Below are 72,089 nucleotides of genomic sequence, written 5' to 3'. Positions count from 1 at the left end.
CAGGGCCCGAATTTGCTATTTTTGGTTGGTTATTTCTAGGTTTTGGAGGGGTTATAAAAAGGGGACCTGTAGAACAGATTGAGGCCTTTTTTTAGGCAGAATTTCTAGTTTTGAACAAGGAAAAGCAAGGAAAAGCAAAGATGAGAGAAGAAGGAAGAAGAGATCATTGATCAATCGGTTTTATTATTTTCTTTCCTTTGGAACTCTTTTATTCTTTTGATTTCATTTGTGCTTTAGCCATGGCTGGCTAAGGGCTTTTCTAGGGTTGATTAGGGTTGTACTTGAAACTTTTGTTATGATTTAGTTGGTTTTATTATATATATTCTTGTTCTTTGTTATGATCTATTCTTTATTTTAATTGATTGTGAGGACTTAATCGAAATCACATGAGACCCTAGGATTTGGTATTTGCAATTGAGAAATTGAATATTAGGTCCAGACCATAAGGAATATGGTATTTGATAGGCTAGGTACCGAGAGGTGATGCTTGTCTTATACGGGCTTTACCTAATAGTTTAGAAAATTGTGCCAAGTACCGAGAGGTGAAAGATAGTTTTCTAGATCAATTGGGACAGTAAGAACTTAATGACTTTAGATTAGAGTAGCCAAGTACCGAGAGGTGACGTTTATTCTAATTGAAAGATGATATTAATATAGAGATATCACTTTGTACCTACAATATCCAACTGTGCCTTCATAAATATAAGAACAAAATCTATAAACCAATTAGTCATGACATTAGTGGAGAGGAACCCTAAGAAACCCTAATTTCTCATTCTTGTTAAAAACCTAATTTTGCTTTAAAGACTTTAGTTTAATCACAATCAAACCAACCCTTGAACAAACACAAAACTTTTTTACTTTCTTTTACTAAATTAAATTGTTAGGTCAGAGTTAATATTCCAACTTGTCCCTGTGGAGACGATCCCTAAGTACTACTTGACAAGGTTGTACACTTGCAACCGAATTGAGTATCAACTAGGATTTATTACTTGTATTGTAATAATCTACATCAGATACCGTCCTTAGTTTTACCCGGAATATTCAATAATGTTCCAACTATGCTATTACACACATTTTTAACCACATGCATCACATCGAGGCAGTGTCGAACCTCTAAGTGCTCCCAGTATGGTAAATCCCATAATATTGATCTTTTCTTCCAACATATTTTCGGAGCCCCTTTCTTTCTCACCACCTTCTTTTTAAATTTACCCAATTGGACTTTCAAATCTTTCACTCGCGAATAAACTTGTTTACCGGTCAACGGATAATTTGCTTTGGCAGGAAGAAATCTACGATGTCCCATGTACACATTTTTAGAGGAGTTGGGTAGCCACACATCAACTGTATCATCCAGGCAAACAGGGCACGCTTTCTCTCATTTGACACTATAACCCGACAAATTTCCATAAGCCGAAAAATCATTAATGGTGCAGAAAAGCATAGCCCGTAAAGTAAATTTCTCTTTGCTGTATGCATCAAATATTTGCACTCCGGGTTGCCATAATTTCTTTAAATCCTCAATCAATGGCGCTAGATACACATCTATGTCGTTCCCAGGCTGTTTGGGTCCTGATATGAGCAAGGTCAACATGATGTATTTGCGCTTCATACATAACCAAGGCGGAAGATTATAAATGTACAATAGAACCGGCCAACTGCTATGTTTACTGCTCATGCTATTGTGCGGATTTATTCCATCTGCACTCAGCCCAAGCCTTAGATTTCTAGGGTCACGTCCGAATTCAAAAAACTCTCTGTCAATATTCCTCCACTGAGGAGAATCAGCGCGGTGCCGTAATTTCCCGTCTTTTTTCCGGTTATCGGCATGCCAACGCACTAATTTTACATCTTTAGCATTTGAGAACAAACGTTTGAATCTCGGTTTGACGGGGAGGTACCACAATGCTTTTGCAGGAGGTCTTTTATTCGGTTTACAATCATCACTTTTATCACCGGCTATCTGCTTTGGCTTGTAACGTGATGCACCATATGTTGGACACTCATGAAGGTTTTCATACTCATTTCGATATAATATACAATCATTTGGGCACGCGTGTATTCTTTGAACTTCCAAATCCACTGGGCACAATATTTTCTTCGCTTCGTAAACATTGGGTGGTATCTCGTTTCCATCCGGAAGCATTTCTTTTAAAGTTTGTAATAACTCAGTAAAACTTCTATCACTCCAACCATTAGATGCTTTAAGGTTATACAATTTTAATACACCTTTCAATTTCAAAAATTTAGAACAATCAGGATACAATTCCTTATTAGAATCTTCGTACAAATTCTCAAATAAACAATACTGCTTATCATTATCAAAATCCTCTTCTATATCACGTAACATTTGATCAAAATTATCACATTTATCTACCACTATATCATCATTTTCTTCGGTATGATACTCGTGTTGCTCAGTACGAGTACTTACGTCGGTTTCCAATCCCCGTAGGTCATTCCCCTCATCTCCAACGGTATGGTATTCCTGATGCTTAGTACCAGTACCTGTGTCAGTTGGAAAACTCTCACCATGCCATATCCAACACTTATATCCTTGCTTGAATCCACGACGGATTAAATGGTTCCTCACTTGATTCGGGTTGGAAAATTTTTTACCATTGTTACAATCACGACAAGGACATGACATCATTGTACTCCCCTTGCTCGCCATATCTTCCATAGCAACTCTGATAAATTCCTCGACACCTGTCGTATATTCATCCGATAGACGTGATGCTTCGTACATCCAATTGCGGTTCATCCGCAATTATAGTAAACCACAATTAATTTAGAACAAGGTTGGGGTACTAAATTCTATTCACAATAGGGCTTACATGGGGCCTGGTTACCATCCTATCCCACTCTTTGAATACTTCGTCTCAGTAGTGACCACGTGTTAGTCGTGTTTTACTATTTAAGAAAATTTCGGCAGCATTTCCCCTTAGTTCCCCGAGTATTCGGGGAACTAATAAGGAGAAATGCTGCCGAAATTTTCTTAAATACTAAAACACGACTAACAAGTGGTCACATCCTAATTGAGACAAAGTATTCAAAGAGCAGTCCCAAAACGGGGACTATTCAAAATTAATCCCTAATGGATTACTTTTGAACGGGTATCATGACCTAAATGCATTAATCATGCGGTTATGGCTCTTAAGACAATACTCTAGCTACATACTTAATACAAATCTATTTAGTCTAGCTATCGAAATACACATTCATGCATAAAACTAATTAAACATGAGTTTTATGTTTTACTTACAACTTTTTCAGATGCCGTACCGAGCGAGTGAGATGAAAATCGCTACACCAAATCTCTCAATAATAGCCAAACTACAAAATTAAACCATCGGAACCTAATTAAGGGATGTATATATATATATATATATATATATAACATATATATGATGCATATATGCTAGCTAGGGTATAGGGTTAATTTAGGGTTTAGGGTTTAGATGGGTATATATAAAGCTCATATATAGCATGCACATGCAAATATAATTATGTCAAAAGCTCATATATCCCACAATTAATTTGCTAATCTCCACATATATACCCAAGCTTGAAGTAGAAAATTAGGGGTGTCAATGGCACCCGTTTACCCGACCCGTATCGTATCCGAAAACACGGGTAAGGGTAAGATTTTTATTCCGTTAGCTAATCGGGTACGGGTAAGGGTAATGATTTTTTTTCGTTATCTTACCCGTTTTAGTATAAGATAATTTTTAAAAAATAAAATTACATATATAAATATATATTTGTATGAAGATGATACATGATACAATAAATTTTTTGTATTTTATTAAATTTTCATAATACAAATTAGTTGTATTCATTATTATTTTTTCTTATTTTAAAAATTATTTTATCGAAAACACAAATTGAAATGTTAATGGCGCTTTTTTATCCGTTTACCCGACCCGTACCGTATTCGAAAATACGGGTAAGGGTAAAGATTTTTTTTCGTTATCATAACGGGTACGGGTATGAAAATGTCTCCACCCGACCCATATCGTACCCGTTGACACCCCTATAGAAAATGTATAAAAACCTAAAAGAGAGATTTAGGGTTTATAAGATGAGCCGAATTAGAGCCTAAATGGTGCACCATCTAACATCAAACTTGAGAAAAAAAGATGATCGATCAATTAATGAACCTGAGAAAAGAAGGGAGATAGCTGATTAATGCCCAGTAATTAAGATAGCTGCTGCGCTAAGTAATGGAGGCGAGGTCTGAGGATAAAAGAAAGGCGATTCTGTGATGAATCTGATTTAGGGAAAGCCTTTAAATGAAGTATCAGGATCGGTTCCTAGCTTAGAACCGATCCAGATAGTATCTGGATCGGTTCTAAGCTAGGAACCGATCTTGATACTTTATAATTAGGATTGGTTCCTAGTTTAGAACCGATCCAGATATTATCAGGATCGGTTTAGAATAAGAACCGATTCTAATACTTCATAATTAGAATCGGTTCTTAGCTCAAAACCGATTCTGATAGTATCGGGATCGGTTCTAAGCTAGGAACCGATCTTAATAGTGCTTGATCTGTGATTTTATTAGATTTTAGTATCGGTTTTAGTGTTAAAACCAATCCAGATATGTATTAGTATCGGTTTGGTAATACAGCCGATCCAGATAGGCCGATCCTAATTACAGTTTTTCCACTAGTGCTTCATGCTTTTTTTTTTAGAAACTGATAGTGGCTAACTGGCTATCAGTGTATTACAACAGTAAGTAGAGATTACCTCATGTCTCACACTTTGGATATATCCAATTCATGTGATGATTCATAATTGTTATCAACCATCCCGAACAGCATAACATGATTAACAATTATTGTTGTTGCAGTTTCTAAACTAACGTCATCGTTTTAACTAGCTCTTAACCCAATTGCACAACATTTCCTTAACGCAACTGCACAAACTTAGATTAGATAATTCATGGTGTCATCAAACCAGGGAAAAAATTACAAAAAAAAGGCCCATCACTAGAACGCAAAATAAATTGTATCACTTCATACCATAGTATCCCCTACTACACTTTTTGGAGCCTGTGATCATATTAGTGAAAATAGAGCGAGAGATTCATTGTATGAACCGACTTGCACCTCAATTGCCCGATGATCCTCTGTTTTTGATCGAAGACGTCATCCATAAAGAGCTTCTCTAGCGTCAACATTTCTATAAGGAGTTGAACTGTTGAGGTGATGGACTGATGGGTGGGGGTAAAAGAGCTGACGAGAGATGAGATGAAAAATAGAGAGAACGAGTGAAAATATATGTTGGCCTCCCAATAGAGAGAACGAGAGAGAGAGAGAGATCATATAGAAAACTTGTGTTTTGAGTAGTGGGTGTGAGGAGATGGACAAATGAGTTATTTATAGCTGCAAATCTTGTAACCAAGTGTAGCCCATATTATTATAATATAGCATCTCCTGTCTCTTTTGGAAATTTGCAAAGACCTTGCGTCAACCCAAAGAAAAAGTTATTCATTGCTCATAAGCTCGTCCTAAAATTAAATATCTTTTATTAAAGGGAAAAAGATGGTACAATCAACCAACAATATATATAAAAAAATTCTCAAATCATACATCAAGCTCACACATATCCAATAACTATTTCAAAACATAAATCTAACATATTCACATAGCAAGAACAAAATTAAAGCACTAGGTCACTAGAAACAGGTAGTACCTGAAACATTTACAAGTTACTACAAATCATGAGTAATAGATCTAAGATGTGTGAATGCAAATCATTACAATGGTTAATAATTAGATATTTAATCAATTACAATTAAGTTTTAATATGTATTTTCTTTAATCAATTACAATTATGTGCACTTTTCTCATAAGCCCTATAATTTAAAAATATTATCCAACTTATGCAATATTATTTTCATTGGCAATCATAAGTAATTGTGATGTTACTCCTGGTTAATAACATATTTTGGTCGGAGTAGTAGCATTAATTATTGCCTTGGCATATGAATGATTTGGCGTAATAATGGTCCAAAGAATAGTCGGAGTAGCATTATTGCCTTTGCATAATAATGGTCCAAACCTTCTACGACCCCCACTCAAATCCGGCAAAGGTGATTTGGCGTGAAAGGCATGCCAGAGAGTCAGCCTCAGAGCGGGTCCCACAATCTAGCACAGATTTGTCTGACCCTTTACAAATTGGACGTGTTGATCCCCTCCTTTACCCTAGGGAATGCCTCTCTACGTTTGTAGGAGTTGGATTTGTTGTAGTATTGAGCATGGACTCGGTCTACTTTCAATTTCAAGACCACTGATTAAAAGTTTATTATATTTTATTCAAAATTTCGAATTTATGGTGTAACTGAAGCTCTCGAAATTCTTTTCATAATATCATAATTAATTTTGAAACTTCATATTAAGAGTTTGGAAGTCAAATTTTAAAATAGAATGGGACAAGACAAATAAGTGATGATGATTCTATTTTTTTTGGATATAAATAGAATGGGACAAGACAAATAAGTGATGATGATTCTATTTTTTTTGGATATAAATAGAATGGGACAAGACAAATAAGTACTTACACAAACCTTCTGCTCCGTTAGATCTTGATTTGACGGTCGATTTTGCGTCGTTGCTTCACTTTTGCTCTGTTTGACACGTGCGTGGCTCTCTTCGCGCTGTCGACACCTATTCTACTCCTCATCGCATCGGAAATAAATCTGCTGTGATTCTAAAGATTTATCTGAAAGAGAATTTTTCTTTCTGATGGTTCTATCCCATTTTTTTATGAAAATGTAATATGTATATAATCGCTTGGTCATGCAAATGCTGTAGAGATCTGATTTACAAAAATTTGGAAGTGAATGAGCTTTAGAATCTCTTTTGTATTCAGGTATACAAGGGTTTTACTGAGAAAAAAGAAAAGAAGGGAAGACTCAAATATGTCCTTGTAAGATAAAACGAAGAAAAAAAACTGCAGGAAACATTGAGGATGAATATGATTATGACAGAATTGCCCCTAGCAAGAAATATAAATAATAAGGGGTAATGAAGGGGAAGTGGCAGAGAGGAGGGGCATGAGAAGGCAAATGTTGATTCAGAATGAGCGATGCCTCTTCTGCTTTGAGAACTCTTCTTGGCCAAAGCACCTTGGCATATCAACTGTGAATATTATGTACCTGATGCTACCGATGTGGCAGTCTGTTGTATCAGGACACTATATCATCCTTCCTTTGCAGGGGAGTTAGGCTAAAGCAGTATAAGTTTGACTGTTTGGTATTTAGCTATTTTACATGTTATAAGGATTTAAGCCTGATCAAGTTAGCATGTATTGTTCACACAAATATTGCTTTGATACCTACATCATATGAAGTCTTGGTACCATGCTACTATTTTTTATTGCTTTCACTTTATCCCCGTTAATTGAGTTTGTTGAGAAATAGAAGATTTGCCTTAGAGAATCATCATAGGCATTTTAAGGAACAAAATCAAGCTAGCATCATGCAATAGCTGTCAAGCTAAATATAGTACCTAGCAAGATTTGAGTATTTCCATATTCAGAAATTGTAATTTAGGCAAGTAAGCAACAGCTAGAGAAATTGTAATTTAGGCAACTAGGCAACGGCTATTTTCCTCTCCTCAATTATAAAGAAGCATGATATACATTGTAAGAAATACAGTATAAATAAAATAGTTATTCATCATTTCAAAATTCTAGATGGTATCAGAGCAACTTCTGTACCAGTGATCGGTACAGAGCAACAACCCACAACAACACAAACACACAAACACACAAACTGGTAATTTAATTACCAGAGCAACAATGGCAGAAAAAATTCAGATCGATGCCAATACTTCTCTGAAATTAACCCCCATGTTACTCAATGGCAAAAACTACCAGTCGTGGTCCAAATCAGCGATAATTTCACTCAAGGGCCAAGGCAAGTATGAGTACATCACAGGCGACAAGAAAAAATCTGATGCAAACTCAGACGAATGGGAAATCCATGACAATTTGATAATGTCATGGCTCCTAAACTCCATGGAACCAGAAATCAGCGAGCTTTTCTTACATGGTACCGACACCTCAGCTAAGATGTGGACAACCATCACCAAAATGTTCGGTAAACAAAATAACTTTGCCCATATTTTCCAAATCAAACACGACATCATTCATATCAAACAAAACCAGAAACCCATCACACAGTACTTTGGGGCAATGAAATCAAAATGGGACGAATTAGATGTCCATCAACCCGAAACCACTGACCCAGAACAAATCAGAGAAAGAAAAAATCAAGATCGCATTTTTCAGTTTTTAACAAACCTGGACTAGAGCTATGAACAAGTGCGGCAACAAATCCTTTTCGGGGCCAACCTTCCCTCTCTCGAATCCATCGTCTCCCTACTAGAATAGGAGGAATTAAGGCGAGATGCCATGAATACCAATACCCAGACCGGCGACAACTCAGAAAACCAAGCTTTTCTCTCATACAACAAACCTCAAAACCCTACCTCTCAAAAGAATAAGGATCAATCAAGCAGTTCAGAGAGGTGTGAGTGTTGCAAGAAAATCGGCCACAACAAGGAACGGTGTTGGTTCCTTCACCCACATCTCAGACCGAAGAAGTGGAAAGGAGGCGGCGATCGGGATGGAGAGAAACGAAAGGGGGAGAAGGAAAAGAAGGGATACGCGGCTCAGGGGTCTGGGCTTCGCTCCTCTTCTGGCGCGACAAATGAACTCGGTCCAGGTGAACCAAGCTCCACCGAAACTGGAGAGGATTCTATGCGGTAACTGATGACATATATGATGTGCAGCTATATATTCAGATTTTTATTCGGATTTATATATTCGGATTTTCAAATGAAAAATTATATACATTAACTCTAATAAACATAGATAAATATAGATAAACATTACAAATATACATACATAAAACATGACATAAGTTAGAACAAGTTAACAACCTACAGTACAAAGTACATAACTACAAATAAGCATAAATAAAACATAAGTTCATCCTTAAATAAATTAAATTATAACTTATTCGATTCTTATTTGAATTTTTATTCTCTATTCGGAAAAATTCGGCCAAATAGATAATATGCGGAAAAAAAAATATGCGACCGAATATTCAAAACCAAATATTGGATCGAATACTCATTTTTTATTCGGATTCCAACCGAATACGAATATTCGGCCGACTAAACCGACTTTTAAAACACCGCTTATAATTATGTCTGTGGCATTAATAGTTCCCACTTCAAATTTTAAAAACTAAATATAAAACTGTTGATCTTGTTCTATGCCAATTGAGTATATATATTAACAATTTTATTAATGTATAGTAGTGTCAAGTGTCAGCATCAAATAAGTTTTGTTCAAACTAAAATTATGTTATATAATTTATAGTAATTTTCTAAACATTTGTGATGCTTGAGCGATCATAGTTTGGCGGATAAATACAAAATCTTAGTTTAAAATATAGTTTAACTATTAATACATTTTAGTCATCGATTCCCCTCAATTTAACCTAATAATCTGCATCAATTTTGTACAAAATAACTTTTTGGGAGATATTCGTACCAAAATTTATTTATAAAATTGTACCAAATATAGTATAGTACCAAAATAAAATGAAATGGAACAGAATCAAATTATATTATTCTTATTCTTTTTTTGGGCCTTCAGTTTGCTTTACAAGTTTACCGTGTTACAAATTAAACCATTCGGCCCAATTTAAAAATTCGCTATCCAAATCCCTTGGACAAATGCAGAGCATTTTTTTTACCCATATTCAGAATGTATAAATAGTAAAAGGTAAAATTAGACATATTTCTTTTTATGATTTTGTTTAATTCAAAATGTGAGGATTTAGTCTACAAGTTTTTAGTTGTTCATAAATAATCCTTTATCTGAGTTTCAAAATACACGACCTCCTACACATAAAATATTGTCTTTTACTACTAAAATAAAGACTGATTTTCTATTTTTATTTATGATTAAACTACTATTTTGTTCTTCCATCTCCTCTCCGAAATAGTATGACTAAAATGCAAGAAAAATAAAATTGACTGCAAAATCATATTGTGATTATTTTTTTTTCAAAATTTATCTACATTTTATTTCCGTTCTGTATTATGTCATCACTATTTTAAACTTTCCATCATTCTCTCTCTATTGGACAACTTCTAAGCCTAATTTCTATTTTTGTACAAAGGAGTTTAGATTGGAATAATTGAAATATTGAAAAAGAAAAAATCGTCAAATAAACATTATCAAGAAATATGTTCCTAGTTTAAATAACCTCGGATCGTCTCACTTTATTTAGGTTCAACATTTTTTTTAACATATCCAATTTCATGACGAAACACTGTGAAATTATTCATATATACCTTCAGTCAGTATGACATCGATATCATATAACACCAACTCCAAAATTGATTGGATAGACTTTAAACGACTAATTCAAACCATTCAAACCAATTTACTTTAATTAGTTCTAGATTTGAACTTTGTTGGATTTTGCCTTTTTTTTTTTTTTTTTTTTTTTTTGCTGCATTTTGGCGATTAAAGCATTTTAATTCTTGTACTAGTAAAATGAACCAATAATATCTTGTTGGAACATGTACGCGGTGCATGTGTTCCGAGTTTCTTTAGCAGATCTTGCGGTGAGATGTAAAGTGGGACCCGCAACTGTACACGAGGACTCGACGGAAATAAATCTGCTACTAAGGAATCGGAGGAACCTGCTTTTCCAAATCGAACCACTCATTTATTTAGAGATTCGTGCATAAAAATCAATTGTTTTTGAAATTCGTGCATTCTAAAATATTGATGGTTAGATTTGAAAAAGGAAGTCCTACAATTCTTGTTTGAATCGTAAGATTTATTTCCGTACTGGACCACTTCCATTACACGCACGAATCCGTATCCTCTGAGATATCTCAAACTTTGCGTGACTTTATGGAAAATCCCAACCGTTTAAATACGTTCTACACGAATCTCAAAGCACACATAATACTGACCCCATATATAACCCTCGAATAGGCACCGGACACGTCGGTCACGCAAAAGTTGAGATATCTCAAAGGATACGCACTCTTGCACGCACCGGTGTCCCCAAAAATTCGGGGTGAACATTTCCTCTGTTATTTGTTATTATCTCCATTCTAGCACCGTACAATGTTTTTTTTATTCCATTAGAATTTGATCTCCTGCATTTCATTTAAGTTCAATCTGCATTGGTACAATGGTGCATACAATAAATTATCATGTTAATAAAAATGTTGTCCATGTGTAATAAACTAGTATGAATTATGTGATGAATTTAGCCTACCTTTCATTCAACTTTTATAATTTACAAATGAGAAGTTACTATATAATTTTTTAAAATATCACAACTCTTTGTTAAAAAAACACTGTACACAATAATTTTAATGAAATTATATTTTTTAAAAGATTTTTTTGGCTGTTTCAGTAGCTTCAAGTAGTATGATACATATATTATTTGGATCCCATGTATTTTCATTTTAATTATATAAATGATCACTTTATAAATAGAGTTGTCGATAAATATATTGAAAAATACTGTAAGATTGTAAATTTTACATTTGAAATTCATGATTACTAAATCTTACAATAAAAATACAATAAATTTTAGTTAAAGATTAACGAAATTATACTAACTTTAAAAAAAAATACCATTTTATTTATCCGGGGAATTGAAAAAAAAATAGCAAACTACCTATTGTAGCCTGGCGTCCGATTATTCTTAATAAAATTGTTTAAATTGCAGAGAATGTAGATTAGAAATTAACGCGTCTCTTGTTTTTTTTGCAGCTTTCAAGTTGCAAACTTGACTGCTTGAATCATTTTTTTTTTCTATACTCTCTTTTTCATATGTTTAATTACACCGTCGTGCCTACGAAAATTTTTATTCATAAAAATTATAAAATTCACACGTACAGAAATAAAAATAAAAATAGTATCTCGTTTGTATTAAATATAGTAAGATCGTACCCATTGAGTCTGATCTAAATAAAAAAAAATTATGGAAAGAGTACCTCATTTGTATCAAATATTATGGATCTCAATCAATAATTCCGATCCATAAAGGGGTTGATTTTATACATCGTAAAATCAACTATATCTATAGAAAATTAATGGTTACAAAGAATTTTGTGCCGCAAAAATTAACCTCTTTATGGATCATAATCATTGAGTCTGATCTATACATTTTTATTTTTTCCTCTGTCGCAGTTCAAATTTTTTTTTTTTTTTTAATCGGACACATTGAGTCCGATCTTACTATATTCGATACAAATGAGATCTTTTTGTACGTGAGAATTTTATAATTTCTATTTGATAAAAAAAAGGGGCTTGTATTCAAAATAAATAAATAAATTTACACCGCCGTTGAAATAATTTATCGAACAATATGTGCGATCTCACAATTGGTTGAGCCTACCAAAAATGCACCTGTTGAAAGGACAAAAAGGGAAAATAAAATATGCACATTGGTTTTTTTTTTTTGCTTGAATCACGCTCGTAGGCCATTGCATTAAACAAAAAACCAGAATAATTACATCACATTCCTTAGCACTGAAAAGATAAAAGTTGAAAATTGCACACGCTACATCCTTGAAACTAAACACTATGGTGGCAGAATTGGGTATGTGTACCCCTCTAGGTTCCAACCATTAATCCTACCATGCTTTGCAAGTGAGTCCGCCAAAACATTTTGGGTCCTAGGCACTTGAATGCAGTTAAAGCCTTGATTCAGTTTTAGGAGCCTCCAAATCTCATAAACCTTCTGAAAAGCTTTTCAGTCTGCCTCCAATGGTGGTTGCAACCCCGTACATAGACTAACCAGGGTGGAGCTATCTGAACAGAAGTTGCATTCATCCCAGCTGTTTGAAATTGTGAATCTGATAGCTTGTAGCAGAGCTGCCGCTTCTGCTTGAAAAGCACTGCAACTAACCAGTCCGGCTGAAACATATCCCTTGAGGACTCCATTCTGAGTGAACACAAATCCAATACCTCCAAATCTTCCTTCCTTCCAGGACCCATCAGAGAAGCAGTTGAGGCTTGCCATATCGGGTCTGGGCACCGTGTCAGGATCCGCTAACCCTCTGCCACCTATTGCAGATGCAAAGAGCATTGATTCTCCTTGGATTGAATTAAGGTAGCTTTGGAATGTAGCATGAGAAGGCCTTATCCCTTGATATGCTAACCCATTGCGACATCTCCACAGGGCCCAGAGACAATTTGCAAAGGTAGTCCATTGCTCGTCAGATGTCTGTTTGGCCATCCACAAAAGAAATTCTTGTACAGACAGGGTCACTCCTTCTGTTCTGATACCCAAATCGGAAGCAAACCAACACATTCTGGAGAACTGACATCTAACCATCCAATGCATAGCATCCTCCGGCTCTGAGTCGCAGGTCTGACAGTTCTGGTCTGAACAGCCCAGTCTATCAGCCATCACCTTTCCCCAGGGAAGCCCATTATGCATAAGCTTCCACATGAAAACCCTTACACGAGGTACTACCTTGCCCTTTTTCCAGATGTGGAACCAGAGATTGTCAGCATTGTTAACAGACTGACTGACCCCTGCGGCTGAGAATCGGTTGCGCCTGTTGTGTAATTCTTTATAGACCAGTTTAACAGAGAATCGCCCCGATGCTGCAGGGGTAAAAATCAGAGTACCAGTACCTGATAATGGGTCTGGAGGTTGGATTGATGACAGTATCTGCATTGTTGTTTCATACCCGAACAGTTTCGTCAGTCTTTCTGCATCCCAGAGACCAGAATCGTGTTGTCTCAGCTGAGCCACCTTCATATGCCTATGAGAATTGGTCTGAGGCAAGTAGAGAGATGCAGCGACAGCTTTTTAAGATTGTGACAGGAGAGAGATGCGGTGGTCGAGAGGTTGGTGAGACAAATAGCTATAATATTTTGTTTCCCCTTTTGTATCTTATGAACGATGTGTGTTACAATCTATATTTCTAATTATGGAAGGCACCAACTCTGATAGTGATGCATCAATTATTCATGTTTGTGCCAAGTGTGATGGATCAATTTTTGATTTTTTTTTTAGTGGTAAATTATAGTTGAGTATCCATATTTGTACATATTACTGGTGTTGCCAATAAAATTTGTGTGTTGAAAACTTGAAATTAACCTAATGAAGCTATGACCTTTTCAACAGGGGTACCAGTACATTAGCTGAGCTAATTCATATATCGATTCTTTTTTTACTGTATAACATTAACGTAAGTATTTTTTTTTTTCAAAAATTAACTAATAATCATGTTAGATGTTATCTTTTACGAGAGATATGGGCAGGTAGAGTTTTGGTACAGAATAGTAATGGTATTGATCAGTGTTGTAAAAAACATCCGTTTAGGTCGATTAATCGACCGATTAGTCGTTAGTGGTGATTAAATAGTCATGGATTTTTTTCTGACAAATTGACCGATTATTTTCAATTCTGACTGATTATTTCTGATTAATTATTTAGTGATATAGGAAAATAATTAATTAGCTTATAGATAATTAATTATTAAGCTACTTCAATAAGGAAAATTCGGGACATAGGAAAATGACTTATAACTTTGTAAGGAAAGATGTCAACATCTTCGTAAACTATACTAAGTGTACAAATTGTGACTTTTAGAACTAAGAGAATATTTTATACTATAATATATAATTTACCTTTAGTTTTTAAATTCTTAATAATTTCACATCTTTTTAATTATGTATATATGTCTTGATTCATTAATCCTATACTAATAAGGGAGTTTGCTGCATAATTTTGTTAATACACAGAAATATTCACATGCTTAATTTTTATTTTATTTTTGACAGATAACCCCGAAGGCATTGTATAACAACAACAAATTAAAAATTACACATGTTGCTTATTGACTTATACATGAGCTTGCACCAATGCACTAGGAATAAAATATTACAGATTATGCTTATACTTGAGCATACACCAGACCAAAGTTTCAAGTTCTTTAACTGTAATGATTTTTTTTTTTTTTTAATGTATGCAACAGACGATTTAAAAAAGACAAGCTCACCTCACCTTCTAATTCAGCCATATAGCAGAAAATGCAGTACATGTCTTCATGAAACCAAGCCAGATATATAGGCTTTTCGTGGTACCAGATCTTCTTCTACCGTTACGTAATGTCTAGTTTATGCTCCTATGTGTCGACTGTTTGCTTCTTCTTCTTCTTTTCTATTTGTTGGCCCTTTCTTTTTTTTGGACTTCAGTTGCACATTTTTATTGTCGATGGAGGATAAATTTAGGTATAATCAATTTATGCTAAATTGGCTCTTGATTGCACAATTGAGGGTAAAAAGCACACAATCGCACAAAATTAATTAGGTACATACGTAACATACATACCAATACAGTACCTAACCAGTGATCTCTAAAATCTAAGTATGTTATACAGTACCTTCTGGGCTGTCTGCCAAAAATAAAATAATTTTTTTTAAATATTTATGTGTATTAATAAAATTATGCAGCAAACTTTCTTTAGTATATAAATGAATTTAATGGTTTCCTTTCATGCATACTTACAAGTATTAATGAATCAAGACATATATAGAATTTAAAAACTAAGGGCAAATTCGGAATTATAGTATAAAAAATTCTCTTAGCTCTCAAAATCACAATTTGTGCATCTAGTATAGCACTCCTCATAAATTAATTGCTCTTTAATGGAGTAAAATCTTTCTTTCCATTGTAATTTTTTCTCCAGTACCCTAAAATGGAGGCCTTCATTATCTTGTTAAATGTTCTATTTCATACAAACATGATGTGATCAATTTGTAAATGTAAAATTGTAAATAACACAGTTTAATATAAATAAATAACATGATTAATTTCATGGCCTCACTGATTGGATTTGTACTGGTAGATGGTATTATGGTAACTTGTATCTAAATGTTCAACCTAACCTAGCCCAACCTGATTCAATATATCCAGCCTGAGCATAAGGTTTTGAATTTTGGACCGTCTGATTATGAGTCTGATTGCCCACTTTCTCTGATACATGATTTAAAATCACAACCAATAACAAGTGAACAAGTGATAAAAAATGAACAATTTACTTTTGTGATGTCTCATCACACAGGGAACCCAAAGGGTTCTCAAACTTGTAACCACCATTCAAATCTATGACAATCCATTCGAAGTGAAGCGCACATATCCCTAGCAATGAATCTGAATCCCGAAACAATCTCGAGCGATGAATTTGAATTGAATAGTCTTGATACAAAACTCAAAAGTTGGGTTACTTGGGGGATCCGGATCCCCACGATAAATACAAAAACAGGAACTTGACCCGTGTTCTTACTCAAAAAAAAAAAAAAAAATCAACAAACAACAAACAACTTACACAAAAACCCCTTTACATATAAATAAAATATGAACTAATCATCATCCATTCATCCTTTCCTATTCGACAAGTGAGCGGCAAGGAGAGCCGCACCGGTCGCCGATCCATCCACCGTCGACTTGAGAAATATATTTTGCGCCACCTCCTCACCTAATATTTCTACAACGGCTTCATCTACATAATCCCTAAACAATGCATAATTTTCATACAACCCTCAACAGCCACCACCGATCGTTTGGACTGGGCCCTCAGGCGACCACTTGTAGAGGGCCCACTTCCATCTCTTCCTATTTTCTTTAAGATTCCCACAATTCCAGCCGCAACTAATCGGGTAGCTCGTCTTGTGACCATGTCACATACTTTCACCACAAGTCGTCGAGTTTTCAGAGGAATATCGGGTATCTGAAAAGGAATCAAAATAATAGTTTTAGTTACTTGGAACCAAGTATCAGCAGGTCATTTTTTTTTTCTTTCTTTTCAGGACCACAAAAGGGGTATGTTGATATAATTTGTTAGGCAGATATATAGAAATATTTCTAGCTACAAATGCTTTAAAATTTAGCATTGATTTAGGAAGAGAGGCTATGGTAATATGCATATGACGGTTCGACATGTGCTATGAATCCATATCTCTATTTTCAAAGTTTAAGCAGGCAATCATAATCATTAAACATGATCTCCACATGAAAATGTACTTGAAGTGCAAATTTTACATTTTTTATAATATTTTTACTATTTTGTTATACATATAAAAAATCACTGCCTTTGGATGATCCGGAATTTTCAAATAAGTGATTTTCTACCTGTCTAAATAAATGGTAAACAAATTCTAAAAAATGTAAAATTTAGCCATGAGACTTGAGAGGAGTACTGAATAGGCATAAGATCGAGTAACGAGAATTAACTTAAATTGCTTCACATGAAGGATTTGCAATTATAACAAGAAAATGTGACAAAGATAATACCTTAGAGCAAATGGTTGAGACAACTTGCCGCCGACATCTCCAAATACTTCTGACACTACGGCAACTCTAGAAAGTGCTCTTCTTGTAATTTCACCCAGATACATTAATTCCCGATATCATTTTTTCAAAGGCCTATTAAACAAAAACAGTGTCGTTAAAATATTTTAACTGCCGATGGTAATGGAAATGAACAAAACCAAGCACAACTATTTGTTTGGACCCCAATAATTACAAAAGATCAAATACTTTATAACTCACCACATCGCAAACAAACAATATGTGCCAAAAAAATCTAAAATAATACAAAAATTTCCAGGGTTATATGTATGAACACAACTAGTCAAAACTCAAAAGCCCAAATAATTATATTAAAAAACAAATCCGTTAAATAAAACAATGAATTATTAGGAGGTAGAATGTACCTGATCAGTGGGATTTGGGCTGTCTTCATCAAGATCGATATCATATGATGTTTGAGGTAAATGTGATCTCCAGAAGTAACCCCATTCCATATTGATTACCTAATTGAGCCTATATGTCATGGTCCACAAGTAGCTAAAGCATGGGAAGTATAATTAAGAATAATTAAAAATTGGAGCATTATTGTTATATTCCGAAATTTTAAAACGTGATTTATTTCTAAACTGAGCTTTACACTAAATAAAAGTTTCTAACCAAAATAAAAATCAATCAGATTTATCTGATCAATTTAAAACTAATCTAAAAAATTTTCGAAATATAAATTATGAAACTACGTATATTAAAAATGTAGGAATTTAGAAAATAAAATAATTGAGTTCGTATGGATAAATAAATAATTGAATTCTAATTAAGAGTATGATTATATGAAATTATTCGTACAAATAAATTATAGGATTTATAAGACTCGTTCATTTAGGAATTTTAGAATGTATATAATTATATAAATCGATATTCAAATTATTCGGATTCTAAATTGAATTTAACTGCAAAATTTTACGAAACTTGGATCCTAATTTACAAAAGAAACTTAATAATTAAAAGAAAATGAATTAACATTATGTACATATGCATCAAAAATTAAAGAGAATGATTTATAAAATATCATTTTTGATTCCCGTCGGAACAAACTCATACCATATACATCCATGTTTGAACATTTGTTTCTTTTGGAAAATCTCAACCGTTCAAGCCTTGCAAACACATATCTCAAAGCCATTATATTATGTTAAATATTGGAGGGGATTTAGCATTCAACTCAATTGGAATTTGAGTTCGGGTCCGCCATGCCTTCCTCATTTCTTTTTCTCTTCTCCTGTCCGCACGAAAAGAGGCAGTGCCTCCATTTCTCCCTCTCTCGCTAGTGCCTAGCCCCACTTTCCCTCTCCTTTCGCTGACAGCCCGACCCTACCTATGACTTTGATTCTCCTTAATGGAGAAGATAGCGGCGAGAAATCCCGCCTATTTTGAGTCGGTCGCTGTGTCGTTTCGCTTGTCAGAGGTCCTGTACGGGCGACGCTCCGTTCACCTGCTCTCGGTGACTTTCGTGCCTAAAGATCGTTTTAATTAAAGGTTATTAGACAAATTTGATATTAGAAATCGATACGAATTTACCGAACTTTCGTTATATTTATTTTATAAACATAAAATTTTATTACTTAGATCTTATTAATATGTAAATATTATTCCGCAAATTTTCACCAATTCCTATTAAGTCACAAAAATTTGTTTTATTTCACGAATCATCAATTTAGAGTTCTATCTTGATAAATAAAATTTTTGTTAAGTTAGTTTACATATTTACATGATTTGATTATTTTATTTACTTAGTTAAATTCAAATTGGTTGATCTAATTTAAATCTAAAATTTGATAAATCACTAAATCGGTTTATATAGGGTAAGGCTACGGTGCTATGGGTTGCATAGAGGGCTACGGTGCAATGGCTCAATATTTGAGTTTTTAAAATCCTAACGGTCGATCCAAACCGTTCATCTTGTTCTCCATGTTAATATGTGTTTGGAGACCAAATTTTACATTTTTTTTGAAATTTTTTTACTATTTTTTTAAATAGATAGAAAATCACTTGATTTAATATTTGATTTCTTGGTTATCAATGCAGTGAATATATCCTCGCCTCCACTTTTTTCTTTCCAATGCTAAAACAGAAATTTGTCCCGAAATTACAATTATTGAAATGAAGTTTAATTGACTTTTTTTTATTATATATACACATGTAGTAATAAAAACAAAAGACAAGAGGATTGAGGAGAAGGATATAAATGAACAAATTTGTTTATTTTGTAAAGTTATTAGTTTTGAAAATATTAAGTTTGTTGTACTGAAATTTAATTAATTTTTTTTCATAACTTTTTATATAGTTCAGTTTTTTTTCATAAAATATTAAATATTTATTTAGAGTGTAGTGAGTAAATTTCTATTTTGGTGCGTGTAAAGACTTGAGTTCACAGTTTTCACCTATCATATATTGAGATTTTTAAATTTCAATCCATCTCATCAAGATTTTCAAGTTTCGTCCCTGACTGGATAATAATATGTCGAGATTTTTAAACAATTTTTTTTTAAGATGAAAGATCTAGTAGATATGAAAACATGTTCTCAAACCAATGCAATCAGAATCAGACCGGACATTAATCCGATAAAATTTTAGTTCAATAATTTACTGATCGGACCGATAGATCATTCAGTTCAACCATTGATTTTTGAAGTAGTTATCACTTATAACTCGTTATTTACTTTTGCATCTAAGTTCTTCTGACAAGAAATAATCTGACATAAGCATATTAGTATGCACCTTAATAAGCATAGTTACATATTTAGTTGTCAAAATGAAGACTTTATTTTGCTAATATTATTGTTGAATATATTATATGAGGAGGGTTCAAATGCACCTAAATTTTTGTGCACCCAAATGCACCATATCTTTTAAATCTTTTTTCTCCGTTTTCAAAGTCCGAATAGTCAATCCGAACTATTAGATGCGATCTATATATTAAGATGTGCATGGAGACCAAATTTTACATTTTTTGGAATTTTTTACTATTTATTAAGCCACTTTGAAAATCGCTGATTTTATATTTTCTGAACCATTGGATCAACGATTTTTCAAAGTGGCTTAATAAATAGTAAACAAATTCCAAAAAATATAAAATTTGGTCTCCAAGCACATCTTAATATATAGATCGCATCTAACGGTTCGGATTGACTATTTGGACTTTGAAAATGAAGAAAAAAAATAGGGTGCATTTGGATGCATTTGAACCCTCCTCATATTATATATGGGTACATATTAGTATGCACATTACCAAACAAAGTTAAAACCAAAAAGATGTTTCAGGGTGCCCATTTTTACAGCACAAATTCCTGAATATACAGCACAATAAAATTTTAAGGACGAAAATACTCCTGCTCTTATTTACACAGCAGTCCTGCGCAAAAACTATTACGAAAATTTGATTTACTTTTGTTACTATTACTTTTGTTACTATTACGAAATTGTAAGTTTTGCATAGTTGAATACAGTAATTAATCAATTTGATGCATATGTAGAGATTTGGAGATCTGGCGGTGAAGAGAGAGACATCAGTACACACCAAAGAGAGATCACGAAAGGAAGTCACTTGGGTCTAACAATGAATAATTTTCATGTGGGGATAAATTCTTCCTTGATGCATACAATGGCAAGTTATTATTGCATATCATTGTTATTTCTATTTTCAGTTCCTCAAAATATTTACTTCTTACTTAGTTGCCACTGACAAATGCTCTGTTTTTTCTCCTTGATTGCATGCAGAATATTCCAAGCAAGTTTGCAAATATGTTCCGAGGATCCATGGTCAGCAACGTTGAACTGGAAGGTCCAAGTGGATATACTTGGCCTGTGAAAATTATGTGGTCTGATTCTGATAACACATTTGCTCTGAAATCTGGTTGGAATGAATTTGTAACTGTTAATAAAATATATGTGTTAATTAATGGATAGAACTTACAAAATACTCCGTTAATCTTCGTGCGGAAGCGGATCTTGCGAGCGTAGCAGTATCACTGGTTTTGCAAGGAATCACAAGCCGAAGCCGGAAGCCCTGCGTTTTTCACGACCTAAAACCTTCAATCCTTAACAAAGTGCTTCTTGGTGCTCTCTATCTTTTCTCTCTAATTTTGGCTGTTACTATTCACACGTTTTTCTGATTATTAGAGAGAGAGACAGGAATGGATGGTTTATATAAAACCAATGCACTTTTTCATAATGGGTTCGCATCTATTCATAATGGGTCGGATTTTGGGTTGGGTTTCCCATAACGGGCGTACCATTAAATAAATCCAACATCTCCCACTCGCACAAAATGGGATACCCGCTATAAACTAAGAGAACGTAATATCTAATCTCTGTTAAAATTAATACAAGGAAATAGACCGTGACCAGCATATCTTAATTTGAGAGTCTATGTTGTTATCCAACTGTTAGGTATGTATAACAACATCTAAGTAGAGTAAATATGCAGTACCTCAGATCATCAAGTTACATTTTTAAGTATCACAAGATCTCTTTTATTTATTGATACAACCATACTTATATATTCACAATTATGTTACATAAACATAATTGGTGCACCAGTGAATATAACCTAATGTAACACTCAAATGATCTTTTTCTTTTATCTAGAATCTCTTCATTCCAAATCAATTGCTATTCAGATATGTTCCATTAGATCGTATCATTCATGATCATTGGCAACATTCCAAAATAACTAATTGAAAAGAAACTTCAAGTATTTAGTAAAAAATCGAAGAGTACTATGAGATCCTTTTGATCTCGCGGGTCTCACACAACAAAGAAGAATAGATCATATCTTCTGTTACCCTGTTGGTCAATTGCACATATGGTATGAAACATATGTTACGGTATTATTCTCCATTTCTTATGGAGCGTATGTCTAATTTAAAATCCAATACCATACAAGTGATAGTTCAGATATACATAATATCTAACTTGAGTCCACAGCTCTACTTATCATATAAATTCAATAACAGGACTCCCACTTGGCATAAGACAGTTAAGGTGAATAGTGGGTATTTCACCTTCGGTCATAATAATATATTCATATGACCTCATTTTGATTCTCTATCAAGGCGATGTATATTTTAAGCACTTGCTCTCACATTTTGTATCATGTCTAGCTTAAAATCAATCTCATTTCTATGTCTTACCAAGACATAGAAGCGATTGCCTGTGTAAGAAGGCCAATCAACTGTCTGACATACCTTTCATTTTATATCTCATGTGTTATGCTAAATATAATGATATTAAATAATTTGTAACAATTATAACACAAATGTATAAGTAAATAGCATTCATTGCATTTATCCCACAAATACAAATATACATAATATATACTGTTCAATCAAAATATATATATAACTACAATCTACGTAATCCTAGAGATTTCACATGGCCAATAAACACATCTCTAGGTATTGCCTTTGTAAAAGGATCTGCCACCATTTTGTGTGTAGATATGTACTGCATGCAAACTTGCTTTCTCGCCACCATGTCTCTAACGAAGTTATACTTAGTATCAATGTGTTTGGTCTTTGAGTGATACTTGGGATCTTTTGTATAAGCGATTGCTGCTTGACTATCGCTGTATACCAACACTGAGTTAGTTTCATTATCACCGAAACCCAAGTGATTCAAAAATCTTTTAAGCCAAACTGCTTCTTGTACTGCTGCTGAAAATGCTACAAATTCAGCTTCCATTGTGGATAAGGATATGCAACTCTGTTTCTTACTACTCCAAAAAATAGCTCCATTACTAAGTAATAAAACATAACCTGAGGTAGATTTTCTTTCATCTAAATCTCCTCCCCAATCAGCATCTGCGTAACCCATGAGTTGCAGATTTCCTCCTTGAAAACACAATGAATAATCTGCAGTACCTTTCAGATATCTAAGTATTATTTTTACTGCTTTCCAATGGGACTGTCCTGGATTGGCTTGATATCTACTCACCATCCCAACAACGAAACTGATATCTGGCCTAGTACACATCATAGCATACATGAGGCTGCCAACAGCACTTGAGTAAGAAACTTTTTTCCATTTGTGCTTTTTCATCTGGAGTCTTTGGACACATTCTTAAACTAAGACCTTCGTCTTTTGCTATAGGAGTATCAATGGGTTTACAGTCTTGCATATAAAACTTTTCAAGTACTTTCTTGATGTAATGCTCTTGTGATAGAGCTAACATCTTCTTGGAACAATCTCTTTCAATCTTCACTCCAAGAATGTATGCTGCTTCATCCATATCCTTCATATCAAAATTGGAGGATAACCATTCTTTAATGATTTGTACATACTCTTTATTGTTACTAGCCAATAGTATGTCATCCACATAAAGCGATAGAATCACAAATTTGTCTTTGGATCTTTTGACATACACACAATGGTCTTCATCAATCATTTTGAAATCAAATGATATGATTGCTTGATGAAACCGAATGTACCATTGTCTGGAAGATTGCTTGAGACCATAAATGGATCTCAACAATTTGCACACTTTGTGCTCTTGTCCTTCGGCAACAAAATCGACAGGTTGTTCCATATATATCTCTTCTTCCAGATTGTCATTTAGAAACGCAGTTTTAACATCCATTTGATGCAATTCCAAATCTAAACTGGCAACCATAGCTAGTATCAACCGTATGGAAGTAAATCTTACAACAGGAGAGAAAGTCTCTTCGTAGTCTATTCCTTCTTGCTGTGTATACCCCTTAGCAACAAGACGTGCCTTATACCTCTCAATTGAGCCGTCAGCTAGACGTTTAATCTTGAGAACCCATTTGTTCCCAATTGTCTTGCGTCCTTCAGGGAGATCAACTAATTCCCAAACACTATTTGATCTCATTGACTCCATTTCTTTCATTGCTTTCATCATTTTCTCTTTAGCAGGACAAGTGAGAGCCTCTCGAATATTTCTTGGCTCTTCTTCATCTTGCATGACAATCATGTAAGATTCATTTTTGATTGGAAAATGACGTTTAGGGACTCTAGCACGATTGCTATGCCTAATTTGTGATTGTGCTGAACTTGGCTCAGCATCATCTACAGACTTGCTCCCACTTGGATGAGATACTATTGGAGGTTCAGGAATATGCACCAAACGATTTGCAACAATCAAATCATCTTGCTCCTCCTCTACTTCATATAGAGAAAATTCCTGACCTATCTCACCCTTTCTTGGAAATTCATTTTCCAAGAAAATGACATCTCAGGACTCAAATTCTGTTACACTCCCACTCGATTGTTCACCAATGAACACATAACCTTTGGAATGTTCGGAGTATCGTATAAATATACTCTTTTTACCTCGTGGACCCAATTTACCATGTTGATGAGACGAATCATGAACAAAGGCAGCGCATCCCCAAGGTCTCAGATTACTAAGATCTGGTTTTCTATTAGTCCAAAGTTCGTAAGGAGTTGAAGAAACAGATTTAGAAGGTACACGATTTAGAATATATGCAGCAGTCAATAATGCATCACCCCAAAAATTAATTGGCAGATTTGCTTGAGACATCATTGACCTAACCATTTCCAAAAGAGTCTGATTTCTCCTTTCAGCCACTCTGTTTTGCTGTGGAGTATATGGCATGGTTAGTTGCCTTAGTATTCCTTGTTCTTCGCACATTTGTTTGAACTCATCAGACAAATATTCGCGACCGCGATCCGTTCTTAAGGCCTTAACCTTTCTGTCTAATTGATTTTCACATAAAGTTATAAATTTTGTGAAACAAGCAAGAGCATCAGATTTATGAGATATCAAATAGATGTGACCATATCGCGTATAATCATCAATGAAGGTGATAAAGTATCTACCTCCATGTCGTGCCCTCACATTCATTGGTCCACAAATGTCTGAATGAATTAACTGCAATAGAAATTCAGACCTGGTTCCTGTTCCAAATGTTCCTCATCCAGATACAACTTAATACTAGTACCACACATGTTCAAAGTAAATCCAAATCTAAGAAGAACTACTACAGATACAAGATTTCGTCGAATGTCAGGTGCAAAGAGAACATCATGTAAGAGGAGGGTTCGACCATCACGCATATCCAACTTGCATGTGCCTACACCCTTGACTGGTACACGAGAGTTGTTTCCTACATAAAGCCATTTTGAACCTTGCGGAATTCGACGAAAATCCACAAACAAATCATGGTCTTTGGCTACATGGTATGTTGCCCCTGAGTCCACAGTCCACAAAGGATGAGAATCAGCAATAAAAACAGAATTGGAAACATATGAAAAATATGAAAGTTTTTCTATAATTTGTACCTTGCGGGGCTCTTTGCATTCACGAGCATAGTGACCCTTCTTGCCACAATTGAAACACTTGAAAAATAATCTAGTTAGTGCTTACCATATTGTATATGTAGATATTCCTCATATTGTTTCGCAATTGAGGAATCATTTAATCATCCTTTAGTATATTTTGTACTGTGATGTATCATCACTGTTGTAAAAACAACTCGTTTCTAATGAAACAGGTGACATTAGTCACTATTATCGAAAAGAAACTATAATTACTCGTGATATGAAAAAAATGCTTCCTCTTGGAATTCAATAACCCCAGATGTGAGATGTCCAAGTCTATATATCAAGCATTTTATAGATAACTGATTTAGTTGTGTACAAACATTTCTTCAAATACAGTCAAACCTGCTAGGCCAACTTCTTTTACAAAATACAAGCAGCAAAGGCAGACTTCTACTGTTCTACTTGAATAATTTTAATTTGCAAAATCCCCTGCTAAATTACAAAGGGGGTACGTATCTGTGTTCTGGAATTTTCTAAACAGCGTGAGCAAGTGACAAGTTTGACATTTTGAATTAACTAATTTTCTAAATAAATTCACTTCTTGTTGATTGAAATAGTATGTGAGCTGAAAGTTCTGCAATTTGAATCCTATAAATGTTTTCCTCCTATTCTGAAAGAAAACAAGAAATGAACTTATGCCATTTAATTTATCGTTGCAGATTTTGTACAAGAATCAACCGAGAGTGAGAGTAACGCAGGAAAGGATAATAGAGCTATGAAAGCTTCAAGGCTATATTTTGTAACCTTTGGGACCCATCTGACACAAGCTCAGAAAGAGATTACTAACAGGATGGCCCGGACCACTCAAAAGGGTAGTCACTTGTTTGTGAAAATCTTGAACAAAACCGATACTCTTTCAAGCAGGGATTGTAGACTGGTACGTAAGCATTTTTTTTATGGTCAACGTTTCTGAAAATTGCCTTGCTGGAAGCAAGACAAATTACATAATGGAAGATATAATTAAATATCTACCACATAATCAATCAATCTTTCTATCTTATTTTACTATGTTACTACTATATAACAGAGGTTACCAAATGGTTTTGCGTGCAACGTTCTTAAAAGCAAAAGAAAGAAGAAGATTACTATGTTACCTGCTGATTTAGATAAGACTTATAAGAGAGGCAAGACATATACTGCAAACTACTGCAAGAATAAAATTGGAAAATATATAGGTCAAGGTTGGCGTGAATTTGTATACAGAAATGGACTGGAGAGAGGTGATCTTTGCCTTTTTGAACTAAGAAAGGAAAAAAAAAAGGAGGAATTCTGACCATGGTAGTTCATTTCAATGGTAAGAGTAGCTAAGATATATTTATAGAGATTTCATTTTGTTTGCAAAGTACACCCTGTTGAAATTAAATTTTTATGGTTTCTATGTTTTGTGTTTTAATTATGTTATGGTCTTCTATGTTGAGTTATTGAGTTATAGTTTCTAAGAGTGTCATGGGGACTAGTATCTAAGAATATAATTAAATGAGTGGTGTGGTTAACAAGGTTCATGTTATTTAAATATAGATGTTGTCATTTGTAATGTGTGTTGAATCATTGAAATAAAAAAATTTCTGCTCCTTCCTTTTTTTCTCTTTCACTAAAATACCAAAAACAAAGGCCATAGGCCAACATAAGTGGTATCAGAGCCAAGTTGTGTGAGAGTTCAAGTGAGGTTCTTCAAAAAAAAAGGAAGTTGAGAGCATCATGGCTCTGCAAGGAGGTGCGCACGGTGTGCAACCCGTATTCGATGGCGAAAGTTACGACTATTGGAGTATTAAGATGAAGACCCTCTTGATCTCTCAAGATTTGTGGGAGATAGTGGAAAAAGGTGTTGTCGAGGAAGATGGCGAGACGTCGGGTGAGGTGAAAGAAAAGAAGAAGAGAGATGCAAAGGCTCTCTATTTGATTCAACAATCCATCTCCGACAAGATTTTTTCGAGAATAATCGGGGCTAGTAGTGCGAAGGAGGCGTGGGAGTTTTTGCAAAAGGAGTTTAAAGGCACCGACAAAGTTAGAATGATTAAAGAGAGAGTTCCAAAATTTGCAAATGAAGGAGAAAGAAACATTGAAAGAATATTTTTCAAAGGTGATTGAGTTGGTGAATCAAATTAAAAGTTTGGGTGAAAATTTGGCCGACAAGTCGGTGTGTGAAAAAATTCTCATTAGCCTTTCTCCTAAATACAACAACATTGCGGCGATTATTGAAGAAACCAAAGACCTCTCCACTTTAAGTGTACATGACTTGATGGGCTCTCTTGAGATGCACGAGCAAAGAATGAGTAGAAGTTGTGAACAATCATTTGAAAGTGCTTTCCAAACTAAGGTGAATGTGAAAGAGTCGGGCAACCAAAATGCGAGGAATGGGAATGCAACCCGTGGTGGCCATGGTGGTGGTAGAAGTAGAGGTAGCTTTGGTCGAGGAGGTGGTAGAAGCAACAACCAAAGTAGTCGAGGCAACAACGAAGGTGGTGAGGTAAAAACATGTCATTATTGCAAGATGCCGGGTCACATAGAAAAATTTTGTAGAAACAAGGGGAAGCCTCAATGTTATCATTGCAAGAAGTATGGGGATATAGAGAAGTTTTGTAGAGTGAAAAATGGTGAGCAAGCAAACTACACTGAAGAAAAAAAGAATAATGGAGGTGAAAAAAGGGATGATGAGAGTACTTTTTATGCATGTCAAGCGGCGGTGGAGACGAAGGATGATGTGTGGTTTGTTGATAGCGGGTGTAGTAATCACATGACGGGTGATGAGACAATTTTTTGCAAGCTTGATACGACCGCCACTACTCAAATCACAATGGGTAATGGTGCGGTTGTGAAGTCCAAGGGTAAAGGCACGATTGCTGTTAATTCCAAGAAAGGTAGAATATTGATTCATGATGTGTTGCTTGTGCCGGAATTGGCGCAAAATTTGCTAAGTGTTGGACAATTGATTGAACATGGTCATGCGGTTCATTTTGAGGGGGAGACGTGCAAGATTTATGACAAGCTAGAAAAGAAAAGAGAATTGATGGTGACAGTGCGCATGGAGCGGCATCGAAATTTTTCTCTCATTCTCAAACCCGCAAGAAGTGTTGCATTAAAGGTTAATGTAGAAGATGTGTCATGGTTGTGGCACATGAGACTTGGGCATGTGAACTTTGAAAGCTTGAAGTTGTTGAGTAGAAAAAATATGGTGTATGGTTTGCCAACCATTGAAGAAAAAAAGAATGTGTGTGAGGCATGTGCTCTTGGTAAGATACACCGGGAGACATTTCCGAAAGAGAAGGCATGGCGTGCAAAAGAACCTTTGGAACTTGTTCACACCAATATTTGTGGGCCGATGAGCACAAACTCACATGGAGGAAACCGGTATTTTATTTCCTTCATTGATGACTTTTCTCGGATGTGTTGGGTGTATTTTTTGAGACAAAAATCGGAAGCTTTTTCGGTTTTTAAAAAATTTCAGAAAATGGTTGAAAGGCAAAGTGGTCGATTGTTGAAGAAGTTGAAAGGCAAGTGATGATCGGTTTTACACCGGAGCAAAATGGCGTTGCGGAAAGAAAAAATAGAACTATTGTTGAGATGGCAAGAACAATGATGAAGAAGAAGGGGTTGACTTTGTCATTTTGGGCGAAGGCGACATACACGGCGGTTTACTTATTAAACCGGTGTCCCACGAAGACGGTTGAGAACAAGACACCAATTGAAGCGTGGAGCGGTGGTAGAAAGTCATCGGTGAATCACTTGAAAGTTTTTTAGTGTATATGCTATGCGCATGTCCCAAAAGAAATGAGAAACAAGTTTGAAGACAAAGGTGAGAAATGTGTTTTTGTTGGATATAGTACAAAGTCAAAGGGCTATAAACTCTTTAGCTTGAAAAGAAACAAGGTGATTGAAAGTCGGGATGTGATTTTTAGTGAAAAAGACAAGTGGGATTGGAAAAAAAAAAAGAATGTTGAAAGTGTGTCTTTTCCATTAAAAATGGATGCACAAGAAGAAACAAGTGGTGTGCATGAAAGTGAAAATGAAGATGAAGATGAAAAAAAACAATCATTTTCTCCAACCATAGATACCGGGTCGAGTTCATCTACTCCAAGCTCTACTCCAGTAAAAATGAGAAGGTTAAGTGATATTTATGAACGTTGCAATTTTTGTGTTGTTGAACCGGAAAGTTTTGAGCAAGCGGTTCAAGAGGAGGTTTGGAGAAATGCTATGGAGGAAGAGATAAAAATGATTAAAAAAAATAATACATGGGAGTTGGTTGAAAAATCAAAAGAGAAAGATGTAGTTGGGTTGAAGTGGATTTTCAAGACAAAAACGAATTTGGATGGTTCGGTGCAAAAGTACAAGGCAAGATTGGTGGCAAAGGGTTATTCACAACAACCCGGGATCGATTATCAAGAAACATTTGCACCGGTTGCAAGGCATGAAACAATAAGGATGTTGATCGCATTAGCCGCACATAAAGGTTGGAAGATGTTTCAACTTGATGTGAAATCGGCTTTCTTGAATGGAGTGCTGAAAAAAGAAGTGTATGTTGTGCAACCGCAAGGTTTTGAGGTTGAAGGTAAGAAGAAAAAGTGTACAAGTTAAAGAAGGCATTGTATGGGTTAAAGCAAGTACCTCGTGCATGGTATGGCAACATTGATGGTTACTTCACCGAAAAAGGATTTAGAAGAAGTCCAAATGAGCCAACACTCTATGTCAAACATGGTGAAACCGGTATGCTTATTGTTTCTCTTTATGTTGATGATTTGATATTTACTGAAAATGATGAAAGAATGATGCATGAGTTTAAAAGTGACATGATGAAAAAATATGAGATGAATGATTTGGGTTTGTTGCATTATTTTTTGGAAATTGAAATTGATCAAAGGAAAGATAGAGTTTTTATTTCTCAAAAAAAATATGCACAAAATATTATCTCTAAATTTAAAATGGAGAATTGTAATCCGGTGATGACACCATTGTTGGTGAATGAGAAGTTGGTAAAAGAAGATGGTAGTGGTGATGCCGATGCGGTGCAGTATAGAAGTTTGGTTGGGAGTTTGTTATATCTTACCACTACAATACCCGATATTATGTATGCTTCGGAATTGTTGTCTCGGTTTATGCATCAACCGAGCAAAATACATTTTGGAGTTGCAAAAAGAGTGTTGAGGTATGTGCAAGGTACCAAAAATTATGGTCTATTGTTTGAAAGAAATGAAAGAGAAGATGTAGAATTGTTTGATTTTTGTGATAGTGATTGGGCCGGGAGCATGGATGACATGAAGAGTACATCCGGGTATTGCTTTACACTCGGGTCGGGTATTTTTTTCATGGGCATCAAAGAAGCAAGAAAGAGTGGCACATTCCTCCGCGGAAGCCGAATACGTGTCGGCAAGTGAAGCAACTAAACAAGTGGTTTGGTTGAGAAAGATTTTAGGTGACATGGGGGAGAAGCAAGACATGGCTACGGTTCTTTTTTGTGACAACAAGTCGGCAATTGCAATGTCGAAGAATTCGGTGTTTCATAGCCGAACCAAGCATATCAAGCTCAAGCATCATTACATTAAAGAAGCCGTTGAGGATGAAGAGGTTATTATCAAACATGTGAAGACCGGAGATCAATTGGCGGATATTTTTACCAAGGCACTTCCGTGTGACAAGTTTGTGTACCTTAGAGAATTGTTGGGGATGATAAATTTTGACTAAGTACAAGAAGTGAAAAGAGAAACTGTGTTGAAAGTTGTGAACAAATAAAAATATTAAGGGGGAGTGTTGAAATTAAATTTTTATGGTTTCTATGTTTTGTGTTTTAATTATGTTGTGGTCTTCTATGTTGAGTTATTGAGTTATAGTTTCTAAGAGTGTCATGGGGACTAGTATCTAAGAATAGAATTAAATGAGTGGTGTGGTTAACAAGGTTCATGTTATTTAAATATAGATGTTGTCATTTGTAATGTGTGTTGAATCATTGAAATAAAAAAATTTCTGCTCCTTCCTTTTTTTCTCTTCCACTAAAATACCAAAAACAAAGGCCATAGGCCAACACACCCTGCTGTCATTTGCAACTGAATTGTTGCTTGTTAATTACTTCTAAATTAAAAGTAGCAAATCAGGTGTAATTTGCAAAGCCCTCGATGCTAAATATATACATCTGGAATGCTAGCTCATGTGTTGTGTTGTTCAAATGTGATGATAATGCATGTACTTTTGTATTAGGTTTGAAAACTAATTTATTGTAATTATCAGACAAACTAGATATGGCGATCAATGAATGGTGTTTATTGCGTAGTAAATTATTTACTAGCATTTGTTGATAGATAATTTATGATAAAATATATGTTCCAAGTTTATATGTCTGGTTGTTTACCTGACATATCTTCCCCTTGCTCATATTCTCAAGCTGGCTGCTGCGGTTTTGAGAATATTAATATTCCTTTCTGATTTATAGTTAAGCGTTTCTCTGCAATCACCATGTTTTAAACGATGAAAGCTAACAGAGTTAACGCCAACTCAATTAAGATTTAAGATTGTTTTATCTATTTTCAAACTTATCTCTGCTGATCAAATAGTGCTAGAATAAAGCGATTGTCAAACACAAATTAGAGAATACAATTAGTGGTAGAAAACGCTAATATATACATCTCCATATATAGAGAGGAGCTAATATCAAAGGCATGGAGCAATCAAATTTTAAACTGCCCAATCAGTTTTTAGATTCGTACTTGATCAGATTGATCAGATCTCAAATTTTCATTGAAAATTTAACTGGACGGTCCAGTGTTGTAAAAACCCCACCCAAAACCCGATCTCCCCTCTCTCTCATGCGACTTAGACGGTCAGACCTCCTCCTCTCAAATTCGTATCCTCTGCATTAACTCAAAAATGAATCTTTTGAGTTAACGCATCTGGACTGTCCGATCAGCTTTTAGATTTGTGCGAATTAAATCTGCACTAATATTAAATATCCCTATGTTTTAGGCAAAGGCCAGATGGGCTCCATTTACAATCGGACAGCCTATATGTATTGACTCAAAAGATGCTATTTTGAGTTAATGCAAATGATGCGGACTCGACCCTCAATCTCTCTTGCTCACGCGACTCAGAACCAGGCGAAGCTCTCTCACGCGAACCCTAGGTGATTTCTACCCTCCATAACCAGGCGACTCAGCCCTTCTGTAACTTTAAATCGCACCAGGCGACTCAGCCCCCTCTCTTTGACAACCTCTACTCTCTGCGAAGCTCTTTATAATGGACATACAAGTCTAACACAGGTGCATTCAAAAAACAAATGGAATGCAGTTTCCATCAGATTTGTAGAACACATAGCACACGCAAGATCACAATTAAAACTCTTTTCACCATAACCTCATGAGTAAGAATTCTATCATGTAACAATATGCAAGTAAAAAAATTCACCTTTGAAGGGGCATAAGCGCGCCAAATCTGTGCATACCTCCATTGCTCACGGCCACCTGTTAGAAGAATTTTATAAATTGATGCAGATGTGTACTGGCCGCATGGACTCCATTTCCAAGTCAATACATACATCAACCTCACCTGATTCGCTTAGAGAAGGGATATCATTCATAGCATGTGATGACATCAGACACCGTATCACCTTATGAGCGATGCGTCTACGTGTGAAAGTTTTAAACATTCGAATTAATTCAGTATAAAGTCAAGTCAAGCAGTCAAAATTAGAAGGTTAATAAATTAATTTTAATGCATTAAGTTTTTGAACATTTTTTAACCTTGACTATGTAAAATTAATTTCAAAATTAAAAATATTTACAGAAGGGCCAAAGTATGACAGTTATGTCGGACTCAAAATTAAAGTTATTTTCTGATGATTGTCACGAATTGCAGTACTTCAAGCTACTTGTATTCTCATCCACTAATAAAATAAGACAATATTTCAGGTATTTTTCAAGGAGATGAGATCTGTTACATTATTGAAATAAGTAATTTGATTATTCCTCTCTGGGTTATTTCTGGCATTTGTGCTGCAATGAATGCAAATGGGACAAGATTTGATTCAATTGATGACTAACTTTCTCTTTCTCTATTACATTCCTATCTTCAATTTTCTACAAGTTCTGCTGATGCTGTTTTATATTTTATATATATTTTATTTTGGATTTTCTTTTTGTCTTTTACTTTATGCTCATTAAAAATCTATGTTTGGTCCAAAAGAAAAGTACTCACACAAAGGGGCAAGCAAAAAAAAAAAAAAAAAAAAAAAAACTGTACTGGCGCGGAAACCTTACCTGCTGGGTTGGTACTGGATTAACTGGATTAACTCAAGCATACAAAACTAATTTTCAATTGTTGGGTTTATTTGTAGTTTCACAATTGGCCATTCTTCCTTGGGATTGAATGCTGCTCTGAACTTAATTTCCCACAGATCGGATTCCGATGCAACCATAGTGACAAATGAATTATTCGGGTTCGGTTCAGCAGGATTAAAAATTCGTGATTCGGGTATAATTCGGAAATAATACGGATCGAAGTCAGAAAACTAAGTTTCAAATTAGAGAAATTTGAATACTAAGATAACAACTTGAAGTCTTGAACACATATTTATATATAGAAATGGACACAAAAGATCGAATTTAAACTTGAAAACCTACTGACTCTCTTCATTCCGTCTTGTTACAATGCTTAAAAGTTCATCTTCTATTTTTCAAATTTAGAGGGAAGGCTTTAACAAGATCTAAATCATTAATTTCATATTCAACTGTTCATATCTTCATGAATCATGCAATTAATTCTCTTCAAATTGGAGAGGATCCCATGAAGTTGGCCTCTAGCGGTCTAGCTGGCCTAGAAAGATGTGATACTTTTAAATTTCTCAATATTTCAATTCATATCGCGACGAACATTTCTGAATTTATCGCGAATAAAACGTAAAATTCGCAAATAATTCGCGTATATTTCGTTTAATTCGCGAATTAACGTTTTGTTTGCGGATTGATTCGCAAGATGCTTAAATCCAAATTATTCGCGAATGGATGCAACTGCCTCATCAGGGACTAAAGATAGTACATTTGGTATTCTGAATACTGTTCTGGTACCTTCGTTGCGTACTGCAGCCGTAAAAAGGATTAGTTTTACTAACCGTGAATATGTGGCCTACACGAATCATCCTTAGATACATATATTTGCAGTCTCAAATAATCTGTTCAAACTATAGCTAGACCCGCACATATTTAGTTCCACTCGATCGGTTCAATGAAACATAAAAAAGAATAAACTGGGTTTCTTTTTCTCTTTTTTTCCTTCAAGTATCGAGTATTTGTTTGATATTTCAGAATTAAAATAGGTCAGGCTAAGATTTGGATTGGTGAAATGTGGGTCTGTATTGATATATATATATAATAAAGAGCCCGTTGTAGTTCAATGTCATCTCAAATAAGAATAATGAGTATGTATGGAATTATGGATATATGTTCTTAATTTTGTAAGAGTTTTAAATATGTTAGTAAAAATCTGGCATATTGCATACTGTAAAACAATAGAAGCATACTGTTCAAAATATGTTCTTAATATGTTAGCAAAAATCTGGCATATGGATACCATCAAACCACATATTGTGTACTGTAAAACCAAATATTCAAACTGTACCATCATGATGTTTTACCGTATCCATCATCCTGTTTTATCAATATCAATATGCATTTGTTTTTTTGTTAACGAAGTTTTTAAAAACAGAGATTTGAGATATATAATACAAAATTTCATCTCAAGGTATGTTTAGATTTTAAAAACAGAGATATATAATATAAGAGGAGGGTTCAAATGCCTCCATTTTTTGTGCCTCCACCATGTCTCTATTATTAAAACGTTAATAACTCAAAATTTAAATCATAAATTTCAAAATAAAACTGTTAGATGTGATCCATTTTTTGTGCCTCCACCATGTCTCTATTATTAAAACGTTAATAACTCAAAATTTAAATCATAAATTTCAAAATAAAACCGTTAGATGTGATCTATGCTATTTTATCTGTGCTCAAATTTTTTTATCACATTTCGGTTTTCTTTTTATGTGAATCAATAAGTTGAAAAATTAATGTCTAGAAATTATCCACATTAGTACGTTTTTACAAGCTCTTGATGACAATCAAAACGAAGTTGAAATGTCATAATTTTTTACCCGTACATAGATAAAATAATGTAGATCATATCCAACGGTTTTATTTTAACTTTTAAGGTTTAAATTTTGAGTTATTAAAGTTTTTAAAAATGAAGGCACGATGGAGATACAAAAAATGGAGGCATTTGAACCCTCTTCACAATATAATATATGATGAAGTAGTATTTAAAAATATGACTGAAATTAAAAATAATAGTGCACACATTTTAATCCTGTCAATCAAAAGGTGTCCAATATAACGGATTTCACCGATCTATGCCTCTTAAGAAGATCCTTCCATGTACATGCATTTAAACAGTGAGGAAATTAATACAAATAATTCTTTCATATATATATAATCACTAAAAAAAACTAAAAATAAATATGTGACACGATTTACATGTTACCGTTCTCTCGTATAATCTCTTCCTTAAATCAGGCAGGAGATGAAAATTCATTCTTCAAATTATACAAATTTGTATTACACGATGATGAATTACGTGCATTAACATTGGGTAAATACATTAACTGCGAAGAAAGATAAAAAAAACAAGTTGATATATGTTTATCAATAGTTGTGTTTATCACAAAAAAAATAATACATGGCTTTAATAAAAATAAAATAAAATATTAAAAATAGTTTGTCTATATTTATTGCGTTTACAAATATACATTTTAGTTTTAATAATGCGTGTGTGTATTTATTGTGTTTACAAAGTGCATTGTTTTTTTTGCAAAAGATTTATCAATAGTTGTGTTTATCACAAAAGAAAAAAAAAAATACATGGCTTTAATAAAAAATAAAATAAAATATTGAAAATAGTCCCCATGGTCTTTGTCAAAATTTGGCTTCCTTTCGCCTACGACATTGTATTTGTTTATTTGTGTTGAGTGAGTCTATGGTACTATGCATATTACGATTTGACCTGTGTTACGACTCAATATTCGACTTTTCAAAATTCTAACGGTTAATCCGAACCGTTCATCTTGTTCTCCATATTAATATGTATTTGGAGACCAAATTTTACATTTTTTGAAAAAAATTTACTATTTTTTTAGATTTATTGAAAATCACTGGGATGATACTTCATTGAAGTGGATTAATCAGTTGCATCTCTTCAATTTTTTTTTTCTGTATCATTTTGCAGAAGCTTGTTCTCTAGAACAGTTAATAATGTATAGTCCAGAACTTGGTGTTCAACATTATTACTTTATGTTTTGTTCAAATTAGTGAACTTGTTGTCTTGCTAATTAAAATATTGCTAATTAGAGTTTTTATTTTGTTCAACATTATTTCTTTCTGTTGAAAATGTCAACATTATTTCTTTTTGTTAAAAATGTCAACATTATTACTATAATATTGGAAAATCTTATTTTCCAATATATTCTAAACATAAAAAAAATATTCTTCAAATTTTTAAGGATAAAATTGGTAAACAGATTGTAATTTATAGATCATCAAATCCTATGGAGCAATTTGTAAGAATTCAAAAATATTAAGAAAGAGAGACTAATAAAAAGTTTTAATTGAAACATAATTGACATCCACAGTTACATTCACAAGTACTGTTACATAGTCTCAACTCTAAACACATGCACAAAATAATGCAATCTTTGTTACTTATAAATTCACATGCACAAGTACTGGAATAAATTCACATCCTACTACATCTCTCTACATTGCATGTAATTTAAACATCAAAGAAGGCTCGCCACATTTTTTACAACATATTCACTTTGACATTGCTTGCAAAGAAAGCTCGCCACATCTGAATTCCATGCATGGTACCAGCTATTTTGAGAGATCGTATTTCCTTGTCAAAGATTAACAAATATAATAAAATCAAAACATCTATACCTGGAAAATAAACATATATTCTCTAGTTTGAATTCAAGAAAAGAGTCCAATTCTGTAAGCATTCAAGGAAAGCAATTTGTATAATTCTTTTATTCAAAAAAATATGCAATGCCACTTCTGGGTTTGAATTCACGATGTTTGGCAGAATTCCTGTGAAATGGTTAAAGTAGGGGGTTATATGAGCTACAGGTAAACTAGAAGTAAACTCCAATTTCAGAATTTGAAAGTAAATTTTGAAATACATGCAACTAAAATATTTGACTAGCACAGCTATTGACACACTGTTTACTGTTCATAATTCACTGGTACATATAACCATGTACCAATGATGCCTTACTGTTCTACACAATCTTCAACAAAAATATAAAAAAATTGGCAAGGGCATAGGAGATTCGAAGCAAAATAGGTTACTGCATGTGTTTCTTTTCTTTGTTATTTGAATTTTTTTATATTTTTGTTGAAGATTGTGTAGAACAGTAAGGCATCATTGGTACATGGTTATATGTACCAGTGAATTATGAACAGTAAACAGTGTGTCAATAGCTGTGCTAGTCAAATATTTTAGTTAATGCAGCAGGCATAAAATAATTCAATTCAGATGGTGTAAGAAAATTGAATTTATGTTGGGGCTGAATCAGGTGATTAACTATTACATTTTTCATTACTTGATAGGCAACTACCGAGGTGATTAATATTACCTCTTTAATCAACAAAGGAGTTTAATTACCTCTTTAATCAACAAAGGAGATGAAAACTTTCGAGAATGAAAAAAAAATGGTTTTGATGTTAAGAAACAAAAATTTAAAAAGTGAATGCTAGATCAAAAGTAAAAATACAAAAGGGGTCTTACTCAGGGTCTAAGTAGCCTGGGGTGCCAACTACTGCAGTTGAAACATGACTACTTTCATCATTAAAAACTCTGGATAGCCCGAAATCGGCAATCTTTGCCTCAAGATTTGCATTTAGAAGAATGTCGTTGGTCTTCACATCTCTATGGATTAGTGGGGGATTACATGCCTTGTGCAAATACTCCAACCCTTCATTGTTTTTGGAGATAAAAACTTGGTTAAATGATGATATTCAATCAAGTCATGTTGGACCCAGTATTTTATCCTATGATATATATTTCAATATGACAGTTCAAGTACTTATATTTTTCATCTTTCCATCATGCTCTGCTTTTTAAATCCTCAATATAAAGAATTCTAAACTTAAAATGACAATGACATTGTAATTTATCTTACTTTCTCTGTATGTACTAAAAGGATATATGCCTAAAATTCAATTTTTAAAAAAATGTTATACCTTTTGCAGATTCGTATGCAATTTGAAGCCGTTGTTTCCATGTCAATGGCCTTCCATTATCTGTAGTTCGGTAAAATAAAATCTTGAATTATATTATTTCACCATGTAACTATCTTAATAGTCTCGATCATGAGAAAAGACCATGATTGCGTAAAAAGTAGTAATGACCTCTGAGCTTATCATGTAGAGTTCTTGCATGTACTCATACACAAGCGCCATGCAATCTCTATCCATACAATAGCCCAGTAGTGAAACCAGGTTCTTGTGATGAACTCTCGATAAATTTAGAGCCTTAAAACAAAGTACAATTGTTCTGTTAGCCCCATAATTATAATTTTTTTTTTAAAAATCCGAATAGTATCAATAAGAACGGACCGTTCAGCAATGGGAATGTAAAATAAAATGGTTACCTCAGCTAAGAACTCTTTGACTCCTTGAGAAGATGATTGGGAGCGCATCTTCACTGCAACTTGAGTTCCATTTTCTAGGATTCCCACATACACACTTCCGAATCCTCCGGTGCCAACATTATTCTGGAAGCTATTTGTAATTTTCTTCAGCTCACCATACGTGAATTGATGATTGTCAATATTCAACATTTCAGCATTGTTGGCATGAAATTTGTTTGCTATTTTGTTGTCTGTGAGATAACAAGATTGAAGGTATATCTTGTCAGCCTTTAATTAAAAAAAATCAAATATAAAGCTAAATTTAAGCTGATGCAGATGTGAGTGTTCTGTAAATAATCTATGATGATGTACCACATAATTTAGCTCCTAATTAATTATGATGAACTCCATGTAACAACAGAAAACCAGCACCAGAAAGACAGCCAAGGTACAGGTTAATACAGCCTGAATTTCCCTTGTTATGTGATGAGCCCTGTCTAGGCCTGCTAATGGGCTCAACTCAGTCCAAAACTCGGCCCAGTTCGGTCATGTAACAAAAGAAGCTCAGCTCGGACTCAACTCAAATTTAAAGGAAAAAGCCCGACTCAGTTTAATGAGTTTGAGCCTAATACAGAAATGAATTCCGCTGATACACTTACGTGGCTGCCTAGGCTTGAACTCGGAAATAGAGAAATGGGCCTCGTGGCTACCTATTCTGAATGCATGTTTTGAAGATTTATCATTTTTTAAGTTCGAAAATTTGTTTTGAGATGTATGAACTCATTAAATTAATATAGTTTTTCTAATAACAAATGAATTCGACCCAAAAAAATGTTTTACAATAGCAGAAACTTTAGTGATTATTTTAATTTGCTCTAACTTTAATTACTTCTATTATCACAATAATTTGCTATCTTTAAGTGTTACATCACAATAATTATCAATTATAAAATTACTGCAATCTGATATCACTTTTCTAAACAGATTACTAATTTAACAATCTTACAAAAATTAATAATAATTCTATATCTCATCTGAATATAACAAAAACATAAAAAAAAATACAAACATCATATCAATCAAACATTTAAAACAATAAACAATTGCAAGTACCATACACACTGAATCATACATTGTGCCAATTGCAGAAAAATTTAACAATTGTAAGTTCCATTATCCTAATGCTGATCTCCTAAACTTGCTTATTTGTACAAGAGGTTATTTGCACAAGTCAAAAAACCTAACTGAATCTTATATGCATTATTCCAATAACAGTTTAGCAACCCATTTTGAAACAAATACACCAACAGACCAAAAAAGATACTCACCTCAAGCCCTTCAACTTATAACAGTTAGTGATAGTTTAAGCCATTTCTCGAAATGTCTAGCCAATATTTGCTTGCAATTGAATAATAAAGACGAATACATATTTCCGAATAACTAAAGTAGTTTGATCAAATTGTCTAACCAATATTTGCTTGCAATTGCATAAAAAAATAGTTTGATCAAACTAAAGTAGAAGTAATTCATATTTCCGAATAACTTTAAGGCAACAGATTCAGCAAAATTTATTAACATGTTATATCTGGAAGCATTTAGTGCACGAATAAAGTTTCTGCTATCTACTTAAGTATCAGTAAAATGAATGGTGTAAAATCTATACCACTTAAGTATCACGAATAAAGTTTCTGAATAAAGTTTCTGCTATCTACTTAAATACCTAATAAAATATTATTCGAGTTTGTAATAATTAGGATGTGTAAGGAAAAATTAACAAACTTAATTGAAGAAGTATGGTAAATCCATCACCTTCCAGTCTTTAATTAGGTATCTTTAGTAACCATGGAATCACTTGTGAATTGAGCAATATCCTCGTAGCAATTTTCAATTTTGATCACTGTGTCTGCATAGAGCCAAGGTTAGGACAATATTAAAATGCTGAGGTTTTATATTTGTACTAAGAGCTTAATAGCAGCCTATATGCATAAAAAAAAAAAGCAAAAGCAAAGAAGAAGCATGCTGGTACTGTGATTATCAAAACCAACCCCAAAATATCCTTTAATTGAAAATAAATGAAAAGCATTGGCTCTAAGTCAAATTTGCCAAAACTGTTTCATGGGCATGTAAAAACTGTTTCAAATTTGCTAAGTTATGTGCCTAAGTTGAATGATATAATAATATAAAAAATCATGTATAAAACCACAAATGGATACACATACATTCCAGGAACATTCCTATGAAATTTGACCATCATCTCACAATCAAAATGTGGAGAACTGAGGTGAAAAACACTAGACCCACAAAATAAAATCAGTACCAGTATAAACCTAATTGTAATTTAACAAAACCCACAAAATAAAATTAGTACCAGTATTATGGCTTAGGGTACTTTTCTTATTGGCTAAAAGACGCTAAATTTCATAGGAGCTTGTTTCATGATTTCCAAATTCTCGGTTGTGTCAGATCAGCTGACACCAATCCCTTCTATTGGTCACCATCTATGTGTTTTTCTGAAAATCTATAGATTCTGGTAATATAAAGGGTAATAATTCAATTAACCACTATATTTCGTAATAATTTACCCCACAAAACCCACAAAATAAAATCGTAACTTAAGCAGCTCAAAGAGAGAGAGAGAGAGAGAGAGAGAGAGAGAGAAAGAGAGAGAGAGAGAGAGAGAGAGGAGAGGAGAGAGAGAGCACCTGAGAGAAGAGATACGGAGACAGAGTTCTACTGGAGAGCGACGGAGAGCGACGGAGCTTGGCTGGAGAAGCAAAACTGGAGAGCGATGAAGAGCGACGGAGCGAGAGTTGTACTGAGAAGCGAAGGAATGGTTCGGCCCATGAGCTCGGCTCGGATCAGATCGCTCGGTAAGGAAACAGAGATTTATTTCGAGTTCGGACTCAAACTCAAATTGAACTCAGCTCAATTAAGCTCATTCAAGAGTCCAGTTCAAAGCCCATGAACCGGCCCGTCTCGTTTAGCAGGCCTACTTTGAAAGGAGGTGGGAACGCACAGTAACAGAAAAAAAAAATGGAAATGATGTGGCAAGTATTAATGGTCAAGAGTATGTTTTTCTATTGAAACGGATTGATTTCTAATTAATTTTATGCTTCAAAATGTAAGACTAGACAGACAGTTTTTTTTTTTTTTTTTTTTTTTTTAAACTTGGTAGTGGTTACCAAGATTCATGAGAGGGAATCGAACTCTCAACCTTTGGACATAACAAGGATATTTTCCTAGCCAATTACACAGACAAGGTTTTGTGAAATCAGACAGTGATCAATGGTTATGATTAATTGAATGTGAGGCTAAGATCTTCTCTGGGAAGATAGCCTCTTCATTCCTCTAAAATTTTAGATGGTTTTATAAGGAGTACTGATTCCCTTTCTCAAAAATATTATTTCTTTTCATGGGAATTAAATACGCAGCTAACACAAATCTTAAAAGATAATATGCGAACAAAGCAAGCATTACTACATTATGTTACCATCTATAACAATAAACTAATTAACCAACTCTTAGAGAACAGATACAACAGAAAAAAAAAAAAAAAAAAGTATGCAAAATTTAAGGTACAAAACACAAAAATAGGTCTCCCCTCAACAAACAAAACAGTGTCTCACCAGAAATAAACTTCACCATTGTGAAACTAACTCAACATGAAAATCTGCAAAAGACATAAAAAAATAACATACAAATCAGCCCAATTCTTCCATATTCCGAAACAACAAAAAAGGGTAGATTAGGGATTTTAAAAAATACCTCATTAAATATGATATATCAACGCCTGCTGGTCTTGCCAATACCTCTCTTGCCAGAGAACAAGTGCTTCGGCATCATGTTCAGAATAACCCTATCTCCCTCCCCCTTTCTCGCATCCTTATTCCTCTTTTTTACCGAACTCTTGCCGAGTTTTAACGCCTTCACCTTTTGTTCCTTGTCCTTGAACCCTTCTCCCGGTATCAAATCTTGAACCGGAGGCCTTGACCTTGACCTCGACCTAGAGAGAGATCTCAATCTCATTTTCTTGTTGCTTCCCTTGAAATCGTTATCAATCTCCATGCTGTCATCACCAGCGACTGATCTCTCTCTCTTTCTACCTATTCTGGATACTGATTTACTTCTTGCTCGCTCAATTGCCTTGCTCGGGTCTAACCCTAGGCCTGACAGCTGGCGACCCATGCGATCAGTTGTGAACTGACGATCCTTGTCGAATTTCCTCGGGACAGTTGGACGGCTCTCAGCAGTGCTCTTCTTGATCCTGTGCTCTTGGATAAGCACCTTCTTTCTCTTCCTGATTGCATTTAATGCTTCTCTCTCCTCTGGTGTCATATCAACTCCATCAATTTCAAACTCCTCTTCTCCTTCCTCTCCAGCAAGTCTGAACCCTTCTTCTCTCTCTAACTCCTCGAGCCTCTCTAAAATATCAGCATCCATGAAATCAGCCACATTGTGTCCATCTATAATTTCAGGAATTATATCCTCCTTCCATTCGTCATCAGCCAATAGATAATGCTTTTTAAGACTTGCCGAGTACACACCAGCCCCACCATTTTCCTCCTCCAAATCCTTCTCAAGCTTTCTCTTCTCTTTCTCTTTCTCCTTTTCTCCTCCCTCTTGCATCTTGGCACGCTGTTCTAATACTTGCTGTGGGATACAAACCGGCCTCTCTTTACCATCTCTAGGTTTAGGCATGGCCACATGGAACCGGTTCACAACATCATTTATTTTTTTCGACTGCATTTTCATCTCAACCCTCATATCCAAGAGCCTCTCACAAGCAATGTTCTTAGCATTTATCACACCTTCCTCAGTAAGTGTGCTCATTGTTACCAGAACTGACTCTTCTTTCAAATCACCATCAGTAGGCAAAGTCGTCATTGCTTCAGCCTTCATCCCATCAACCAACTTCTTATCCTCATCAGACAATGCATCAAACTGCTGTAAATCAATCTTATTGCACACAATCATCAAAGGTTTGAACTTAAAGGCCTCCTTTATACCATGAAATAATGACGCCTGTTGTGCAATAGTATACCCGCAAGAGCCCGAGATGTCCAAAAAGAACAAAACAGTTGATGATCTCAGACTACTCAGAGCAGTGATACTGCACATCTCAATGATGTTTCTATCCTCAAGCGGACGATCCAAAATACCAGGTGTGTCAATCACTTGGTATCTGAGATATTTATAATCAGTATGACCCACAAACAGAGACTTAGTGGTAAAGGCGAAAGGCTGCACGTCCACATCAGCCCTAGTTATCTTGTTCATGAAACTACTCTTCCCCACATTTGGGAACCCGCAAATGAGTATGGTACGCATGTTTGGATCGATTGATGGTAACCTCGCCATGTGCTGGCGTACCTGCTCTAAATACGCCAAACTCGGCCCGATCCGCTTTATTACTGTGCACATACGCCCAAGAGCAGCAACTTTGAGACACTTGCATCTGTAGAGAGAATCACCATACTTCAATAGCCTGACGTAGTCCTTTGCAATTTTTGCAATCAGGTTTCTAGCAGTGTTAATCTGTTAAATATGATAGATATTGACATTAGGTACTTACTATTCATCACCTTTTACAGTCCTGGATGGTACTATTACTAAATAAAACATAGATTACAGGAACCTAGTATACCCCTCTCAAATGAAAAACCAACTATGGTAATTTTCCAAAGTGGTCCACAATTCCTCCAATTGAATGTGCATGATATATGATTAATTGCCATAGTTGGTAAGAACTGCCTATGAATGTTTGTATTTATTAAATAAATACATAGATTGCGGGAACCTAGTATACCCCTGTTAAATTAACTGTACACAGATATTTGATTAATTGCACATCAATTATGTGGCAAAAGCACTCTTAGCAAAACAAAAACAAAAATGGAGTTACACCAAGTATTTGCAGAATATAACACAAACACATTTTCGTAGTTCTCCTCGTTTTGATTTCTTTTCTATGATACTGCATTCAAAGAAATAGGCACAATTCACCAGACATTGAGAACAAATTAATACATAATTTGATCACATGATATAAAACAAATGGCATAATACATTCACATATAAATTTCCGATGATTGATTCATTAAAATCACAGGATGCTTTTGCATATACCAGTAAACAAAATGTGCTTGTAGGAAACAAAAAAAAAATAGAGAGAGAGAGAAAGGGAGAGAAACCTGGCCAAGACCGAGCTTGTAGTGATCCCTGTTGTAGAGCACATTCAAGAGCTCGGCGTAGAAGGGATGGATGCTCTCGACCCGAGGGAACTCGTCAATAATGGCGGAGAGCTTCTCATGGAAATTTACTTGCGTATAGCGAACCTTACGCATGTAGAACTGGCGCAGGCGAGTGATCGCGTACCCCTTGTGCACCACCGTCGGTGTCTGTCTCTGTGTGCGCGAGAGTATGATATCCACCATATCCTTCCCCGACGGCACCACCGTTATCCCCTTGAAATTGAACTGCACCATCTTTGCTCCTTCTTCTCCTCCCCCTTTTGATACTTCTCTGTTTCAATTGATAGATTGATTTCAGGATTTGAAAGCTGGATGGTTGCGATTCGGCGAGGCGGCGCCGTTTCAGAGGAAAGAATTTTGCTAGGGTTTTAGGTTTTCATTTATAAAGCTGTTGGTTGCCTGCCGCTACAGGTTTTAATCGGTTGTCCCTCAAAAAAAAAAAAAAAAAAAAGTTTTAATCGGTTGTGCTCCAATAAGGGTTAGCGGAGAATCCGTATCCTCTGAGATATCTCAAATTTTGCGTGACTTAATCTTCACCATTCGTATAATCCAATGGATCAGAATCGGTTCTCAGTTTAATAGCGTTGCCCGACCTGACCGGTCCTCTCTTCTTATTCCAGCTCGCTTCACCCAAAATTAATATGGACCGTCCATTTTTATTAATTGCACCTCAGGCACCGGGGGCACAGACTCCAAGAAAAAAGGGAAGCGATTGTCTTGACCGGATTTTATGAGAAATTTCATGTATATCCTTTAAAAACTTTGAAATTAAGTGTTTTTTCTCTAAACTTTATAATAACACATTTACCCTTTTAAAATTCAAAAACTCACAAATTTATCCATTTTATTATATTTTCTATTAAAACTCATTTTAAATTTGTAAAATATCAATTATGCTATTCCCTCTTCTCTTCTTCTCTTCCCCTGCAACTCTCACATTCATTATAAATTATAAATTCGTTTAAGAAAAAACAACTAAAAAGGAAGAAAAGTAAACTAGTCATGCCTTGAGATCTCCATTTGTAACTCCAAATTAGTATTCAGAAAGAATTATTAGGCGATGTACACTCCAATAGAGATGTCCATTCACTCACACAACTGCAGAGATTCAATATAGTTTGTTTAGAATATATTTGTTAGATAACATAATCATTTGTCAGCATTGTCAGTCACTAGTTATACTGTGGTTAGATAATAACTCATCTTGTAAATCTTAGTTAGAATATTGAGAAACCTGTATAACTCTATGCATGTTCTATGTGATAAATCAATTAATTCAAAACTTTTCTGTTACTTCTTCTCTCTGATTTGCTTTTCTATCTAAAATATTAAGAATGTTGAACAAAAACTGAAATGGAGCAACCAAGGTTTCTCAATGTTATGGCCAACTATTGCTACTAGTAGAGAAAAAAAAATTATTAAAGATTAATTAAAAAAATTATACAAACTTTTTAAATATCGTATCAAGTAGAGAAAAAAAAAACATACGTCACTGAGGCTATAAAACAAGTTTTCACCAATACAAACAAGCGAGCATTTAGGAGTTTCTAAAAATACTCGAAAGGGAGGTAGAGGAAAGGGCGGGATTGAGAAATTTAGTGTATCTTTGGGGAAATCGCACCAAATCCTTTGTTGCTCCATTTGACGCTTTTTTTTTCTTAATTTTCCGTTGGTTTTTGTCGGGACTGTTATATTCTAACAAAGGTGGGCGGGGAAGAGAAGCAAGGAAGCATGAAGGGAAGGGTATAATTGATATTTTATAAATTTAAAATGAGTTTGAATAGAAAATGGATAAAATGGATAAATTTGTGAGTTATTGAAGTTTTGAAGGGTAAATATTATATACGAAGTTTAGAGGGGAAAATACGTAATTTTGAAGTTTTTGAGGGATAGACATGAAATTCTCTCTTGATAGTAGGGGTGTTAGTGGGTACGATAAGGGTCGAGTGAAAGCATGTTTATACCCGTATCCATTACAAATTGTTTTTACACGTACCATACTCTTACCTGTTATAGATTATTTTACATGTATCCTACCTTTATCCGTTATGATTGTCGAATGACAAAACAATAACGGATAAATAACGAATAATACTAATATATAATTATTTTTATTATTTATTAAATAAAACATTAAAATACACATATTCATTTCACACGTATATAGTATTTTTTTTTTTAAATCTGATAATTCTAAAAGCAAGTAAATCAATTAAAGTATTCTTTTCAATACTTATTATATATAATATATATATAATTTTTTTATAATTACTCGATTGGATAATAGATACGAAATAAGCTTTATCTATACCTTTATCCGTTTAGATAACGAAAATGCGGATGTGAGAGAGATCCACTTAAGCTCAAATTTTGAAAATTCAAAACTATACAAAGACTAATATTTTGGATCATTCTCCTACTCTGAAAATTAATATTGCCCTATCACAAATAGCTAAATAAATTGTATATAAGAGATTATCTAATTAATCAGATCCAGTGGTTGATTAAAAAACACAAAATAAAAACGAAATGTGCTGTCCGGGCCCAACTAATCCCTGTCACGCGCTCTCTCTCTCTTTCGCTGATTCCCTTTGTTGTAAATGAATAATAAAAAGAAAAACATAACTTTACACGCACCTCGGAGAACCCGAATTTTTTATTAATATCCAATTTTAATATTAAATTTCAAAAACTAACCGCATCAGCCACGTTTCTCGAAATATACCCTTTCTGGAAATTTTTTTTCCGGAAACAGAGGCTACTTCCGGAAAAAATTTTTCCGGAAACGGACTATTTCCGGAAATTTTTTTACGGAAACAGAGGGTGACTACAAAGGGCGCTGGCTAGGGCGCTGGCTCCACCCCGTCCCCATCATACCCCAACCCGATTTTCAAGGTATTTTTTTATTTATTTATTTAATTTATTTAATTTATTTAATTTATTTAATTTATTTAATTTATTTAATTTATTTAATTTATTTAATTTATTTAATTTATTTAATTTATTTAATTTATTTAATTTATTTAATTTATTTAATTTATTTAATTTATTTAATTTATTTAATTTATTTTATTTTATTTTAAATGGTTTAAAATAATGTCCAAATAATTTAGGAAATACCGAATGGTCTAGAAAAATTTAGAAAATACCAAAATGGTTTAGAATAATTTAGAAAATACCGAAATAGTCTAGAATTGTTTAGAAATTACCGAAATGGTGTAGAATAATTTCAAAAAATACCAAAATGGTGTAGAATAATTTAGAAAAATACCCAAATAGTGTAGAATAATTTTGAGAAATACCAAAATAGTGTAGAATAATTTAGAAAATACCGAAATAGTCTAGAATTGTTTAGAAAATACCGAAATGGTGTAGAATAATTTAAAAAATACCAAAATGGTGTAGAATAATTTAGAAAAATACCCAAATAGTGTAGAATAATTTTGAGAAATACCAAAATAGTGTAGAATAATTTAGAAAATACTGAAATAGTCTAGAATTGTTTAGAAAATACCTAAATGGTGTAGAATAATTTAAAAAAATACCAAAATGGTGTAGAATAATTTAGAAAAATACCCAAATAGTGTAGAATAATTTTGAGAAATACCAAAATAGTGTAGAATAATTTAGAAAATACCGAAATAGTCTAGAATTGTTTAGAAAATACCGAAATGGTGTAGAATAATTTAAAAAATACCAACATAGTCTAGAATAATTTAGAAAATACCAAATGGTGTAGAAAATTACGTTAGTAATATAGAAAATTGTTCGATTAATTTAAATTTTTTTTAGGAATCTCTTTTCCTTTCGGGTCCCTTTCGGAGCTCTGATTGTCTGATCGATCGGATCTGCGATTCAGGTTTTTACATTTGAATTTTTTTTATTTTAATTTAAAATATAATTAATGAGTTCATTTTAATGGTTTAGAATATTGTCTGATTAATTTAGAAAATACCAAAATGATTTACAATAATTTACAAAAATACCAAAATGATGTAGAATAATTTGAAAAAATTTAAGGTGATTTACAATATTGTTCGAATTTTGTAGTATGGCAGACCCAGTACTTAAGCATAGATTTAGCCCCCTGTTGTGGATAGTTCACGGTAATCACAGGATATCTGAGGCGTCTAAGGAGGTAAACATTTACTTATTTCGTTTTTCATAACTCTGTAAGTAATCAAATAAATATTGTAATTAATTTTTTTTCTTATTTTAGAGTAAAGAGATTTTAAACGTGAGACATTATCGGCACAAATGCGAGTATAATGAGAGGTACGCACCATTTTTAATTCGAATGGGCTTATATGAGCTCGCGACATTGCCCGATATCGCCTTCGATGCGGCCCTCATTCATGGACTTGTCGAGCGGTGGCGTCTGGAGACGCACACTTTTCATCTTCCATTTCGGAGAGATGACAGGTATTAACTAATTTAAATATATTTTTTTTTTTATTCCTTACTGACAAGTCAAATATATTACAGTTTCTCTAGAGGATGTGAGTTGTCTCTGGGGTTTGCCTATTACGGGGGAGCCGATAACGGGATTTACAAACTCGGCGAGTTTTCAAGGCCGACTGTATGAGTTGCTGGGGGTGAAAGATGATGAAGTGAAGGGGTTCATGAAGAAGAGGGGAAATGATACGTACGACATGCTTATTGCCAAAAAAGCTGTCCGTGAGCGCTTCAAAATATTACCAACAGATGCGAACGAAGAACAATTGAAATGGTTAGTATTTTTTTATTTACAACTTTATTCGTATTTGATATTTTTTAATAATGTACTCACATTTTAAAATTGACGGTTAGGTATGTCCGTGGATTTCTCCTCGACATGCTAGGGAATACAATGTTTGCTGACAGTAGCGGGGACGGAATACCGCTGTGGTATCTCGGCATGATTGAAAACTTGGACGAGCCGAGAAAGTACAACTGGGGCGGAGCTGTTCTCGCTTATTTATATAGAAATCTATGTCTCGCATCCAGTCCTTCATGCAAAAGCATGAATGGTCCCACCATGCTTCTGCAACACTGGTCGTGGACCCGATTTCAAATTCACCGGCCGTTACCGGGATCTCAACCGAATTGGGGCGCAGAAACAGAAGATACATGTCCATCATTTGCTGACATGTGGAAAGGCCCACACAATTGGGAAAACTCGTCCCATGGTGCAACCTCCGGTCCAAGTATCCCTCGCGACCAGATTCAGAAACTGACGGATAACATGGTCAATTGGCAGCCATACGCATCTGTTTACCACAACCTTTCGAGAACAACCCGGGCGGATCAGGTACATTGTAGTAAAGTCATATTATTTCTTTCATTTATGTCATGACATTTATAATTTGTACCTAACATTGCAACTCTAAATTTGTCAGCCGTTCTACTTGTACCGCGGTCCTCTTATTTTTTATTGGATTGTTGAGCATCACAATCCTGATCGCTGCATGTGACAGTTCGGAAAATGGCAACAGATAGAGCCACCGCTTCCCCAGGATGCAGTCGAGCACCAAGAGCTGCACAAGTAATATTCGCAGATCATATGTGGTTTACTTATTTTAAAGTACTTATTTACTTATTTATTCTACTAACCTTGTAAACGGGTTGAAATCAGGCTCAAAGAGAAATGCCAACTAGGCGCAAGTGCACCGTCAGCATGTAAACGATGCAACACATTATGCAGATCATGTGTACGAAGTAGGTCGTCCGTGGGATATAAATGACCTCCTAAGATATCGTAAATGGTACCAGGAGAACTGTATGGCATCCGTCTACCTGTTTGGCCAGCACGTGGTGGGTATGGATCGTAATGTTCCGGTTTCAAGAGACGAACACTCCAAGTCTGGATACATTCCCAGCGGATCGACATTTGTTCGAAATGTAAACATTTCTAACTTTGAATTTTATGATAGTTTTATTATATATCATTTATTATACTCCGAATATACGTATAGGCTTTGCGTGGGATAGGAGAGTTAGCACATGGCACACGGGCATTTTTCACGAAGGGTCTCCGTGCAATTGGCAAGGTCGGGATCTAACTGGTATTGGGTCGGGTTCCATAGGATTCTGACTGGTACTGGGTCGGGATCGAGGTTCAGGAATCTGACTAGTACAGTTCGGTTCCAATTCTACATATAACTCCAAAATCTGGAACCTTTGTGAAAAAGACGACACAATTCCTAAAATCATTTCGAATGATTGTTGGTCCATTACCGGTACTAATTGATAGTCACGTTGTCCATCGGTGGACATATTAAACCTGGCTTGAATTTCCAGATTTGCTTGACTAGCATTGTACCCAACAAATTTATAAATCTCATTCTGAAGATAATCAAAATTGTGGTTCACGGTTATCGGTAATGAGTATTTAGCTCGGGTACTGTAATAGACCCCCTCATCATTATATTGGATTTCCCCTCCAGTATAAATTTTCGCACAAATAGTTGTCATTTTTTATTTCGATTGGTCTGACAATTTCAAAAATAACAACATATAATTAATTAAAAATTGTGTTGCCATTGGTAAAAATATTCTGGACAATTTTCAATAATTATTCTACACTATTTTGGAATTTCATAAATTAATAGGGCAACATTCTAAACTATATTGGAATTTTTAAAATTATTATAAACCATTTTGGAAGCTTGTAAACAATTCTAAATTTTCTGGACAATATTATAAAAAATAAAAAATATTTTGGAATGATGTAATTAATTATAAATTAAATTAAATTAAAAATAACATAAAGAAAATAAAATTACCTCAATCGAAAACCGGTCGATCTGACTGTCAGAGCTCCGTAAGGAATCCAAAAAGCAAAAAGTTCCTAAAACAATTCTAAATCATTTCAGATTTAATCAAAATTATTTCAGAATTAATAAAATTATTTTAGAATTAATAAAACTTTTAAAATTATTCTGCACCATTTTTAATTTTTTTTAATTAATATGACAATATTCAGAATTTAAATAATTTCAACTTAAATAGTTACATATTTAAATAATTACAAATTAAATACTTCTAAATTTAAATTATAAATAAAATAAATTTAAATTAAATTTAAATTATAAATAAATGAAATTAAAATTATAAATTAATGAAATTAAAATTATATATTACTTAAATTTAAAATATAAATAAATGAAATTATAAATAAATTAAAACTTACTGTGAGAGAGCGGATGAAATGAAAGCGATGAGAATACGCGAATTTATAAACTGCATTTCCGGAAAAAAAATTTCCGGAAATTCCGTCTATTTCCGGAAAAAAATTTTCCGGATTTAGCCAGTTTCCGTAAAAAATATTTCCGGAAATAGACGGAATTTCCGGAAAAAAAATTTCCTGAAAGGGTATATTTCGAAAAACATGGCTGATGCGGTTATTTTTTGAAATTTAATATTAAAATTGGATATTAATAAAAAATTCGGTCGGAGAACTCTTACCAGTCGCCTCTCTGTCTCACACTCTCACTGAGAAAAACACCTGAAATTTTACTTTCTCTAAATTCTGATTTAAAAGTTCCAAAAAACATTGAATTTATCTACATCTTTTTCTTATTTCTCTATAAAATTTGTTTTGTTTGAAGCAAGGAAATGTGTCTGGTTAGGTCTCATCAGATCATCCCTTATCTCTTTTTTTTTTTGTTAACGAAGTTGTTTTGAAACACACTTTAGTTTAAATTTGAATATGAAAAAGAATCAGTCTTCCCTTTCAATTTTGTGAATATAATCGAGCAGTTGTTAGTTCTAATAATTCAATAAATATAAATAAATTTTTGAATAGTTGTGAGTTGTCAGTTGTAGTCTTAAGTAGAGTTGTAAGATTCTAGCTTGTAAGCTTTATGATACGGGTATGCAGGGCGGATTTATACAGAGCTCAAGGGGTGCTAAGTCACTCTATGATTTTGAAATTTTTAATCATGTAAGTTAAAATTTAATTGAATTTTTATTTTTTTTAAGTTTTTATATAGTTCAGCCGCCTCGCAAAATATCAGATGTTTGCTTGTAGTCTAGTGGTTAAGACTCTATTTTGTACATGGAAGGTCTTCAAATCCCATAAACTACAGATTAATAATTATACATTTTAAATTTTCAAGCCCCTCTATATAAATTTTTTAGTTCCGCCCCTAACGGTATGTACCGAACTTTGTTGGACGTAGGTCCGTAGGTATCAATTTTTGATACCGTCGTACAGTGTATGGTTTTCAATGGAAAATTGATGGAGCAATCTATTTTTATTTAAAAAAAACTACAAATAATATGATAATTAAATAAAAATATCTATTATTAATGGTGTGCACTGTAAATAAGATTCTGTAGCACTAAAATACATATATTGTTTTGAACCTGCTCTGAAAAATTATTATAAAGTTTTAGATAATCTTTAGAAAATGACCAGCAGTTTTGCCAATTTAGAAATAGATATATTACTTGAAATTCGATCCAATTAATATTCGGACAAATAATATATGATATTTGAAGAAAAAAAAAGTCAATATCTAATTGCTTGAATCGAGCTCGAGATTAATTAAAAACATCTAACAAGCGTGAAACTTGCTGTAAATACGCAAGCGGAGCTTTTGTGTGCGTAAAAGTTGATGCACAATTTGTAACCGCTCTAATTATATGATGAGAAGTGATCCACTTACGCTCTTTTTTGGTGATACCAGATTACATTTTATATTTTTAAGGTCCAAACAATCGATCCAAATCGTTTAACATGATGGATATATTAAAATGTGCTTGCAGATCAAATTTTACATTTTTTTGAATTTTTTTACTATTTATTAAGATGGGTATAAAAATTCAATGGTCTTAATATAGTGATTTTGTTAAATACTTAATAAATAGTAAAAGAAAATCAAAAAATATAAAATTTGATCTGCAAGCACATTTTAACATATCCATTATGTTGAACGGTTTGGATCGACTATGTGAATTTTGTAAACTTTAAAAATAAAGAGTGTAACACCAAAAAAAGTGTAATTGGATCCCTCCTCTTATATATCAGATAATCACTACGATAGTGATTTAATGTCATGAGTAGGAACATAATTAATTGAAAACATTAAATTGCTCAAAATATATTGTAAATGCATTATAGGATCCTTTATAAGCTTAAAAATCGATGCATCATTTCAAATTCACTCTATAATTCTATGAGCATAATATTAGATGATATTTTGATATTAATCGTGAATTTTGATTATCTAGTGACATAAAATAATTCTCGAACTAATTTAAAATAGAGGAGGGTTCAAATGCACTATGATTTTGTGCTCCAATATACTCCATATCCTTTATCTCCGTTTTCAAAGTCCGAATATTCGATCCGAACCGCTCAATATAATCTTCATAATAAAATATTCTTGGAGACCAAATTTAATACTTTTTAGAAATTTTTTACTACTTTTTTACATAGGTACAATATCACTTTATCGGATAGTCCATAATCTCTTTAAAAAATTGTGATTTTGTATCTATCTAAAAAAATAGTAAATATATTCTAAAAAATATAAAATTTGGTCTCCAAGCATATTTTATTATGAATATTATGTGGAGCAGTTCGAATCGACTGTTCGGACTTTGAAAATAGAGATAAAAGATGTAGAGTATATTGGAGCACAAAAGTTATGGTACATTTGAACCTCTAACAAATATTGTGAATCAATTAATGGAGTTTTTTTACAAACCCTAGCCGTCTCTGTCACCTCTTCCGCCTCCCTCCCTTCTTAGTAAGCCCCCCCCTCTAGCAACTTACCCTCCGCCTCATGTAAATAATTACGCAGTTCTAAATATTATTTGAAGAATATATGCAAGTTTTTTGTGACATAATGATGTAAAATGAGTCCAACCTAGGGCTGTAAATGAGTCGAGTTTGAACGAGTTACCCCCAACTCAAACTCAGCTCGTTTAATAAACGAGCGAGCCAACTCGAGTTGAGATGATAATAACGAGTTGTAGAGACTCAAACTCAGCTTGTTATCAACTCGAGTTGACTCACAACTCGTTTAACTAGTGATAGTATTACAACACAAGTTCAAACATATTTTGCACGAATCTCAAAACACAAATAACAGTCTAGAGATTAGGGTTTGATTATTTTGGGAGTTATTGTGACCAATACTATTTAACTTTACGTAGCACGAGTTATAAATGAGCGAGTTGGGGCCAACTCGAGTTGTAAATGAGTGAGTTAAAGCGAGTTACGAGTTCGAGCTCTTTTGCCCAGCCCTACTCCAGCCTTAATTAAAAAGATCTATAGCGTACATGCAATGCAAAGTACACAGTAGGATCCGTATCCTCCTAGGTATCTGACTCAACACAGTTGAAACAGACGGCTTAGATTTACTCTTAGCCAGTTGGGAGTCAGAATGACAGGGGGGCATGATTATTTGTGCTTTGAGATGCGTGCCAATCCATTTTCGGACCGTCTGATTCAATTCTACTCAGTCAGGTAACCTGAGGGGATACGAATTCGTATTACTAGATTTTTGTTTACGAAAAATTTGATGTATTCCTTTAATCGACACTAACGGTAAGTTTCAGTGGTTTAATGACTGTAAACGATCACTAAATTATATTATTATATACAAATCTAACGTGCACAAAAGCAAAAGTATCGTATCATTTTTTTTCTGCGCAAAAATTGAAATATTTTTCTGAAATCGTTCTCATAAATCTTTGTTCAAGTGTTATTTAATATTTGAAAAATATATGTTAGTATTATTTATTGACTGAAAATCTGCCCTGCATTATTTAAACGTATCTAACATTCGCATAAAGGAGATCAAACGCAGTTAAAAATATCCAACCTATTATCGATTTTTTTTAAAAAAAAATAACACTAAATTTAAGTATTTGAATGAAATAAACACATTGAATTTGATTTTTATCCACCGATCTTGTGGATTGGTGGAGGCAGAAATACATTTGTTCCGCTAAGCTTATTGCATGCATAGTAAATTGCCTCCACCAATTCATTTTTTTTGTTTTTCATAAAAATCAAATTCAGCATATTTACTTAGTTGAAATATTTAAATTTGGCTCTATTTAATAAAAAAAAAAATCCTTGTTATCTATATAACTTACATCATCTAATGCATCTTGTCGTGCAAAGTAATGGTTTGATAGTGGGTCCCCAAATCCATAAGGGTATATTTGAATGAAACAATAAATAAAGTAAGAATAGAGCTAATTTCAAATTTGAGAATTGTAGCTAATTTAATTTTTAATTGGATTAGTAGAATAACGAGCTAACTCATATAAGACAAATAAAGAATAGTGAGTTAGTATTATTCTTGTTCTATCCAAACATTGATTAGCTCAAAATAATAGTGCTATTTTTGCTCCATCCAAACATTAAATAATTCAAAATAACAATGTTATTCTTGTTCCATCCAAACATCGAATAGCTCAAAATAATAGTGCTATTCTTGCTCCATCGAAAGACACCCTTAGATGAGATGAAATATTAAAAAAACCCAAATCGGCTTAAAGTGTTTTCATTTAGTATTCTGGTCGGAACCGTCCGATTCGCATCAAGATTCGTACGGACCACTACATTCGCACCTATCACATACACGAGAATCATAATGCCGATTGGACGGTTCATACCGGGCATCGAACCGAAAAAAGAACCGGGAACTAGAAATTTCGTTTCGCACTTTCGCTCCTTCTCAGTTTCCCTTTATTTTTCTCATCGACTTCTCCAATCACAATCGTCTCTCTCCAATTGATGGCAAGAAGAATAGTATCTCGCTTTATACCGCCGCAAGAAGACGAGGAAGAAGAAGATGAAGAAGATGAAGAAAATGAAAGCGATACTCACTCGGAAGACGACACGTCCAGTAGTGACGCCGACACGGAACCAGAAGTGGCGGTGAACCTACCCCAAAGGCTTCGACAGCTGAGGGATTCAGCAATTGAAGTTGCTGAAGACACCGAGGATGAAGAAGAAGGAAGTGAAGGAGAACAAGAAGAAGAAATTAAAGGAAGAGTGAAAAATGGGGAGGAAAAGGGGAGAGAAGATGTTGGGATTGAATTGGAGAACAACTCGGTACTGCCTACTTGCCCCGTTTGCATGGAGCCTTGGACCTCAGAAGGACCTCACCGTGTCTGGTATCGGCATTTATTTTTTTGAATTTGAAAACAAAGAATAAAATCTACTTATTTCTCAGTTAATGGTGCAGGCCTCACCAAATTTGCTGGATGATAGCTGTTTTGCTAATTAGTTTCTTTCAAAAGATGTAAAAAATTAAATACTAGATTTCTGCAATTTAGATAACATATCCAGAAATGTGTTATTCTGTGCTAATGCTCAGTGCTTTAATCCAACTAGGTTGAACCTGTACAGTCCACAAATCTTAATTACATGGTTTTGCTAGATCTTTTCCATTCTCGCCTGATTTAATTTTCTATTGTGAGATTATCCATTTCAATTACGGTATTTTGAAACAGAAGCATCCATTTTTTGTTGGTTTTGATTTCACATCCATTACTTTATTTTATTCAGCTTACTAGTTACTAGTATGAATGAACTGAGTCATGTGTTCTAAACTTGATGCAGCTGTATTCCTTGTGGGCATGTATATGGTAGATTGTGCCTAGAGAAATGGCTACGCAAGTGTGGGAACAAAGGGAAAGTAAGTTTTTTTATCATCTGTCATCGTAATAACTGAGGAAGTGTTTCTTCTTTAAGCATTCCTTTTCTCATCTTCTTAATTTTTTTTTTCTCTCTCCATTGGCAGTGCCCTCAGTGCAATGGGAAGTTTAATCCCAAACAGATCATTAACTTATATGCACCAAGGATAGTGGTGCCAAATGATGACTTAGAAAAGGTTACAACCTCCCTTTCACTTGAGTACTATCCTTTGCAAGAATATATCATCATACTTGTGAAATAGCATTTTTCCCATTTATCTAAGGTCCCTACAGTTTTTGATAAATTTTGAAAATGATACGAATTATTAGGTTGTTAACAATTTTGGCCTAACTTTTTCTTTTTTTCTTCTGAAGCTCATATTGAACTAATCTGAACCAAAACGAACTTTTTGTGGGGTACAGGAATTTTATTGTACTAGTCAAGTATGTTTTGGTTAGTTTTACGAAGACTCAGGGAAGCCATCTTTTGCCAGACTGACTTTATTTCCGAGTTGCATGCTATGTGACTTTCACTAGAGAGTCAAATTTTATCTGTGAACTTTGGTAAAAGTATTTGCCATATCTTCGGGAAGACCATTTTTTTGTTGCTCTATCCATTCTTTAAAAACATGATTTATTGGAAATGCACAAAGCCTCATTTTCAGTCTTACTAAATCTAATTTTCTGCCGCTTTGGACTTTGAACTTGCTACTTTACCTTTGTAAGATTTCGTCTTGGCCACCAAAGAATCCAATGTTTTGTTCAAGATTTAATTTCTGTACTTGTGCTTTGTAGGAGGTGAAATCTCTACGAGAAAAAAACGAATCCCTTACTTTGGAGGTTAGCTGTTTATCTTGTATGTCATTACTGGATATTTCGAGCAAACTCTGTTTTTTATATCATGACTCTGTAAACTGTTTTTTTGTTCTTTTTTGCAGAAAGCAAGATTACTTGAAGAAATTAGCAAGCAAAGGGTATACCATAGTAAAACTGCCCTCTTTGTTTTACTCTGTAACTCAATGGAAAAGAAAGATGATTTGTAAATCCTTGATCTTAACTTTTTAAGTAATGACAGTGCAAACACCAAAAAACTACGAAGTATGATTTTTTTTTCTGGCCAATTTACCAAAATTTAGGTGGGAATAGGGTGGAATTGGATAATTTCGTGTTTTCCAAAACTGTTTTAAATTTATTCAGCATTGACTGTAATACAATCAGTGATGAATAAAAATTTTATATAATGACTTGCAGGAGCTATTTGAAGAACAAAGATCCAAGAGACAGGTAGGGACTAGCACACCTTTCATATACATAGAATATTAAGAGAAAGAAAAAAAAAAAAAAACATTACTCAAAAACTAATTTTCATTAAACTTTTCTTTGCCTGAAGAAAATAAGACAGACTAGTCTTCTAGATTTTTGTGATCAGAGCCAGAAGCTTTCTATTGGAGTCTTGTCAGGTACATTCCTATTTGCTCAGTTGATATTGTTTCTTTCTGGCTTTTTACCAAATATAAGACATGCTTTCTGAAGATAGAGCAACTTAAAGCAAATTTGTTTTTATTCTTGTAGGAAGTACAGCAACAGTTCCTGGCAGAATTATTTTGCGGGTACACTCTTAAAAAAAAAACCCTTTCTATGTTAATTTTGCCTCCGGCTCATACCTTGCAAGGTTTTCTACCAGTACAGTACCATTATGTTGACTGGACCCTCTTTGCTATTTTCTTTTTATTTGGATTTTTTATGTGCGTATATATTATCTTAATTCAGGTTGAACATCGTATTTTTGCCCAAATCATATCAACATCTTTCATAAGCATCCTTTTATTATTAATGCTAAATGACACTTGCTTGTTTCTTCTTTGGAGTATGAGTTGCCTTTTGATGGAGCTCGGGTGATGGTTATTGATGCATCCAATCAGACACTAATGGTTTCTTCAAAGGCACCTGGAATACCTTGTGAACATGTGCTCAATAGGGTTTGTTTATTATAATTATTCTAATTTGTCTTGTGTTCTTTTTGATCAAAATATTAAAGGACAGTGAGTGTTTATGACATGCTGTCCTTGCTTATTATGATATTCACTTTACAGTTTCTGTTGCAGGTTAGCCTAATTTGTCCTGGAGAAGTAGAGAAAATAAAGCTTCCGAATAATACTAAAACTGTCAAGGATTTATGTGTTCTTCCCAACGGACTTGTAGCTCTTGCATCGTTAGGTCGGAAATTAGCAGTATTCAGGTTGTTATTGCATTTTATTTTTGTCTGCAAATTAATACAAATTTTCTTCTACATGTAAATAGCACCAAAGTAGTCTTTGAGAAATTTGCAATTAGCAATAACTATTGTATTCTAGAGATTGGAAAGGTATATTCTACTATGACATATTTGTGCTCACCTTGATGCTCACCTTAAAACCGAAATCAAGCTGAATGGTTTTAGATTTGGTCATCTAGTTTACATTTCATGGGGTGACGTATTGTGCGCCCACATGAAAATGTTAGGTTGATTTAGTCATTATGTGCTTGATTAGACCTTGGTTTTAACAACTGAATCATATATTGTAAATATAACATAAGTATTCTTTTTGACAATTACGGACAGGAGAAATATTGTGCTATGTTGCAAATTAGTACTGTTATTTTGTTGTTTTGTTGCTCATCTTATATGGCAATTCTTTTTTTGCTTGTTCTCAGATAATACTTTGTTTCTCTTTTCAGCAAGGAAAGCAACAACTTTGTCCTTCAATACGACTTACCGGTGATTCTCTAGCTCTATGCTTTTGTATGTACTAGACATAACTGTCATCTCTTGGGTAATTTCAGGTGTGCCCCTACAAAAACCTAGCAATCATTTACAGTCCTGGTAAATATAACAAATACCCTACACGATATACATGAATGTGTCATCTGCACCCCTACCCTCTTCATTTACCTAAAGATGCCCAAAGAACTCCTCTTGTTATCTTCCCAGATTAACTGAATTGTAGTATGGTGTTTTGAAGATGCTAAGAAATGTTTCTTATCTGAAACTGGTATTCATCTATTTTGCTAAAACTAGAGGTGGCAAATTCTGATCTGAGCCCAACTAGACGCAAAATCCTCCTTTGACCTTCTTGACACAGCATTAACCTGTTCAACCTGACTTATGACCCAGTTTGACTCCAAAAGCTCAATTGCTGATCCAAGTCACTTCAAGTTAAACTTATGACCCAGTCAGTCCCAATTGACTGATACCTAAACCAGTCTGATCCTGAAGCCAAATGACTTGAGATATGAAGCAGCCTGAACCTGAAGTGACCCAAGACTTGAGAGAACATGAACCAGAATTACGTGAAACCTGAAGTGACTTGGATCTCATCCTGAATAATTCAAGACTTGGGAATAATTTCAACCTGAAAAGGCTTAACCTAAACCTAAACGTAACATAACCTACCTGATTGCCTCCTCTACTAAAGTCAATTGAACAACTCCTAACTTGGTTAGGTGTTTTGCCTGCTACATCAAAAATTAACTCCTGAATAGGTCCCATTCCTGTATCACTTGCATATTTTTCTTAGTGGGAATTTTTTTTTTTTTTTTTGTAGGCTCCTGCCTGGTCTTGTTCTGGGAATGATGCCAATGCTCACTATATTTATGCTGGGTTGCAGGTTTCGCACAATCACTCTCTGTTTCATTTCTATTTTCATTTTATTTTTTGGTGACACTGCAACCAAATCAAAACACAACTCCATAAGTTGCTACATATTCAATTTGCCTCTTATGCTCCAATGGCGTTCCACCTGGTTCTCTGACAGCTCTTTGTTGGTGATAACATTATATAAGGCTGCTTATGTTCTGATCTGAACAGTGATTATTTTTGGGTTGAGGTTGGGGGCGGGGGAGAATTTAAGCTCACTCTCAGTTCTATGAAGGCTATTGTTGCACCTTATGGGAATTGTTCTGGTCATTTCTTGGGTCAGCTCAGGTGATGATAGGATTGGTACAAGCATTTTTAGTTTAATTTTGGTAGAAGATTACAAGTGTTTCCTGATTTATTTATTTATTTTGATATTAGCTAGAAGGGTGCATACATGAATTCTCACTCTGACATGTTTTTACCAACAATTATTCACATCGAACTGTTAGCTTATTAATAGATGTAGCTGGTTGTTTCAGGTTGGGTATGGTGTGACCTATGCCCACCTGTTCAGACAGGTTGGAGCATCTCTTAAAGTGCTAGAGTTGGCATCCCAGCACACTGTTACACACTTTGCCATCATAGCAGTGTTATGAACAGAAAATAGAATGTTAATTAAATTACAGTGTTGAGTATTTTGGTTATTCGGACGGATAGTGTAAGTTGAACATAGCAACAACTTTATGGGATATGTGGTTTTTTTATTTCAGGAATGTAACGTGTGATCAATATTTTGTTACAGAATGGAAAGTTATTGGTCTTTGACATGCGTCAGACTGCACAGCCGGTGCAATCTCTGGATGGACTCACCACTCAACCTATCCATACTTTGCACTCATTGAATAATGCTGGTGCCAGCAGGGTTCTGACAGCCTCTTCAGTGGGCCCTTGTGTGTGGGACATTGACCCGGGAGCTGAAAGGTGAGCGATTATCTCTACTTCTTTACAATTCCCACTTCTCTCAATCTTTATTCAATGGACTACCTTGCTTATCGGTTGTGCTTGATAGACATTCGTAAAAGTTTAAAAAAAGAAAAACCTAATTAGAGTCAATCTAGCATCCAGAGTTTGAAAAACCTGATAAAGATGCAAAACTGTGGTTAGTCTGTGTTGCATGCATATCATCTTCTGTTCTCTTTACATAATATTTGATGAGTGCGACAAGTTACCACAGGATTCGTATTGCCTCCTTTTATCGAAAGAAAATGCAGGGCCCTATTTTAAATCGGATTGATCCGATTCGGTTCGTTTTAAAGAAACGGCTCAAATTGGAATAATAGGGCCCTACCTTTCCTTTTGAAAAGTAGCGTATACGGCCTCAGTTGCCACAACCTCTCTTTTCAATTAAATTTTTAGCTCCAAAATTCAAATATGATCTGATCGTGATCTTGTTTATCTTCATGGCCTCTTGAGGCGTTCATGTAAATTTTTTATAATATGTTTGATTTTGTTTGTATAAGATCAAGGGTCCTGACAATGAAAACACAATATTTATCTAGTGCAGTTAAATTAATCCATTTATTTTTTAATTATTGATATTGCACGAAACAAACTCCATATGTGACACTTTTTGGGGATGCATCCCTCATTAAAAAGAGCAATATCAACAATTGGGATATGTTGATTGAATTATAATTTTGTAAAATATTAATTCAAGAGGCTGTGGCAACTTTAGGTACTAATATGTTTGGGCATCAGAACAATTTTTTTTTTTCGAGTAAAGTTGGAGCTTTTTTTTTTTTGGCAATATCAACTGTCTAATATTTGTTTTGTTACAGGCCAACTTTGGTGCCTGGACTGGAGAGCCATGGTATATGTATTGCTCTTGCTTGTGGGGGTGACAACGTAGTAGCCAGCTTTCGACCAAGAGTTGACCTATATCAACCTGATACCTTGTCATCTCAAACCCTAAATTCTATTTCTGCTCCTAATTTAGGAAAGCTAGGTTCTCACGTCCTCATGAAAAAAAACCCTGATGGCATGTCCTTCTGCAAGGACCAGGTTTGTAATGGATATGTAAGTGAGCTTCGCATGTCTAAGTCAGCAATTATTTGCTCAGACAGAAATGACCCTCTATTTGCTTACGGAGATGAGATGCTACGAGGGGTCCGTATTTGGGGCTTGCCATCCTTTACCAGGTATGCAGATCTGAATCCGCATAGAGAACCCATTCTTGATTTGAGGTATGCTAGGGTTCCGAATGGTCCTGGCTTTCTTGGGTGCTTAAGCGAAGAGAAATTGCAGGTGTTTAGTTGTTTATAATTTTTTTTGTTTACTAATGTTCCTTGGTCTATTTTACTATAGGTAGTAGACTACTAGTGTTAGAGGAATTACTATACTAATATGAGTTCAGCTTTTGTCTCTTTACTTTCAGTAATGTAATGAATGTTAAAATTGTGTCAAAGTATGTATTATATATGTGAAGTAAACATTTTAACCAGTGGAGTCCAACTTGTACCGAAAGATATCTGATAGTCTTACTACGGGTTCAATTAATGCCTAAAAATCACGGTCTTATGGAAGTCTGCAAAGACTAACACTACCCCTCCAATTCATACAAGTCAGGTATCTGATTTTTATACATTTTATATTGGTGCCGATATACATTTTATACAAGTGAGGTACCTGATTTTTATACATTTTATTTTGGTGCCGATATAGTTTTGAAGTTCAAAACTTCATTAATATTATATTTTCAAATTGGCTCAATGAAATGTGGACAAATAATTTTAGCATTATTCTTTTTTCTTATATTAATACAAATCGTTGGTGAGCAACTGCTCACTGACCCTCAAATTTTTTTTTTAGCATTATTCGTTTCATTTCACTGCTATCTCCTATTAAGATATGAGGAGATACTGCTAGAAAATTGACTAATTTAGAATTGTTTTTTTTGGATTAATAATGAAATGACTATATTGAGTAAGGCTTGGGTGTTATGGATAGCATAGCGTCATTCGTGCTATGGCCTCAAAAACCTATCGTACAAATTTCAAACTTTGATTTAAGTAGTTCAGTAAATTGGTTATATAATGTATTTGTTGGATAGCAATTTTTTATTTTTAGAATTGTTTACTATTTTTTATGATTCATGAAAGATGACAAAAAATGACTTAAAATATTGACAATTTTTTTTTATTTTTAAGCTATTTTTTGTCATATTTTATAAATCATAAAATATAGTAAAAAAAAAATTAAAAGTAATAAAAATTACTATTTTATAAGTTCATTATACAACCAATTTACTGAACTACTTGGATTAAAATTTTAAATTTATACAATAGATTTTTGAGATTGTAACATTTATAGCATCCAAGTCTTACTCGTCCATATTAGTCCCTTCTCTTGCGCACTTCATTTCTTTTTTGTTCTGTATTGCTCACGTCTCCCGTCCTTGCTGTTCTTCTACAAGCGGATAAGACGCGTTCCTCTATTTAGATTTAGGTTTTTGTATTAATATCATTAAAATAAAAAATTAAACGCATGGCATTGAATTGAAAATATGTTCAAAGCTCGCAATCATCATTTTCGAACTAAAAAAAAAAGATGGTTTGAAGCCTAAACAATTAGTTGAAAAATTTGATTTTCGACAGTCGTGAATTTTTTTTAATGCTATTAATAAAAAAAATCGGATTTTGATTGGAGGTTTCTACTCTCCTAAAAATGAATTAAATATGATAAGCGCTTCTGAACTCTGCCAAGCTCTTGCTCCTAACTAAAAACAATATTAACTGTCTTGTATTTTGAATTTTTGATGTTGTGATGCATTGTAATGACTAACCTGATTAAGTTCTATAATAAGTTTTGCAAGTTCGAATGGAATAAATTTCAATTTCAATTTTTTCGATATATGTATAAATTTACCTTTATTTTTTTATTATATAATCATTTCAAAATGCCTTTTTTTTTGTAATATCCGTAAAATTTTGTTGGTGTCAATTTACATAAGCTATTTGATTTTCCATCCTTCAATTATTTAATTCGTATATGTATAATATTGGTACGGCTTAATGAAATACTAATGTAGAATTTTAGCATTATCTGTTTTGTATCCGTTCGGTTTTCACCAGTAATTACTCGTATGCAGCAAAATCAGAGAACATTAAAGCTATTTAATTAATCAACTAATAAGACGATTTAATACTTGAGAGGCATTGTTGTGACTTTTTTCTGAAAACTAAAAATGCTGTAGATGTAACAGGATATTATTATTTTGAGATATACTAAGAAAACGCCATTGTCAAGGTTTCAAAAAAAAAAAAAAGAGATATACAAAGAAAACACGCAGTTGAACTGCCAGTCACCTAGGAACAATTCAAGGGTAGTCAGTGGCGTAGCCAAAATTTGAGCCATGGATAGGCAAAAAACGAGTTCGGATTTTTTAAAAACGGATCCAGGATCAAATCGTCTCCATAACTCTCTTCCCGCTTTTGTCTGAGCCACCTCTAAAAATCGGAATTGTAATGGGATGAATAGGTAGGAATCAGACGGATTGGGTCGGAAACATAGATCTTTTTAGCATAAGCTTGTTTTGTAATAAATTTTTTTGAAAATTGATAAAAAAGATAAATATTTCAAAATTTTTTTTTTCATATGCATGTATAGTTTTGTTATTAGCTAAATTAATTATTAGTTTTTAATTTTCAGAATCAATATTCAAAAAATAACTAAAACTACTAAGTGAAATAGAAAAATTGCTTCACATCACACAGATAGTAAAAATTGAAAATATACTGTTGAACCCTAAAAATATATATATATTGAAGAGAAAAAAACAAAAAAAACAGTAGAAATTATGGAAAAACAGAATAGAAGCAAATGCAAATATTGCAAGAAATTGTCAAAATGGATGAGTCCAATGAGAACCAAAATGGAGAGGAGATGAAAAAGTTGGATGTAGTTGTCATCCAAATTTATATTGACAAAGTTAATATAAAACAAGTTTTAGATTGACTTTGAATATGAAAAACAAAGTTAGCTTTGCCATTAAATCAAAAGATAGTTCTCAACAAAGTTACTTTTAAACAAGTTTTAGATTGACTTTGAATATGAAAAACAACCAGCCTTTCTTTTAATTCTACAAATTTAATTAAACGGTTGTCAGTTCTAATAATTTTAAAACTTCAAATAAATTTAGAATTAATTAAAAGTATCCAACATTAACGTCGTGTACAGTAAATAAGATTTTGCTAGCACTAAAATACATGTATCAGTTTGAACCTGCTTTGAAAAAATTATTATACAAGTTCTAGATAATGTTAGAGAATGACCATGATCAGTTTTGCCAATCTAATTAATATCTGGATAAATAATAAATAATATTTGAATTATTTTTATCAATTTAGTTGTATTTAATTTTCCCGTTTATATAATGTTCTTTTTGTCTATATTACTATAGGTAGTCGACTAGTACTAGTAGAGTTGTGACTTGTTTTTTTTTTTTGAAAAGTAATTAAATGCTGTAGATGTAACAGGATATTATTTATCATTTTGAGATACACTAAGAAAAGAAGCAGTTGAACTGTCAGTCACCTGGGAACAGTGCAAGTGTACTGTGGTTGGTTCATTTAGCTAGATGCTACCTTGAAAAGAAAGCGAAACAACAACAGAAAACTGTCAATCAAAAATTAACAAGCAAAAGACAATTCTCTATTAAATATTAATGCAATCTAAGATACCTTTCATGAACCATTCCATCCATTTATTTCCACTATTAAACTGCATAGTTGGAGGCTCTCTGACAGAATATTCAAGCATTTTGCATAAAATAGATGGTTTCAAGGATCACGTCAAAATTGAACCGTTGATGTTAGAATATGAAATAAATTTGTCTCAAAGTTCTAAATTACTATGATTTAATGTAATAATAAAAGAGAAATAATAAACCTAGGGAGACCGAATCGTCTGCCCCTCAGGAGGCAGAAAACTCCTGCCCCCAGAGTCACTGAAGAGTGGACCCCTAGTAAACAGTAACCAGTTAACTTTAACCCTTTAACAGTAACTGGACCCACCCTGCAGTGACTCTGGAGGCAGGAATTTCCTGCACCCCAGGGGGCAGGAGATCTGATCTCAAACCTGGGCTAATTTTTGACCTTGGAAACATGAACCCAAATCCACCTCATTTCGGCTTAATATAACCTTTTTGATCCAATTTTTCAAAATTTTGATTATGAATTTCATAAAAAAATAAAAAAAAACAATTTGATAGAAGAATTCAAACAACAAAGAAATTACCGTTAAAAATCAAATTTCTTCTTTCTTTTATTTGAATTCATGAACAGAAGAAACTGTAACAGAGCTTTAATTGATTATCTTCCAATCAACATATATCTCAAATTTACACATAATTAATCACAAACGCCTCAACTACTGTCACGCTAGTAGTAGGGCAGCAGTACCTTTTTCCTCACAAGCCCCACCAAAATATAAAATATCACACGGGTTAACAGAACCAACTAAAGTATCCAGTTCCTCTCCATTTCTTTCAAGCAATTGAGAGAACACTGTCAACCAACCTTGCTAGCACTCAGGATATAGAGAACGGTCCTTTGAGTAATCCTGGCAATAATAATAAGTCATAGAATTTTTCTGGGCCCATAACATGGCCTGGTACTGCTGATCACTGAGAGCCGAGCCGGTACCAGATGCTGGTACAGGGTGGCAATTGGTCGGTGAGTCGGTGGTGCAACCTCCGATCTTGAAATTTGTGAAATGCGCGACAAATGGCTGGTACTGATAGTCAGCTCGATATTTGCCATTGTCTGTGGCCCAGTCTGATGCGTCCCAAATCGACCCATACATCCACATTTCCCGATCTGGGAAGGTACCGTCTACTTTGTTTTCGTACCTTCTGATCGGTATGTCATCAACATAGAATCTGTTATACATATATGTAATTATGTGGTCAGAAAATCAATCTCAAGTGATAATAAGTCATGTTGCAACAAAATTAGATCATGAGAACCAATACTTTGTCAGAACTACTCAATACAACCATGAACAAATAAAGTGTAATAGGAAAAATCTGAAAATTAAAGCAGAAAGCCTGTCAATTATGAACCTAAAAGAGAAGTTGCTCTTACCTATCAGGCTATCACCTATTGATAGCACTAACTGTATGTGAATTTCTCCGTAACCGTTCATATAACTTATGTGGTCCCAGTAAGATATGCCATCAACATTTGTTGGAGACTTGGAGTATATAGTTTCTATTCAAATGATTGCACCAAAACATTTTATACTATAGCTTGTAGCTGTATATAGAGTTCATGGACCCATGGCAATCTCAATTTGTCATGCAGAATTTTCTGTACAGGCATTTAAATATTGCCCAAAATATATTTTAGTAATAATAATTTTTTTTTTCATTTTTCCTGTACAGGCATTTAAATGTTTTTTTTTCCTCTCATTTCAGAACAGAGTAAAAAAAGCAGAGGATCTGTAACTGGAGGAAGAAGCTTCTTATTTTTCTGATTTGAAAGAAGGTTTAAATATTGTGCATATTAATTTTTAAGGCCACTATTTGAAGGAACATTTTTTTGAAAATCTCGGTGTACCGAATGTTCATCTATGACCTCATAGCCTGACCTTTCTAAAATTTCATCAGGTTTGGAAAGACTTAACAAAATTAACTTCATAGATTCTAAATCATACTGATTATACCCATGATAGATCAGATTGAAAACAGTTACTTGTATTGACATGAAGCAATTATGACCATTTCCAAAATTTATAATGTATGTAAATGTTTCCCAGATATACCTTTGTTAATTAAGGAATAATAGATAGGTGTCAGTTACAGTTAGGTAGGTTATGGACTTTAGTTAGTGATAAAAGGAACTACTAATTTCGGTTACCTGATCACTAAGGAATGCTGATATGATATTAATTTCTCAAATTTTCAAGAGGTTCACTTGCCTATTACAGTAGAACCTCTACATGATATGACAGCGATGGAAATTTCTTGAAAGGGAAATATATTGATATAATATGTGTGATATTGACATGCATTAGGGATTAGGCTATGCCTTTTAAGCCATGGCAGCATTTATTCCCTCAATTAAGCTATCAAGAAATAACTGTTTTCATTTACTATCTAAATTTTCTTGTAGGAAAAGAAAAAGATACGTATTAAGTGTATCTACAAGCATATGTGCTTAAGAATAGTGCAATTAAACAACAAATTAATAACAAAAAAGAAGCAGATTATGTGGGGATCAATATGCACCAACCATGGGCTTGTCCTGTTTTCCTATTCAATAATTAATTAATTGATTAATTAATTAAGAACTTGTAAATTGACTTACATTATCTCATCTGGGTTCCATAGTATAGCATAGTGGTGGTAATCAGCAGTCGGATCGAACCAGAGGTGAAACCGCATCTCCCGGCCAATGAGCGTCCCATCTCCGCTCCCTCTTACGTACACGTTCGTTTGTAAAGTGTACGGCTCCCCTGGAATTGTCCCCAGCAACTCGATGTCTATCTCGTCGTGGTACCCCGGGTACTGCTGATTGTTTGATAGCTGCAATAATTTGTTCCGAATAGCATCAAGTTATCTATCTATCCAATATTTTTCTGTATCATTACATCATAAGGAGCTACTTTTTTAGCACTGAATAGTGTGAGAGTTGGCTTACATAGAAAGCATTATTTACACCAGCAGTATATCCTGCTTGGAGCTTCATTGAGGCACCAAAATACCCATTTCGGTACGATTTTGTAGTCTTGAATCCGCTCCCTACAATTTAAAGGGATAAACAATTTATTCAGTGCTGAAATTTGTATTAGTTAGAATAGGAGAAAGAACAATATCTAGATGTCAATTATCTCTTTCCAATTTGTAGTTAAAGGTTTGAGGTGATTGAAACTCAAAATTCCCAGTAGAATTATTAAATAATTCCTACTCCAAAGAATAAGAAAAAAAATAGTTAACTAAATGTACATATATAATTACACTAGCATTATATATATATATATATATATATATCAGTAAGTTGACCTGAGCTCTTATCTAGCCAGATTGTCAAGGCTGACTGGTCTTGTGAGAGCGACTGGTGCTGAGGACCCCACAAGTTGCTGTAGCCCTGGCTGAATGCTATCGACCGGAGTTTGCTGCTAGGGTAATACCCAGGAGAAGGTTGCGCATTGGTGCAATGAAACAATGCAACTAAGAGAAGGAATGGAAGAAGAAGAAGAGAATCCATATCTCAACCTAAGTGTTAGTGTTTACACGAGAGAGATAATATGCTTTGGTTCTAGCCTCTGAGTTGGGTGTATATGGTTTGCAGTTGGTTGTATATATATAGGCATATATAGGAAGAAAGATGGGTCTATCATCTTAGGTACCTCAAACGGTGAGTTTGAATCCAGTCTGTACGTTATATCTTGCACGAATTTTAAAGCACACCGTCAATTTGTCCGGATAAGCTCCAATTCAGATCAAATGGTCCGATTCTGAACTCATCATCCTTTGTGTTATATTATATACAGGATATGCGAAGTAGTATTTTATATAGTAAACAACTAATGTTTTATAGACAAAAAATAAATAAATAAAAATAGCCCAGTGAGGGCCTTAGGGGTGTTCAAATGGTCCGGTTTATTTGATTTTAAACCAAACCGTGAAATTTTGGACTAAATGGTTCGGTTTTTCTGTTTAAATGGATCGGTTCAGTTCATTTTTGATTTAATTCAGTTTTTATTGTTTGGTTCGGTTTGAAAATTTTGAACTTCGGTTGGACCGAACCGACCGAACCCATCTTTTCATAAACCAAATTTAAGGTTTTATTTTTGAAAACCGATTTTTTTTTTTTTTTTTTTTTTTTTCAGTTTGACTATTTTATTTTGGTTTTAACCGAACTAACCGTTTGAACACCCCTACCCAGTCCTTATTAGAAAACATGATGCAGTGCTAACTAGGCTACATAAAACTCCTGTAATCATACCCAAATTATATAACCAGCCTAAACCCTATTGCTGCATGAGCAGCATGCAATATATACTTGATCCATAATTCTGACTCCTGTATAATTCTGTGCGCAACTGATTCGGCTGAATCTTGGTTCCCAAATATCATTTCATTCCGCTGCTTCAGATAATCCAACA

At 34.1% G+C, this 72,089-nt stretch overlaps 6 protein-coding genes and 1 long non-coding RNA gene across 8 annotated transcripts; 2 read left to right on the top strand and 5 right to left on the bottom strand.

Moving 5' to 3' along the window:
• The first annotated feature begins 7,713 nt into the window (after window positions 1-7,713).
• On the top strand, window positions 7,714-8,496 carry LOC144552063 (uncharacterized). Its single transcript, XM_078300153.1, has one exon. It carries the CDS (start codon window positions 7,813-7,815, stop codon window positions 8,323-8,325), a length of 513 nt encoding a protein of 170 aa, XP_078156279.1. The 5' UTR covers window positions 7,714-7,812; the 3' UTR covers window positions 8,326-8,496.
• Window positions 8,497-12,817: 4,321 nt separating this feature from the next.
• On the bottom strand, window positions 12,818-13,834 carry LOC144551861 (uncharacterized). The gene has a single exon (XM_078299959.1). The coding sequence runs from the start codon at window positions 13,832-13,834 to the stop codon at window positions 12,818-12,820; it is 1,017 nt and encodes a 338-aa protein (XP_078156085.1).
• Window positions 13,835-37,390: 23,556 nt separating this feature from the next.
• Window positions 37,391-42,339, bottom strand: LOC144551968 (serine/threonine-protein kinase CDG1-like). 2 transcript variants are annotated; one of them, XR_013510899.1, is made up of 7 exons: window positions 42,113-42,339; window positions 41,220-41,313; window positions 39,432-39,661; window positions 39,190-39,312; window positions 39,022-39,081; window positions 38,567-38,753; window positions 37,391-37,672 (listed from the first exon to the last, which is right to left on the bottom strand). XR_013510899.1 is itself a non-coding variant. In XM_078300078.1 (7 exons), exons 3-5 carry the CDS (start codon window positions 39,618-39,620, stop codon window positions 39,064-39,066), a joined length of 330 nt encoding a protein of 109 aa, XP_078156204.1. In that variant the 5' UTR covers window positions 39,621-39,661; window positions 41,220-41,313; window positions 42,113-42,339; the 3' UTR covers window positions 37,391-37,866; window positions 38,567-38,753; window positions 39,022-39,063. The 2 variants fall into 2 exon arrangements, 1 of the variants encoding a protein (XP_078156204.1); XM_078300078.1 differs by having other exon boundaries at window positions 37,391-37,866.
• Window positions 42,340-42,792: 453 nt separating this feature from the next.
• On the bottom strand, window positions 42,793-45,999 carry LOC144551535 (nucleolar GTP-binding protein 1-like). The gene is made up of 3 exons (XM_078299532.1): window positions 45,602-45,999; window positions 43,176-44,945; window positions 42,793-43,080 (listed from the first exon to the last, which is right to left on the bottom strand). Exons 1-2 carry the CDS (start codon window positions 45,893-45,895, stop codon window positions 43,194-43,196), a joined length of 2,046 nt encoding a protein of 681 aa, XP_078155658.1. The 5' UTR covers window positions 45,896-45,999; the 3' UTR covers window positions 42,793-43,080; window positions 43,176-43,193.
• An 11,355-nt stretch (window positions 46,000-57,354) lies between these two features.
• Window positions 57,355-64,422, top strand: LOC144551536 (Transducin/WD40 repeat-like superfamily protein). The gene is made up of 14 exons (XM_078299533.1): window positions 57,355-57,784; window positions 58,233-58,308; window positions 58,414-58,503; window positions 59,102-59,146; window positions 59,245-59,280; window positions 59,558-59,590; window positions 59,697-59,766; window positions 59,879-59,916; window positions 60,175-60,285; window positions 60,412-60,545; window positions 61,025-61,064; window positions 61,891-61,953; window positions 62,725-62,903; window positions 63,761-64,422. The coding sequence occupies exons 1-14, from the start codon at window positions 57,402-57,404 to the stop codon at window positions 64,242-64,244; spliced, it is 1,782 nt and encodes a 593-aa protein (XP_078155659.1). The 5' UTR covers window positions 57,355-57,401; the 3' UTR covers window positions 64,245-64,422.
• LOC144551539 (uncharacterized) lies at window positions 64,041-64,723 on the bottom strand. The gene is made up of 2 exons (XR_013510830.1): window positions 64,608-64,723; window positions 64,041-64,551 (listed from the first exon to the last, which is right to left on the bottom strand). It is a non-coding gene; the product is annotated as an uncharacterized LOC144551539 (long non-coding RNA).
• A 3,489-nt stretch (window positions 64,724-68,212) lies between these two features.
• Window positions 68,213-71,261, bottom strand: LOC144551534 (putative xyloglucan endotransglucosylase/hydrolase protein 32). Its single transcript, XM_078299531.1, has 4 exons — window positions 70,984-71,261; window positions 70,622-70,722; window positions 70,289-70,506; window positions 68,213-68,859 (listed from the first exon to the last, which is right to left on the bottom strand). The coding sequence occupies exons 1-4, from the start codon at window positions 71,186-71,188 to the stop codon at window positions 68,502-68,504; spliced, it is 882 nt and encodes a 293-aa protein (XP_078155657.1). The 5' UTR covers window positions 71,189-71,261; the 3' UTR covers window positions 68,213-68,501.
• Between the last annotated feature and the right edge of the window lie 828 nt (window positions 71,262-72,089).

This window comes from Carex rostrata, chromosome 3 (genome assembly GCF_964058835.1).
Source record: "Carex rostrata chromosome 3, lpCarRost1.2, whole genome shotgun sequence".
Taxonomy (NCBI): domain Eukaryota; kingdom Viridiplantae; phylum Streptophyta; class Magnoliopsida; order Poales; family Cyperaceae; genus Carex; species Carex rostrata.
This window is presented reverse-complemented; position numbering and strand designations above follow the sequence as displayed.

Coding starts and splice junctions, on each gene's coding strand:
- LOC144552063 (XM_078300153.1), top strand. CDS start 7,813: ATGGCAGAAAAAATTCAGATCGATGCCAATACTTCTCTGAAATTAACC.
- LOC144551861 (XM_078299959.1), bottom strand. CDS start 13,834: ATGAAGGTGGCTCAGCTGAGACAACACGATTCTGGTCTCTGGGATGCA.
- LOC144551968 (XM_078300078.1), bottom strand. CDS start 39,620: ATGTTGAATATTGACAATCATCAATTCACGTATGGTGAGCTGAAGAAA. Junction 39,313..39,431: donor TCAAAGAGTTCTTAGCTGAG/GTAACCATTTTA, acceptor CTTTGTTTTAAG/GCTCTAAATTTATCGAGAGT.
- LOC144551535 (XM_078299532.1), bottom strand. CDS start 45,895: ATGGTGCAGTTCAATTTCAAGGGGATAACGGTGGTGCCGTCGGGGAAG. Junction 44,946..45,601: donor ACAAGCTCGGTCTTGGCCAG/GTTTCTCTCCCT, acceptor CATATTTAACAG/ATTAACACTGCTAGAAACCT.
- LOC144551536 (XM_078299533.1), top strand. CDS start 57,402: ATGGCAAGAAGAATAGTATCTCGCTTTATACCGCCGCAAGAAGACGAG. Junction 59,917..60,174: donor CTGGCAGAATTATTTTGCGG/GTACACTCTTAA, acceptor TCTTCTTTGGAG/TATGAGTTGCCTTTTGATGG. Junction 60,286..60,411: donor GTGAACATGTGCTCAATAGG/GTTTGTTTATTA, acceptor TTTCTGTTGCAG/GTTAGCCTAATTTGTCCTGG.
- LOC144551534 (XM_078299531.1), bottom strand. CDS start 71,188: ATGGATTCTCTTCTTCTTCTTCCATTCCTTCTCTTAGTTGCATTGTTT. Junction 70,507..70,621: donor GTGTAAATAATGCTTTCTAT/GTAAGCCAACTC, acceptor AAATTATTGCAG/CTATCAAACAATCAGCAGTA. Junction 68,860..70,288: donor TGGAACCCAGATGAGATAAT/GTAAGTCAATTT, acceptor TATGTATAACAG/ATTCTATGTTGATGACATAC.